Raw genomic sequence first — 51,407 nt, 5'->3', positions numbered from 1 at the left:
TTTTTTTTTTTTTTTTTGGTCGGTGTGTTTTAGTGCACTGATTCACCTGTTACTGGATTCTGAACGCGATCACTCCGGGTTCCGCTGGACCGGAGTGTGGCAGCCGGTGGTGCGATCCCACTGTAAACAAAGGCCGAAGTAGACTGGAGGCTGAGTGTTGGTCAGTGGCTTGACACCAGACGGACGAGAGACGGGGAGTGAACTATCCAAGTGGCTGTATTATCAAACAGCCCCGCTCCTGTGGGTGTGAATAGTGCAAAAATGCATCATAGTGCGATTACCTTGACAGTGGAGGATGCTGGGTGCCGTCCACCGGGTCCCCAGGAGGAGAGCTGGCGTTAGAAACACTATTTGTCCGAGTCCTGCGATGACAAACAAAATGCATTTTCCTAAAGTAGACTAGCTCCACACAACTCTTCTCCGTCTCTTCACACCCGTCTCTCCTTTCTCTCTTCTTACACACACGCACGCACGCGCACACACACATGCACGCACACATACACACACTGGTTTATTAAGATGGGGATCCGGGGAACACACTTTTTGTTGGATATTTGTAGATGATTTCATGCTGCAAAATCAGCAACTAATAATGTAATGTGTATGCACATTTTCAAACACCATACATCTTAAATTTCAGGTACTCTCTCTCTCTCTGTGCGTGTGTGTGTGTGTGTGCGTGCACGTGCTTAATTGACATGATCAGAATCAGTTTGTGGGTGCACAACAGGATGTACACACACATTATGATGACACACATGGATGTACACACACGTTGTTAAATGATGGTTTCCCGCACTTGTGATCAATAGAGAGCCAGGAATGCTTGTATAAATAGTTACATTGCCGATAGACCCAGGTTATTGATTGCAGTGTAAATGAAAATCTTTATCAGATTAGAGACTGTTCTCAGCTGCTGGCAGGCAGACCCAGCCCCTCAGCGCTCTCCGACAGGACAGTGGACAGCTGCCGTGGGCAAGGGTCTGTGGCCTGTGACATAAACACAGTACATTAAAGCACTATCAGAGTGCCGATATGAACCATATATCTTTAAGCTGCAGAGAGCGGAGAGATGGGGGTGGCTACAGGAGAGAGGGACAGAGGGTGTTGAAGGAGGAGGAGGGGGTTGGTTGAAGAAGAAGGTGAAAGGGTACATTAAGGTCTCTCCTTGATTAAAAAAGGTCAGTAATGAGTTTGTGGGACACCACACCGCGTAGGAGAGATGTATCTGTGTTATCTGGCATCCATCTGCCAGTCAGGAACATGAGGGGAGAAGAAGATGCATTTAGGAAGCCTCTGTAGCGATGAATGATTAAGAATCTTTTTGAAAGCTTTTTACAATTTATTTGGAATAGTGATTTACAGGAATGTTTGTAATCATGTGCGTGTGATAAAATGCTCCAGCTCCCTGCTAGTTTAATTACAACCTGACAATTTGGGTTGTTTTTTTTTTTTTTTTTTTTTTTTTTAAATATTTACACAAACACTTAATATATATTAATGAGATTCATGTTTATTTGTGTGGGTGTGTTTATACTGTGACTGTGACACAACATTGTACCCATTAAATGAGAACAGATTGAAATATAATGCATGCATCTGCAACTTCACCTCAAAAATGACCAGAGATTTTGATGCATGCATGTCTGAAATTCAAAGAAAACTTGTAAGAGCTTCACAAGTAATTTTTGAATTTTGGACTTAATTTGGCTATACAGGTGTTGACTGCATTGTTTCCACCTATTGTGTTTGAACTACTGTGGCATAAAATGGCCAGTGACTCACATGCTATCTCTGTACTAATGCACAGAAAAATACACTGGCTTTGTAAAAACTGTTCTTTTATCCTCCTTTGTCTACGTGTGGCAATTTAGTAGAAGCCTTTTACCTCACAAGCATTCAGTTCTTTATTTAATCCCATCCCCCGAGGAATATTAGACCTCCTGTGTAGCCTATACCTGCATTCCTCTACCTAGTTTAGTGCTCATGCTATTGATTTTCCCATTAAGAGCTAACGCTAACCCCTGAGTAACCAGCCTCCGTATTGCGCACTGTGAAGGCTGTATTGAACAGATGCTATCCAGGGACACTAATCAATGACCTCCACTGTTATGCAATATTATTTACATGACTCACGTATTTCAATTTCTTCAAAATTTTCCTTTCCTTTTTCTTCTTTCTCTGTCTGTCCCGCTCTCTTCTTCTTTTTCTCTGTATCTTAAACACACAGGTGGGGTAGTAATGCGTGGCAGCTGTAGCCTCTGGTATGGACAGCGGTGAGGGAGGAGGAGGGGATGGAGGGGGAGGAGAGGAGAGAGATGCTGACCTCAGTCCCCAGGCTTTATCTCTTCCTCTCCTGACCCTGGTGGTCAGTCCTGAGCAGGGGTCATCCTCTCATACCTCAGCCATGGCCCCTGCCAAAGAGCCCCTGACCCTGCCTCAGAAGGAGGAGGGGGGTGCAGAGGGGTCCCAGGCTAGAGAAGAGACCCAGGGAGGTGAGCGGAAAGTAGGAGGCCGGAATTCACAGGAGAATGGAGTGTGTCAAAAGCAGGGGATGAAGGAGGACTTCGGGAAGGGGTATTTGTCAGGGCAAAGGAAGGAAGAAGGGGAGGCGCATGCAGGTGCGGGAGAGGCATCAGTTACAGGGGGCCTCCCAGCAGCCCTTAGCAGCAGAGGCGGAGAGGAGGAGAAGGAAGTGGAGGAGGCCATCTCAAACCAAAGCCAAACCAAATCCAAATGTTCTTTATTACCTCAACAGAGCCAGCACAGCTCTTCTTCCAGCACTGCAAAGGCCAGTGGCACACATGACAGCAAAATAGCCGCCTCTCCAAAGCCCTCCCCCACTCCTTCCACCTCTCCAAAGCCCTCCCCTTTTCTTTCCACCTCTCCAAAGCACTTCACTAGCCCATCCTCCTCTTCTGCCCTGCTGAGCGAGACAGAGGTAAAAGACATTAAAGGAGATCAGGGCTGGATTTCTGGGTTTCCTCAGAGCTTTAAATCCCAGCAGTCTACTCTGGCTTTTTCACTGGCAGGTATGGAGCCTGCCAGAACGCCTGCTGAGGATGATGGGCCAGCAGGGGTTTCTCACTCTTCCACTCCCAATGGAGATGGTGCCAAAGCTCCAGAACCAAATGACAGCCAGCTAGACACAGAGGTGGATGACGAGAGAGACAAAGAAGGAGAACAGAAAGAAGCTGTCCTTAAAAACCTCAACCAAGACCTCTCTCCTAATTCACTGACGAGTCACATGACCATAATGCACTCACGCAATTCCTGCAAGACCCTCAAATGCCCCAAGTGTAACTGGCACTACAAGTCTCAGCATACGCTGCAAGTCCACATGAAGGAGAAACATCCGGAGACCGGAGGCCAGTGTGTGTGCGGCTCCTCTGGGGGAAAGTGTGTGTGTGGCGGTGCAACACGAGGCGTGTGTGCATACTGCAGTTCGGGGAAACCCCATCCTCGCTTGGCCCGTGGTGAAACTTACGCCTGTGGCTACAAGCCGTACCGCTGTGAGGTGTGTGACTATGCTACCTCATCGAAAGGCAACCTCAGCATACACATGCAGTCGGACAAACACCTTAATAATGTTCAAACCGGGGGACACTCGAATGGACACGTGCATTCTTCTCACATTAGCAACAACAGCAGCTCCTCCAATGGTCCCACAGTGGATGAGCCAGTATACAAACTCCCGCTCTCTCTTCCCACGCCTGCTACCCAGCCTGCGAAGCTCACCCCACCTCTACACACTCACTCTCATGGTAAACGGTGGCGGTGTGATGTGTGTGACTATGAGACCAGCATTGCCCGTAACCTGCGCATACACACCACCAGCGAGAAACACACACATAACATGCTACGGCTCCAGAGAGGTTATTACCTGTCCCACTGCAGGAGCCTTGCGCCACAGTTTAAACACCTTCAAAACACAGGTGAGTGATTCATCACGCCCTCTGCGCTCGTGCAATGTGAAATTTAAAAATGTTTTGGTTTTTAACCAGCTTGTCTCTTTGTTTTAGGAGCTGAGCTCACCTTGAACATGCGACTAACCAGTCAACAAGTCGCAGAACAACCAGTCACCCTCGGGTCTACGCTGACTCCTTCTCCCTCCCCCTCCCCTTCGCCGCCCCCTGCCCCATCTCTGTCCCCCACCGGACCGCTCTCTCAGGGCGTGTTCCAATGCCTTGTCTGCTCATGTTTTACATCTGACAGCTTGGAGTCTGTTGAGCAGCACCTGAATGCCCCTCGCTCTTTACCCCAGTCTGAGTGGTGCTCCCTTGTCGCTGGTGGCTGCCACTGCAGACTGTGTGGCTACACCACCCCACTAAGGGCTAACTTCTCCTTACACTGCCAGACTGACAGACACCGCACCCGGTACCAGCTCACTGCTCACCTCCAGGAGGGGGGAGACAGGGGTCAGGAGGGGGCTGCCCTTATTGCTAAGGGAAACCCGGTCCAGCTGAGGTGCAACTTGTGTGACTATGTGACCAGCAGTTTGGAGAAGCTACAAGGACATTCCCTGAATTCACACCACAAGGCTGGCGTCCGGGTTTACCGAGTCAGTAGATGGTCAACATTAATGCAACCTTTTTTTTTTGAAATGATGTATTTAAATGTATTTAGAACATTGTCACATGAGCCAATTTATTATCATCCAACAATAATAATTAATATGCATTCTGCCCTTTTATACATTATGTCTTTAGTTCCTGCAGCAGTATGATGGTGAAGTCGATGGAGGTTCGTGGCTGTTCCATTGTCTCCTATGCAACCACTCCTCCTCTTCTAAACTCCAAGTACTAAAACACAGTCAAACCCCAACGCATCAGCAGAGGGAAGAGCTACTACAGCTGCAGCCAATGGGCGGAGAGGAGCTGGCAGCCATTTTTACCATCAGGAAAAGCCCTGATGATGTCACAGGTGGGATGCAAACTGTGTAGGTGTATTTTATTTCATGCTGAATACACTTGCTGATTTAAGAATAACAGTAGGCAGATGGTTAAGCTGAAAAGAGTGAGAAAATACGTAATGACTGTTGCTGAAATATTGATTAAGTAAATTGATCAGTCAATACACATCCTTGTTATATCTCCAATCACCCCTGACAACAGCTAACTAGCATCTGCTAATCAATGAACCAATACAAATCCCCTGGACAAGAATAGGGGGAGGTGGAGGCCACTCACTAGTCTGTGCATAATAAAACAGCACATTGAGGCTGAACACTGATCTGGACTGTGTGAACCACTGACTCAAAACATTTCAAATGAGTAGTTCACACTTCAGTTGTAAATTGAGTCTATCCTGTTATTTGTCTCTGTGTAGATTAAGACTTATTGAGAGGAACTGATGTGTTGTAAGTCCATATTACCTCTACTCCACCTCTGAGGAGAATCTAATGGAGAATCAATACTTGATCAATAGTGTATGCAGGCAAGGAAGAGTGAGGTGTGGTCCAAACACATTGGTCTTTTTGAGGAATGCTATCAGGAGGATAATGTGAACTACAATTAGCCCTTATGAAGCATTATGTTTGCATAACATAAGCATTTGTGTCGTCCCTTCCCAGAAGAACTCAGTGAGGATATGGAAACTTCCGTTGAGACCACCACTGGTCCTTTGGAAACAACCAAAGACACATGCAACTTGGGGGCGAAGAAGGTTTCTGAGGAGACAGGTACGTATTAAAGAAAGTTACCCTATGGCTCAAATGACATATTTTATGATGATACTATGTATGATATTATACAGTTTTACACAGATAGTAATTATAATATGTGCTCACATAAATTAAAATTTTAAGAAGAACCTAGAGGGGAGGAAAGAGAAAAGAGGGAGTCAGTGCCATCAGCCAAGCGTCCATCCTCTGGATGCAGAGAAATGGAAAACTCCATCTCAAACAAACGCCCCAGAATACACCAGCAAAATGAGAACCAGCAGGTGAGCTTGAGATAAGTATTCTCATAATAGGCATAGCATGTTTGTGTGCATATATAATGTAACAATGGACACAATAAAAGCAGTTTTGGATGAGAGCACGTAGCCTAGCTAGGTTTCGAAACAAAACACTGACTATTTTACTTCCTGCTTCTCTCTTCTCTCAGACTGTCCAGTGCCCTTTGTGCCAGGTTAAACTCCCATACACACACCTTCGACAGCATCTCACACATGTGCACAGCGTAGCACAAGACTGTGTGGACAAACTCATCAGCACAGTAAGTGTATTCAAGTGTGTATTTGTTATATTCGCGTTCATCAGGAAGCAAAAAAATAAAATTAAGGGAGGCAAAGCGGTTGGGGGTGAGGGGGTGGGGGAGTGGGGGAGAGTGAAATGTAGGGAGACAATTCCATTAAGAAGGCACCAGAGAGAAAGGCAGTGCTTTTTTTTAATGCATGTTTAAGTAGCTCCTCGCTATCATCTTTGATGCAGCCGTACATTCTGTGTGTATGTGCATGCGCCTCTTTCAGAGTGGAAGAGAGAGGGTTTGAGTGAGTGAGTGAGGGAAAAGCCAGTCTTTCTATAATGCATGTTTAAGTAGCCCTCTATTACCAGAAGTGCAGTCAAGCTAAAAAGGGGCCCCCATGCTTTTTACTGTGTCTCTCCAACTAACAAAGACTGGTCATCTATCCACATCACCATCCTCCATCTCCCTGGCCCATATGCTAAGTGGCCTTTGTCTCTTGCTCTCTTCGCCTCCACTTCACTGACTGCTTTTCACCCTTTCTCCCCTCTGCTGTCCCTCCCTCCCCCTCCAGCTACTCCTATCATTCCTATTCTGCAATCTCTGTCCCTGCCCCTCCCTTTCTGCCTCTGCCAAGCTCTCTATTTCTTACGCGTTACCCCTCCCTTACTCACACTCTCTCTCGCCAAAGCATTTTTTTTTTTTTTTGTTCATTGCCCCATACTTCCTCCCTCCCTCTTCCTGCTCTCTCTCTTTCTCATATTCAACACCCCTTGGCCCCCCACTCTCCACACCACCATCATCATCCTCCCTCCTACCCCTCCTACCCCTTCCTCACTCTCTCTGATAGTAATTGAGGTTCATTAATTCAGACTGAGGTGATGATGGCCATTATGTACCTTGCTTTCCAATTACGCTCTCTAGATTAAGCTTGACCTTCAGTTTTCTCTGCAGTGTGTAAGTGTGGCGTGTGTGTGTGTGTGTGGTTGTTCCTCTCTGTCTCTCATTAAGATGTTATGCAGAGAAAACTCTTGTCATGTAAATCTCATCTTTGGCTGCCCGTCCTTTCCTCAGGGTAGCTCAGTGTTCACATAGATATAGTATTTGCTTTCAGTGCTTGAAGCTGTGGAGACGGAGGTTTTCTATATGAAGAATGATTTTAAATAAATTCATTATTCACCTCAGTAAAGTTTTATTAAACCCTTGGGACATGTTGGAGGGTATCATAGGAGCTGAAGGGCAAACCCACAGATCTCAACCATATACACTTATTACCAAATTGATGTGCCAAGCGCCTGTACTGCTATGCAGGAAAGTGCAATGTAGATATAACAATACGCTCACAGATTCACGCTTTAATGTTTTATGATATTAGGACAGGGAGTGCAGGCACTGCATGTTTATACATCTTGGTATTTGCTTCCCATTATGCTGTACAATTAAGCATCTTTTATTCATAATGTTGTATGAGCAAAATATCATAAGATCCCATATCTCTTTTATTCTGAATTGGTAAAAGAACAGTGTAACTACAATACAATTAAGTTAAAAGAATAGAGGAAGAAACCCAGAAAGAGCAAAACTGACAGACTGTTGTATTATTATTATTATTTTTTTTTCTTCCAGGTCGCACCATCCGTGGAACAACGGCAGCCTCAGCTGGAAACGGAACTACAAACAGACTCGCACACAGACGATGCTCAGAAAAATAAAACCGCCAAGAATAACAATGACAGTTGTTCCCATACTGCTGATTCCATTTCCTCTGTTGATTCACAGAAAAACAAAGGTTGGTGTAACATGAAATATGTCCACATTTTAGCTACCAAACAATGCCATGTTGTCTTTTTGGCTTTGTGTTGTTTGAAAAATAACTTTAAATTCACAGTCACTATTCCTGTGCATTTTGCAGGCAATTCAGTGGCAAACACTGAGGGAGATGTAGCCGCACCCAAAGATGTCACAGCTCTACTTACCCCACCCCTAGAAGACAACACCACTCACCCTTCCAATGGGAGACTGGCTCCTCAGTCCCCGACTCAGATCCCCCCCTCCTCACCCCCCACCTCCCCACCTAGTGATACCCCCTCCCTTTCCGATCGCCATGGTTACCGGTTCCGTTGCAGCAGGTGCAGCCTGGCGTTCCCCACTCAGGAGAAGCTCCAGCTGCACTGGCAGTACCATGCCATGAGGGCGGCGACAGAGTGCCCCCTCTGTTCGAGACAATGCCGCAGTCAGGAGGCTCTGCAGAGACATATGCAGAACACGCACTCACAGCTGGACAACACCCAGGGGCAGAATACTCTATTACAGTCTCATACTGCCCAATACATGGAGCCTAATAAGAGTGCCATTCAACAGGAGTTTAGTTTTTCACCCCAAGTGGGCCAAGAGGCAGGAGAGGGCGAGGATGAAGAATTAGAGGAAGAAGCACTAAACCTGGAGGGGAAAGAGAGACAAAAAGAAGACGTTAAAATGAAAGAAAAAGACGTGGTTGAAGTTGATGGAGGTGAGGTGGATTTAACTGACCAAGAAAAAGGGCCACATGAGGAGATAATGTCAGACCCTAGTTCAAGTTCACTTGTCAAAAAGAGTACTAACCCAACAATGGACCGCTATCTTGATCCATCCAGGCCTTATAAATGCACCATTTGTTCTGAATCTTTTACTCAGAAAACCATTCTCCTGGTTCATTTTAACTCAGTGTCCCATCTGCACCGGGCCAGACGAGCCCTGCAAGACTCTGGGGCAGGTATAGCTCCCCCCGAGGTTCCCCGTGTCCCAGATCCAAGACCTTACCGCTGCAGACTTTGTGGAGTGGGCTATAGCCAGAGCTCCACACTGGACATACATCTTCGCTCTGTCCTTCATCAGACTAGAGCCCGTGCTGCCCAGAACCCAGCATCACAGACCTCAGCATCTAGTTTAGCTGTTCCTGTTTCAGTCTCCACTAGTGCTACTCAGCCTGCGACCACCCGAGAGGAGGGATCCAAGAATTCACCATTCACTAAGAGGCCAGATGTAGTGAGCTCTTTATCCTCTACCTTAATAGGCCCTGGCTTAATAAATGAGACCCCGCCAACCATCTCTAACCAAACTGACAGCCAGCAAGCTAAAAAGAGAGTGGCAGAGCTTCTAGCATCACGAAACCAGCTAATGTTAATACAGCAGCAGCAGTTAGCCCAGGCTCAGGCACAAGTCCAAGCTCAGTTGCAGCAACACACAGCTCTGCTCCATTCCCAAGTTATGCAACACCTTCCCTTAGGGCCAGAGAGTCTCCTTAAACAACACTTCCCCCTGGCTCCAGACAACCTGCTCTCTCTGCAGCAACAACTCCTTCTGCCTTTTTACCTGTCAGGAGATATGAAACTTGACATGAGCTCAGAACATGGCCAGTTAGTTTCTCCTTGTTCTGTCCCAAAAGAACAGGTTAAGGCAGAAGCTAAAATAGAGTCCACAGCTCAAACTGATGAGAAACAAACGGAGAGACAAAGTTCAAAGTCAGTCACTCAACCTAAGGAACCTGCGCATTTTGAAACCAAGTTTGACACTGTTTTCAGCGGATCTTCTTTTCACCAGACAGAAATGGAATGCAGCAATCCTTCTCTTGAGGGGGAAAAAGAAGGGACGCATGTACCTGCAGTTAAAAATGAGAGTCAAAAGGAGGAAACTTCATACAATCTTGGATTGCAATGCCCCCCTCCCAGAGTGCCCTATGCTGCTGTGAATGGGGAGCCTCTTAGAGCCCTATTGCAGAGTTATGGCTATGAGTTAGCACTACAATATATACAAAATAGACACAGACACCAGCAGCAGATAGCAATTCAAACCGAACCTGATAAACAGGAGTGTTCTGATCTCAACAAAATGGAGGTGAGTTTGAGGGAGGAAAGGGGTGAGTTTAGTGAACAAGTTGATGAAAAGATGGGAAGTTGTAACAAAGATGACAAAATAAAGGAGGGAAAACAAGATAACCTGCCTCTAGATGAAAAAGAGAACAAAAATTACGAATCAGCAATCAAAGAAAAAAGATGCTGTGGAGGAGGAGAAAAGTGTAAAGACTGTGGGAAGTTTTTTTCAGATGCCCTAATTTTAAAAAGCCACCAAGAATACATTCACAGGATGCTATTTCCCACTGCTGCTCTAGAGAAGTTTTCTAGAAATTACAGGCTGCAGTATGACCAGATGTACCCTCTAACACAGCCAAAATCTGAGGAAAATTTAGCAACTTGCCCCCAAACTCCTGCTTCAGCCCCAGCCACACCAGAGTCTGAAGCGGCGGTGGAGCGAGTTAGGCCTCAAGTTAAAACCCTTGCACCTTCACCTGTACCATTAGCTTCAGATACTGCAACCAAAACATGTGCTATAGCTGCAGATGTGACAACGCCTGGCTCTGCAGTTACCTCTCCTCCATCTCCTTTGCCACCGCAAGAATCTACACAACAAGAGGCTCAGATCCCAGGCACGTCTGCTTCACCTACTTCTCAAACTACTTCCATGTCTCTTCCTTTACCTAAAATACCTATGCTGTCTCTGCCGTTGCCCCAGCTTCCTATACCCCCATTGCCTCTACCTAAGCTTCCCTTACCCACCATTCCCTTCCCATTGGAATTGCCTCTCCTTCCTCCAGTTGTGATGCAGTCTGTGGCCCTCCAGCCCCAACCTTGGTTAGACTCAAGTGTGAACCCTGAGCTGGCAAAACTTTACCAATCTCAACTTAAGCCAGGATTGCTAGCGCAACCACCTCAGCTTAGTCCAGCATTGTTAGCTCCACAACCACAGCTAAGCCCAGCTTTATTAAGCCAGCCTCCACAACTCAGTACTACATTGCTGGGTCAGCCATCTCCAGCCGGGCCCATCCAAACAGGACAGCAATCGCAGGTCAGCCCAACCATACTTGAACATCAGCAGGGTAAGAGAACCAGAACTCGGATCTCTGAGGAGCAACTTGCTGTTCTGAGGAGACACTTTGATATTAACAGTCTACCCAGTGATGAAGAGATCAACAAGATGTCTGCTCAGTCTGGTCTGCCTCACAAAGTAATTAAACACTGGTTCCGCAACACCTTATTTAAAGAGCGCCAGAGAGACAAGGATTCCCCTTACAATTTTAATAACCCCCCAAGCACAGCCTTGGAGGACTGTAAAGAAGAATTAGCACAGAATCAAGCTCTAACACTTTCCCCATGTTCACTGTCCCCAGGCCTCCCAGCCAACATATCCCCACAGCCCCAGACAGTAGAACTCCAGAAAGGGGAGCCTCATAGGGGACGGCGCTCTTCCCGAACCCGCTTCACAGAGCAACAGCTGGAGACTCTGCAGGGGGTATTTGAGGCCACTCCTTACCCCAGAGAGGAAGAGTATGACAGATTGTCTGCTCTGTTATCACTCCCTAACAGAGTCATTGTGGTATGGTTCCAAAATGCTAGACAGAGAGCCCGCAAAAATCAAGATCGAGGTACAGAAGATGGAACAGAGGGGAAGAACCAGCTTGACAGTATTAACAGACAGAGAAATGGGTTCTGCAGGAATGATGATAGTGAGGATAACAGTTGTGGGGATGAAGGACAGGCTGACTCTCAAAATGAAAACTCCATGGATCTGACTTATGAGTATTACAACCAACCTGACTCACCTGTTGATTCTTCTATTCAATCCACAGAAAATGAGCATCCAACATCCAAAGGTGAACCAACACATGTAACAATGAAACAGGGTGAAAAAATGCTCTCTCCTCAGGGTGACAAGAACCCAACTCTAGCTCAAAAACGGGAGGGAATTTCAGATGTAGACATCCAGCAAAAGGAAATTCTTCCAGCTATGAAAACAGGATCTTCTTCACAACCTGACCCCAAGCTACAGCCAGAAAGGACTCCAGATAGGTCCCAGACTTCACAAAAAACAGTACCCAGTGTCCCATCTACAATTCATTCCACCCAGGGGCACAGTCCTAGTCCTGCTTTTGATCAAGCTCCTGAAAAGCCTGCTGAGGTGTTACCTAGCCTACCTTCTGCTCCAGAGACAGAAACAAGGCACACTCAGTCTGATGCCCCCTCTGGCCTATCCACTGAAACACAGCCACAAAACCAGCTCCAACTGCAAACCCAGGCACAGTTCCAGTGCAGTCTCTGTCCTGTTTCTTTGTCATCATTCCAGCTGTGGCAGGAGCATCAGACCAGGCACCTCCTGGCAGCTCAGTCCCAGGTCCAACTCCTCCACTCTGGTTTCACAGATCGGGCCATGCCTTACATGATGCTCCCCCCTAACCACACCCTGATGGCCAGCCAAATGCTTACAGGTGCTATGTCTCAGATGCACCCTAATGCCACTCATCCCATGATTTCCCACTTAAACAGCATGCAAATAAAGAATACACTCTCTGATCACCCAAGTAACACCCTCACCAGCCTGCCTCAAAGTTCCCTGACACCACTGAAGCAGAGTGCAAAGCTTATACCGGAGACCAGTTTTGAAGGCCAAAGGGGGGCAAGAGAGATTGAGGAGGAGCACAGAAGAGATAAGCGACAGAGAACAACCATCACCCCAGAGCAGCTTGAAGTGTTGTATCAACGCTACAGTTTGGACTCAAACCCCACAAGAGGAGTCCTAGAAAGCATTGCACGAGATGTGGGCCTGACAAGACGTGTGGTCCAGGTACTTCATGGATGTTTGTATTGTTTTGAGTGAATGCTTTTGAAAGAAAGGAGGACAAAGAAAATGGCATAATATTGTTGTGTATTTCAAATTTTAAAACACACTGGGTTTTCCTCCACAGGTATGGTTTCAGAATACACGAGCAAGAGAGAGAAAAGGACAGTTCCGGTCAACGGGACCAGGATCCAGCTTCAGCTTGGGTTTGAACCACCTACGCTGCCCATTCTGCAGGGCTCTGTTCAAAGTAAAGAGTGCTCTGGATGCCCACATAAAGTCACGCCACTGGGCAGAAGCGGAAAGAGCAGGCTACAACCTATCCCAGAATAATGGATCCAGTGGGCAGATTGGGTTACCTATGCCAACAGTCATGGACAGACCAGGCCCATCTATCTCCTCCAACCTTATCTCAAATCATGGCTATGTCAACAACAAAGAGTTAACTGTGAAGGCACCTGTGACCTCTTTGTCTACAAGCACTGATCTGAACAACCCAGAGGAGGAGGATGACTATGAGGAAGATGATGATGATGAATTCCCATGTGAAGAGGGTTCCAATATGGCTGACCATTCGTCTCCTAGTCCCGAGGGATCTGGGGGTCCAAGCTCAGATTGGGGTGAGATGCAAATTCTACAGCAGCACCACCACCATCAACAGCAGCGCCAAAGGACACAGATGAGCCACTTCCAGGTACTCCAGCTCAGAGACTTCTATAGCAACCACCGCACACCCAACCGACAGGAGTGTGAGACACTGGGCCAGGAGTTAGGACTGCCTCACCGCGTGGTGCAGGTATATGTTCCAAATGCTCAAATCTGAAGAAAATGTGGTTTGGTCTATGTTTAAATAAATTAAATATTAGTCTAATAACTTGTATTCATGTTTTTACAGGTGTGGTTTCAGAACGCCAGAGCCAAGGAGAAGAGGGCTAGGAGCCTGAGCTCTGACTCTGCAGAGCAGGAACAGGCTGAGCTGTCTGCAGGGGCAGGGGAGAGAGACAGAGCCTAAAGAGGCACAACAAGATCCCTTTGCTTCTTTCTACCATATTTTCTGTACAACCCCCCCTGCACCTGCGGTCAACCTCTTAACATATACCCTGTCCACTTTGCTGCCAAACCTGTAACCTGAACACCCCAAAGATGCTTAGCCACAGTGGCCCAAAGACACTCTCTCAACTGAAAGTAGGAGAGAGCCCCAACCCACTCCTCTATACCACAGCTTTCCTCTTTTCATTTTGTTGTTTCAAACTCCTCCCTGGTCTGTCATTTCTCGTTGAAAAGAGCTCCTCTCCCTATTCCGTCAGAAACCTTACTACAACCAAACACCACCTTGATAAAAACCAACCAGATGCCACAGAGGCCAAAGAGCATTCTCAAAGTATGTGACCTCACTGCCCAGCTAGACCTGCAGTCTACCTCTCAGTCTGCATGACAGACTCACAATGGGCCCTCCACAAGACAGTGCTAGATGACTAGCTGTGTAGCATGTAGTCCCAGTCTGCACAAGGCTGGAAAAGAAATTGTCAAAGAGATTTTAGTGTAAATAGAAAGCTCCAAAAGATAAACTTGAAGAAAACAAAGCAGTTAACAGTGAAAGAAGAAGAAGAAGAAGAAGAAAAATGGAATAATATCCTTGAAATAGACCGAGGTATTCGCATAGAGCTTTTGTAAAGACTGACTCAGATTCCAAAGCTCGTAACCAAAATTTTACATGTCTGTGGATTTAGTTTCAACATGTTTGTTTTCAATAACAAACTACAGAGCTGACGTCTGAATGGTGAAGAGGTGAGATCTGCACCTGGCATAGGTAAGCCGAGTACCAATAGACTGATATGGTGCTAGGATGCAGCTTCACCCTCCACAAGCCAATGATGAGTCTTCTGTTGTACATGTACACCTTCTATGTTCCTTTAGTGGATAACAGCCCAAATAGCACAGAACGTAAAGGCCAGTTTGTCCTGAGAGGGGCAAACGATTTTTTTATAGCACTCAACCATTATGCTGTATATGAAAACTTTAACCAAACTCAAATTTACATTGTGTGTGTTTAGTAATAGTTTCTTAATATAAATCTTATGGATTGAGATAAACTGTCTTGCTTCGATATAATAGTGTCATGATTATAAAAAGATTATGACAGCTTTGATATGTTCAGGCAAGGTGACTTACTGCCTTTCCACTCTATTTGAATATACCAATGGCTTACCAATGTTATGTGATTAATGTAAAGCTTTCTATGCTCAGGTCAACAGCTCAACATAGCTCCGCGTCAAATGTGATCTTAATACTGTATTTTTCTGTTTGTAAAACAGAAAAAGCATGGTTTAACCTTGGATTAAGTATTGAAAGATATCTACAGAAACATCTCTGTATTTCAAAGATCTGAGCTTTTCACCTTTGAGTAATAGATTGTTACAAAAACCTTATTGAAACTAAAGTGTTTAATAGTGTGAGGGGTAAATGTACAGTATTTAGCTTTTGTATGGTTGACTCAAGACTTCATTGGATGTTTGAGACATTAGCCCCCATTTTCACTCACAGATGGGGAGCTACTGCGCAAAGCTGAGAAAAAAAAAAAAAAAAAAAACTTTGGATGTTATTGATGTTATTTTTGTACACTTAATTTATTTTCCCTCTTTCTCCCTCCCTACCTGCTCTCCTATTTTTCTCTAACTTTCTTTCTCTCTTCATTTGCAACCAGTCATTATTCTAACTGTAATAATGATGATATAACAATAATAGCTAAACAATAATTAATGCTTTAAGACAAAAATCCAAAGACGTGATAATACTTTAACCATATGACCTACAAAAATAAGCGCTACTGTTTACTTGACGATGTACTGCTGTTTTTAAAGAAGGAAGGAGTCCCTATATCTAAGCTACTGTTTTCTGCCTCTCATAAGCACACTGGAGACTGTAACCAAAACCCCAAACTAGAGCCATGGCAGTCTGTAATATAGCGGTTAAAGAGTTTTACTTCTCTTGAGAAACACTGCAGTTTATTTTTCTTTCATTTTTTAACATAGTGTTGAACTTCAGCCCTTAAGGATGTCCAGTTTGCTGCTAATGTACTGTAGTTTCTAACGATACTGTAGAAAGATGCATGCTCTGATTGCTTTACCACTAGGCTTTAATGACTACAAACTGTAATGATACCTGTGATGCTGTTGATAAACTGCTCCTCTGTTATTCTGTTGAAAACAAATAGATATGTGGGGCTCAATTCCATCAAGTTTGTGTTCAGTATCCTGTTAATTACATAAAAATGGCTTTCCAAATAACAAAAATATTTCTTCAGCCTGTTCAGTTTCAGATAAACCTGCTTGGGGCATTCATTTCTGAATACTTATTGAGAGAGACAGAGAGATACTGCATAGCTATTTGAAGGAGTTATGCCCCAAACCTTCCACCAGTGTGGTGTCAGTCTTTTTGTGTTGCAATGTCTCCAGTCCATTTGTCCAGCTAAAACAGCTATGCTGAACTCAGACTGACATCACAGCCAAACTTCCAAAGGATGTGGACTGACTGGTAACTGTCATATTTTGTTCTTAAACTAACCAATGTTTACGACAATACCAATGAGCTTTCTTCTGTACAGAAATGTGCATTCCAAATACCACAAAGGCAGTTTTTGTATACCGATTATTTTAAATTTCATTTTCTCATATTCTCTTGATCTTAGTGACTGTAAGATGTACATATTGGGGTCCTCTAAGGTGAAGGGACTCTATTATCCTTACTGTAGGTAAAAGTATTCTTTTCATTTTTTTTCCTGGATATGTTGTTGCCATAGTGATGACCAAAAAGATACCTGTGATGTGCACCTGTCCTTATGTCCTGCTCCAGTGGTTTCGTGTGTCTCTATTCTCTCCTTCCCCCAGTTCTCCCTTACTGGTGTGTGTTTCTCTTCCTTTCCTTCCCCATACTCCACTGAGCTAAATAAAGTCTGCTTTGGTGCACGCTGTGGTGTCCTCCCTTTGGTGTAACTTAGAAGTTAGAAAAGAATTTTTGGTTGACTGTGTGTTAACCGTGTGCCTTATATTCTAGGTTGCATGTTAAGTAGTAGTGTGTGACTGTGGCTGGGAGGGTTTTGGTGTGCAACCGTGTGTGTGTAACACGGCTGTGTGTGGAAGGTGTTTGGTGAATGGAGCCATGACCTCTGGGGTCACTTCATTAATTACATCTGTGACATTCAGCCAGATGAGTTTCCTTTGTGACTAAATGATATGATGAATATTAACGACCTCGGATGAATTACACTGCTGCTCCTGCTGCTGCTGCTGATGATGATAATGTGTTTTATGACTCTGGGAGAGAGGGGAGGAAAATTGCACACTACAGCACATTTAGGACATGCAGATATTCATATGCAACGTTTCAAAGACCACATCATAGGTTGGTTAAGCGAATTTTATTATTTTATTCTGTTTTGTGTTGACCTCTTCAGTGGTTCATGAGACAACTTGGCAGACAGCAAGTTAAATGAACACAGGAATGTGTGTTCCTTCAGAAACATTCTCAGGCACGGACTGATGGATGCTTTCCGTTTTCTTGCTGCAAACTATTCATTTAGCCATTATGTACGACAGCAGAAAACAACGATGAAGCCGCCGTAGACTGGGGGTGCAGGGATGAGACAAACATAAGCGAAGGGAACAATAGCAAAGTAAACACAGAGGAAGGCTTGAGATAGTGTCGTAGCTGATGATAGCAGTCTTAGAAAGTCATCCTGATAAAGTGATCCCCCCACCATTTCTCCTTCTCCCTGTCCTCCCCCTCTTAATCAAATGAGTACTGTGCAGCTGGTGGGGTTGCGGCAAAAAGGGGTATGAGTGTCTGTGTGGAGAGGAGGTGGTGGGGGGGGCTTTGAGGGATGGCGTGAAATTATTGCCTGCTGGTGTATATGTGTTGCTGGGGGTAGTGGAGTAGGATAGGGGGTTGGGTTGGGCTAGGGTTGGTGGTGGGGGGGGGGGGGGGGGGTGTAATGTCATTGCCTGCTGGTGTATCTGTAGTGGGGGCTCATTTAGATTTAGATTGGTTATGTGAGGAGAGAGCTGAAAGGCCAGCTCATGTTTATGCATGAATCCCAAAGCATGCTGCTGTGGTGGAGCCCTGAGTTAAAGAGACAGAGCTGAAATACATTCACACATTTAAACACAGCTCTACTTCTTTGGATAAGGCTTCAGTCGAAGCGACGCCATGCTATCTGATACATTTCAATCAGTGTATGCTGTGCTGGCCTTTATGTGGCAAACATGTGTCTGTCTGTGACTACTTATGTTTACAAAGATACACACATTTCTCCTGCTTCTTTTAAACAAAAAAAAAATAAATAAATAAATGTAGTTTTAGTTTCAAAAAATTTGAGAATTGCCTTACACTGTTCAACTGTGCCCTCACAATGGCTTTAGTATCTTCTATCTATACAGAGTGCACACTCTTCCCACATTACACTCACTCATACACCAAGAGTAATCAGTAAATGTCTTTGAAGGAGAGTTTGTTCAGCACTTCATCAGGTATAAAGTGGTTTTTATTTGGAAATGTGGTCCCTATCCATCTTTTAAATGACTTTTTAATGGTCGTCACACCATCCTAATCAATCATGTGGCAGAGCTAGCCTGCAAGCGCAAATACACTCTATTTATAATTCCTACATTCTCCAGCAAAATCTGACTATGCTTTCGTATTATTGTAAAATGGACAGAAAAATCAGCGGAACTGTCTTTCTCATTTTGTTGATACATTAGAAAGACTGCCCAGACTGATCTCCAGCAACCTGCTTATGAGGTACACTGTGCTATCTATCTTAATATCATATTGTTTCTTTATAGTTCTCTCAGGAGGTATACTCTACTTTTGGAAAAATACTATTGTGTATTGTCATTCTTCAGTATCTCCACATTTAGGCCCACACTTTTTTGTGACCCATCACCATCCCCCATCTATGCTGGCACACCCCTGTTGGCCCCCTTCAGTACTTTACATCTATAATGAGATACAAATACACATCAGCAGGACAGTGTCTACGCCACGCGTCACTATGTGAATATTACTCACACTTATTAGCTGGATTATGTTAATCTTTACACTCTCTGCTCACAGACAACAGACTCCCCATGATACGGGGTTGGTCACGGCAGTAAGCGTGTGTTGTCGTGTGTGTATCTGAGCTTATGTGTGTATAGCTGTATGTGTATGTTAAAGTGATTGCCATGTTGTCAAACTGATCTGCATGTGAAAGGGATGTCTAATTACATCACTTATGCAAATGAGAAAAGCACATATGCATGCATATACATACCAGTGACAACTTACTACTAAGGTCAGAAAGACAGTGGGAGCGCTCGTCTAACTGACCAACACAGGGTTCCATTACCACCTGTCAAAGGTAGAAATGTCTTGAAGTTGCAATAGATATTTTGATACGCTCCTTCAGATAAACTGGAAGAAAGAGTGAACGGGTCAAGCTCACAGTAGACTAAAGCAATTAGACTGTTATTGGAAAACGTCTGACCACATATCCACTGATTAGTCTTTTTTTCAGACTGAAACATTGATACTATCCCTTTTGGAATGATTGATTGAGTCTGACACATTTTAATTACGCCCAAATTAAATGAATCGGCTGACGGACTATAAAACATTGCTGTTTAATAACGAGCCCCTCCATTTGCCTTTTTTTTTTTTTTCCCTCCTTCCTTCATCCAATCCCATTTTGGCTGCCCGCACCAAATAACCTCTCTCCATTTAATGATATGCAAATGAATTTTCATGAACCCCATGATCCCATGCGATGATTAAACTGAGATGACATTAGCTGCCATGCTGCTGCCACTGTCAGTGTTTCTGTCTGCCTCCCTTCTCTCTTCCTATCTCTAGCATCATTTTTCGTATCCACGACAACAGCCAAATGTTAATATTAAGGGGTTCACCGTCATCAGTCCCCTCATGAATTTTCTTTGTGAGAGACAGCATTCTGCATATCCAGGGTTATATCAGAGAAGTTTTTCCAGTGGTAGTAGGGACTGACCATCAATCATGAAATGTTGGTTGTCATATCACGTGACACTGGTCCGCAAAAAACATGAATGTAACAGAAATATACAATTATTGTAAGACATTAACATCGAACGATTTTGGTAACCTTCCACATCTCTTCATGTTCCACTTCCAGTTCTCCCCTCCCACCGTTCTGTTTCAGTCTGGATCCAGCTCCACCTCTGCTGTCGTTTATTGTACTCCATTTGCATAATGAGGCCCAGGCTTAATTAAGATCCCACTGGAGTCTAGAGCCAAGGATGAAGCAAAGAAGGACGAGGAGGGGGGGGGGGGATCCGGCGTTCCTTAGCTTATCCGCACGTGTCCAAATAGGAGGCACAATTTAAGGGGGGAGAAAAGCGTTGACGAGCGATTAAACCGCTAATTATGATCGGCTGTTAGAATTAGTGTGTGGCTGTTAATTAGCTGCAGATGAGATGCCCAGACAGTTGACCGCCCCTGACGACTGCAGCACCCTACCTGACTGGTAATAGAGAAACACAGCTTGACACCCTGGAGATGATGCCAACACATCCCTCCCTTTAAAACACACAGCAGTCTGAGGGGATATCCCTTTAAGAATATCCCAGGTGTGCATGTGCAGGAAAGAAGCTCTTCATCATCCTTGTCCACCCACTCCCACTGTTCTTTGTTAGACATGAAATTCCCTTTTTTTTTTTTCCTTTTCTTCATCTATATCCTGTATTCATTTTGCTCATTACTCCTCTTATTCCACTTGCTCTTCCTCTTCGTATTGGAATGGTATGGTCTCTCGTCTTAGTTCTTTGAAAGGGGCAGCAGTTTCCTTCAGCGCACCAGCTGCCACTTAGCAGGCATGAGTTGGCATCGAGGAAATTTTTCTTCACCTACTCCCACCACAGTTGCATTTGTAGCTCGGGGTCCAACCAACTGCTAATATTTAATGCCTGCATTTCCTACGGTTTTGCACGGCTTCCAACGGCCCCTGCGACTGCCTCCTGGTTTGCGTTTGGCATGGTGCCATCTTTCTGGTCTCTGGTCTCTCCCTTGAGGGGATGCCAGCGCCAAAAACATTGACGGCATCCGAAATGTTCTGCTCACCGTATGGAGGTTTCTGTTTACAAATGTATGCGTTATGTTGGCTTGGCACTGTGCCATCCTTCCCCTGTGCCCTTGTTGCCCCTGAAAAGATGCCATCACAGAATCGCTGGCAACCGTTGCCTGGGCACCTCTTCTTGGCTTTGTCCAAGCAAACAAACGGTTATTCGCAGCAAATCCTCCGAGGTGATTCAGCCCTGTCCTCGACTAAGACAGTTGTATGCCGACCGCCTTGATCACTTTGCGTGCGCCACGACTGCAGGATGGCACAGTGCCCGCTGGCTGGCACACAGTGACTGGCATAGAGAGAAAGAAAAGTCGGAAAAAGGACAGAACGTAGAATTTTTGCTGCCGTTTCCGCGCAATGTTTACCTTGGAATTATACCTGATAGTTTTGTAAGATTCTCCATTTCTCTCTTCAACATCCTTTCTTGCTTCCCTCCATCCATCTAAATCTGAGTCATCTTCTGTCTGCTGGAATCTTGCTGACTTCTATGCTTTGCTGTCCTCTGATAATTTCTATATCTTCATTTTCTCCGCCCATTCTGCTGTTTATTTCGCCCCATTGTGCCTGTGCCAAGTTGGCACTATGGCAGCAGTATGGAGGTCTGTTTCTCTTCCTCTTCCATTCTTATCCTCATCGCCCCTTCGCCCATGCCCGCCCCCGCTCAAGTCCTGACTGGATGGCACTGTGCCAACCTGCCACCACCATCGCTCTCATTTGTAGCTCATCCCTCTCTTGCCCTTCCCCCTGTCTACATTTACATCCCTCTCTTTCCCTCATTTCATTCATACACTTTCCGAATCATTTACCCTCCGCGTTAGTATCAAATGCTTCATTTGTACATATATCCATAATATTACTCAATACTATCACACGCATTTGAGTTTTCATTTCCTAAATGCGCTCTGTAATTCGCTGCTCATTGTTGTCATTTGGGAGACTTTTTGTCACCTGAAGGAATGCTCAAAGTGACTGCCCTGTAGATAATTACTGCAGCAGTTACTTATTCCACCGAGACAAAAAGAGAAAGACAAAGACAACCCTGAGTTTGGAGGAAGCTTGTGTTGTTTTAATTAACTTTTACCAACCCCCCCCCCCATCATATGTGCTTCGCTTTACATCTCTACGAGCCATGTGCAGATTTTGTTTGTTCACAGGACCACTACACAGCAATACAATTGATTCGATTATCAGTATAATGGATTGTGTACCATTGACCTAACCCACTTCACCAAGATGGCCCTTGCTCCCTTGTTTTTCTTTCTTTCCCCCTCTGCTTTAAATCTCTCATGTCAAACAAAAGCTGCCAGTGGTGGAGCTATTAAGCAAATACTCTCATTAGTACACAAAACATAATGAATATGTAAATGATGTGTGTAATTTATGCATGGGTTGAGAGACTAGTTCTCCTTTCAGTCCTCCATTGTAATCATTCTTTTCATATGTTTTTTCCCTTCAACTTCCCACTCATGCCAATTTTTCTCTTTTCTCAGACCACATCCTGTGAACAAATCCATTGAGGACTTCTTGAGGTCTCACTATTGTCTATTTTATTTTGTGTCTTTTCTTACACACTTCTTGCTGTTTTGAACCATGGTTTGTGGTTTCTAATGGTCTCTCAAAGTCCCTCTCTTTTTCTGTTTGCTTCTTTTGGCTCACAGCCTGTCCTCTCCAAAAGCAAACTCCGCAGTGACGCATTAAACAAACTAGTGAGTGTTTGAACAAGGTCTTTCTTCCTGGAATACGAATGTTAAATATTCTAGCCATGAAATCACATCAAGAACTGATTGTGTTAAATACACACTTTCCCTTTGTCCCTCTGTGGCTGCCTTGATTTTAATGTGTGGTCCAAACTGTGCGCTAAATTGAAGCATGCCCTGATAGACAGTGAGTAGCCTTGCTCCTGTCTAGGATAAACACCTATAATACTCTGGCTCCCTTGGCAATCACCATAGCAACAAACTGTGGTACCCACGTGAGTTGCATAATAAGATGTTCACCAAGACCATGGACCATAAAACGGCAACAAACTAGACACCTGCAGCAATGAATGTGAATCGGAAAATAACCATTCAAATGTCAGACTTCACCTCTGACTCATCCCAGACTAATCTTTTATATTTATCTATTAGTTTGCATCTCACAACCCACACTCTCAGATGCACATGCACTTTCTCTCTTTCTCTACAGACCTTAACAGGTGCTGATGAGCTGCAGTCAATGATTGTAATGAGCTATCGATCACCGTGGGAAAAAAGAGGGACAGAGAGGGTGAGGGAGGTAGGGGGAACCAGAGGACACACACGCACACACACACACACAAACAAACAGAAACAGGTGGATCACCAGAAAAAAGCAGTTCACATGAACTAAATGGAGACAAGCCACCCAAGACAGAGCATCGATACCTGCTTTAATCAAGTCCTCGTCTCCTATTGTTCTGCTTAAAATAGAATTTATGGGATGGTGTTTTCTGCTGGGGTAGGCTGAAGGGAACTCAGCACAGCTTCTGGACCAACTAATCAGCTCAGGATGACCATGCAGACATGCTTGTCATGACCAAGTCCAGATGCCAGTGAATGGCACTGACGCAGTATCTTTATTTTCCTCTTTTTTTTTTTTGTGGAGTGGAGGCAGACAGCTTTAGGGAAGGGGGAGGTGCGTAGTGTGCATATGTGTGTGTGTCGTGTGCGTTGGCTGGCGTTTCAGATAATGAAATGCAGCAGGGAACAAAGAGCTGGGGGCCCCTATTCTCTGTGCTGCAGCTTCATTTTCACTCCCGTCAGTCTATGATTCTTCCATACCCTCTTTCTTGCATACGTGTGTGTTTATGTTTATATGAGTGGGTTGTTGTGTGTACGCATGTGCCCTCCTCCTCCTCCTGTTAGTATTCTGCATGGCAGATCCCCCTAATGTAATAACTGTGTCTGCATGTCTAATTTACAGCAGGAGAGAGTAAATAGCCTGTGGTTAATTACAGTATGTGTATCTGTCTGCATGTGTGTCTATGCATGCGTCTACATGCGCGTGGGTGTGTCAGAATGATTTATGAGTTGCAAATAGCTACACCAGTGGCCCGTTTCTCCTCACTTAGTTTTTAATCTGTCTTTCCATTAATTTTCCTGGAGACGTTATTATGGTTTTATAACAGTGTGCACGAAGATGCACATGTGGGTGCACGTATGTGTTAATGAGACACACAATGAGACTTCTGGACATTTCGTGAGGATCAAGGCTACGTGGGCACCTGAGCTGCACTATTGTGCTTCCGCCTGTTCCCTCTTCTGCTCTTCCAGTGCTTCATTCACTGTCTTCATTGAGAGCCACAGTGAACACAGATCTTTATTGACAGTACACGGTAGAACATGGAAACAGCAGGTCAATCCGTTTAGCCCAAGGGCCGATACACCAATTCACCAATTTGTCAGTGTTAGTTTGAAAGAGAAAAGCAGCTAATCTCTCCTCTCTGCTCTCTATTGATCACACACTTAGACTCCACTTCTCTGTCTAAACACTATTGATTCTCTCTCTCTCTCAATCTCTTTCTCTCTCTCCCTCCAGTCTGTCTTGCTCTCTCGACATACCACAGCTCTCGACACATCTTCCTGTCATACAATAAGGGTTTCTCACATTAAAACTCTGAATAATTGAGATTTTGTTCATAAGTTCTGAGTTACATTTTAGATGAATTCATGGGAATACTTTAACATGAGCAGACTAAGACCTTGAGTAGTTTTTGTAATTAGGTATGATGGAATATGTTCAGCATAGTGGAGCTTATCAAGTACACAAACCATTTTAGAATTTGGCATCAGCAGTGTCACAAATCATTGTTCCCTGCCACATATATTGAAAACCAAGGTCTCATTAAAAAAAATCAATTATTTAGAAACCTCACTACAGCGTGAATACACATAATGATTAAAATTCACTGCTGGGTACACCGTCTCGTGTCTTTGTTTTTCAGCCTCAGATCACAGGGTGCACTTGAAAAGAACAGCATTCCTGTCAAGATGAAGGCTATGTTAAAACAAGACAACTCTTCTGGGAGTTGCCACCCCCCACCCCACCAATCACCATTGCCATTTTAGATCAGCTCAAATTGAACCAAGGATCTCTATCTGATTGAATTTGACTTGTGCAGACCCCTGTCGTGAGACGTTTCAGTTGATCGGTATGTTTTGGTCGAGACAGGGTCATACTGTTGAAGCTGAGAGTGGGAGAACTATGTAACACTAAACTAAATATCTCTCTTCCATTTATTCTGTCTTTATGTCACATTAATGACATTGAAGCAACTGTTGCTTTAAAAACCAATCAGGCACCCAGGAGCTCCACTGTCCCTCCCTCGTGTTTCCTCTCCTATTTATTAGACGTGTATGCCCCCTACTGGTGATACTAATCCTCTACAAGCCTCCAGCTTTGCAGGTTACAAAACACTTGACACAGGGCTTGTGTAACTCAACAATCAGCTGTTTGGTAACCGGCAGAGAGAAGGATCACGACGTCTGGCTCAGTGTTAAACTTCAAACTCTCTGCCGGATCATAACTTATTTCTTTCTTTCTTTTTTAAATCGTAACACCTCGTCACCTGTCATTTGGCGATGGCTCCCGGTGCAGAGGACAGCAAAGTGTTGGTGAGCAGGTTGCTGAGGGAAGTGCTGGAGGGTCGAGAGGATCCGGAGGGTTTCTTTGCGGTGTGTGTGTCCGTCCTGGGACAGCAGCAGACCCGCTCACAGTTTCTGTCCCTCATCCGGCCGCTGTCCTCGGCCGACAGCCCGCTGCACCGCGTCCTCACCTCCGTCTACCAGGGATACTATCAGGTCAGCGTCGGCTCGGTGCAAATACATAAGTGAAAGAGGTTAAGAAAGGAAGAAAATCTGAAAAAAGCAACAATCAAACAAAGTTTTTTTTTTTTTTTTTGCATTAATATAATTTAAAAGATCTCACATACTAAATGTAGCAGCGTATGACGATTCTTGGCACCTGCAAAGGCCAAAAAAATAATAATAACAACAACAACACAAAGCAATGGAAGACATCCATGAAAAAAAAAAAAAATTCAACTTCAGCTAAACTTAAGTTGCCAAAGCTAACGTGTTAGCAACCAGTTAGCTAACTCACCTCCCTCGTTTTGGACACACCCTCCTTCAACCTCTGTTTGTTTCTGTTTTTCTGCCTTTCTCTCGTTGTAAATCGCAAATTCCTGGCAGACTAAACATGTTCATGTCCTTCGTACACCGGACTCTCTGTCAGGAAAACCTCTGTGCTGGCAGCAGCCCTTCACATCGCCTGACCCGATGAACCCAAGTTTAATCCGCTAAAAGTCTTTTGTTGTTGTTAATTAAAAAAAAAAGAAAATCTACAAGACGATTGATATAATTTCCATTCAATATTATTACAAAATTTTATAAGCAAATAAATAATAGACATTTTAGCGTGCATTAGAAATATCTGTATGTGTTGGAAATATGTTTTTAATTAGATGTTTAACGAGCTAATTACTGCAGAGACACATTAAACCTCCACTCAGCAGAGGTCAGCTAAAAGTGATCTTAGCTCATTCATATGAAGTGTCAGTAAACTAATAAAAATATCAGCACAATGCAAACATTATAAATAAACATTAATATAATATTTATTTTCTTAATATAAGTTTAACATAACTACAAATGGTAACAAAACAAGAATATCAACATGGAGATGAACAGTTGTTATGCCTGGAGTGAGACCATTTGCACATTACATATTTCACATGAACTCCACCCCATCCACAAGTAGATATTTTAACAGTAACTGTCTTTTTTCTAATTCAATCCCAGACTGAAGATAATGAACTGGAACTTGCATTGGCTCTCTCTATATCGGATATGAAAGATTACCAGATATCAGCCCCCAGCCAAGAGTCCCGACTTCAGCAGCCCAAGGACAGCTCAAATCAAATCAGCTCTGTTCGGCTGACCCCAAAATCTGAGGCTCGGGGAGGCAGCCACGCCCAGCTAGCAGTAGCTGCCGGGAAAAGAAACACCAGCTCATCACAGAGTGGAGCCTGGGGCTCTGTGTGCCCACCAAAGACAGCGCAAGAGACTGAGCTTCAGAAAGGGGCACGTGCGGACAAACATGATAAAGAGACGTCAGGGAAAGGTCCAACCGTGTGTGTCTTCAAACCATCTGCCTCATTTTCAGGACTAGATATGGGCCAAATGACAAAAGATGGAGATTTAAATGAGTTGGAAAAACCAAAACGCCCAAAGAACAGGAGACAGCGACGTAAAGCATGTGGCCAGCAGGTTATAGGTTTGCCCAGCTCTCTGTCAGCACCACGGCCAATATTGCTCTGGTTTAGGAGAGATTTGCGTCTCTGTGACAACCCTGCTCTCATTGCTTCGTTGGAGGTTGGGGCACCTGTCATCCCTGTCTTCATCTGGAGCCCTGAAGAGGAGGAGGGGCCTGGGATTACTGTGGCTGCTGGGGGGGCTTGTAAGTTGACTTTTTAAGTCATATTGCATCACTGCCCCTCTAAGTAAGACAGTCTTTTGTGATGATTGTCTTTGCACAATATTTCAGTTTTGCAATCATACTTTCTTTTTGTTTCACAGGCAAATATTGGCTTCATCAGGCCTTGTTTTGTTTCTGTTCATCTCTGGAGCGCATTGGCAGCCACCTCATCTTTCTCAAAGCAAATGCAGAGGGAAACGCGAAGGGCTCTTCTCTGTGTGCTCTTAAGGACTTGATAAAGGAGACTGGGGCAAGAACAGTGCTAGCTAATGCCCTGTATGAGCCCTGGCTGAAAGAGAGGGATGAGGAAGTGGTGTCAGCTCTGCAGAAAGATGGTGTTGAATGCAAGCTGTTTCACTCTTACTGCCTCAGAGACCCTTACTCAGTCAGTACAGTGGGTGTGGGACTCAGAGGTCAGTCTCATGATGCACTGAATTTGTTAAATTCTATGCTTGTTGTTGTTAGTAAACTTCTGTGTCATTTCTTCCTTTGATACAGGAATAGGCTCAGTGTCTCACTTCATGAGCTGCTGCAGACAAAATCCAGGGTCTGCATTAGGGGTCCCATTGGACCCTCCAGCATCTCTCCCCACACCTAGCCAATGGCCTCAGGGTGTCTCTCTGGACATTCTGGGTCTTGCATGTATGCCACGCAGGAAAGATGGCACAACAGTGAGTAACCACAGCACAGCAGTCCTCTGGAGCTCAGCAAAAAAATAAGCTAATTAGAATTCATATGTCACCATTTTTTCATCCAGATTGACTGGTCAGCTAACATTCGTAAATCCTGGGATTTCAGCGAAGAAGGAGCTCATGCCAAATTAGAGGCCTTCCTAAATGATGGTGAGTCACTTAACGAGCATACGATACACCCTGTTTGTAGGAATGTTCAGCGTCATGGCAGTGATCTGCAATTAATTATTATCATGACTTCATATTATTTTTACATTTCCAAGGTGTGTATAGGTATGAAAAAGAGTCAGGCAGGGCAGATGCTCCAAACACCAGCTGTCTGTCTCCCTACCTTCACTTTGGTCAGCTCAGCCCACGGTGGCTATTGTGGGATGCCAAAGGAGCACACTGTCGACCCCCAAAGTTCCAACGCAAACTGGCCTGGAGAGATCTGGCCTATTGGCAGCTGACACTTTTTCCTGACCTCCCCTGGGAATCTCTCAGACCTTCATACAAGGTAAGCATTGGCTACAATCTAATGAGAAAATTGAGCTGAGGTATTTAGTAACAAATAAAAATGTATATTTAGTGTTAGACAGACGTGCAGTGTACAGTTCACTTTCCTAGTAACAACCACACTATGAAAGTATGAAATATTTATCACAAATCAATATTATTGGGGAATGCAGGCTCTTCGGTGGAGCAGCGATCGTGGCCACCTGAAGGCCTGGCAGCGTGGCCAAACAGGTTACCCATTGGTAGATGCAGCCATGAGACAGCTGTGGTTGACAGGCTGGATGAACAACTACATGAGACATGTGGTGGCTTCGTTTCTTATTGCATACCTCCATCTGCCCTGGCAAGAGGGCTACCGCTGGTTCCAGGTGTGATATACGCCTATACAGGCACAGAATGTACTGGCATAGGTGTCATGTATGGCAGCACTCATTACGATAGCTACTACTTACCGACTGTATGTGACATTTACAGGACACTCTAGTGGACGCAGATGTTGCCATAGATGCTATGATGTGGCAGAATGGGGGCATGTGTGGTTTGGACCACTGGAACTTTGTCATGCATCCTGTTGATGCAGCAATGACCTGTGACCCCTGTGGCACCTATGTGAGGAAATGGTGTCCCGAACTTAAAGATCTGCCTAATGAGTTTATTCATAAACCCTGGAAATGTCCTACGTCAATGCTTCGACGTGCAGGTAAGAAAAGTGATTAAGTGTTGACTTTTTTCTTGGTATAGTTGGTCACTAAAAAAAAAAAAAAAACTACTAATGTTCAATATATTGCCATGACACCATGATAGAAATGTCCTTGCCGTTGTATCCTCACTGTTCAGGTTTGACGTTGGGCCAGACATATCCTCATCGAGTAATAACAGACCTAGAGGAGCGAAGAAGCCAATCCCTGCAAGATGTGACTCTGGTGCGGAAAAAGTTCGGACAGTATGTGGACAAGCACACGGGTTGTGACTTGGTGCCTCTGCCATCACGCCTTGTCTCAGAGGCCTTGGGGTTGTCACACAGCAATGGTGGTGCAGTGGAAGCAGGGAAACAGTTTCTGTTGCCTGTTATTACCCGCATGGAATTCAAACACCAGCTAGAAGATCCAGATGCAGACGCAGGCTCAAATCCCTACAATGCTGTTCTAAAGGGGTATGTGAGCCGCAAAAGAGATGAGACAATTGCGTTTTTTAATGAGAGAGACTTCACTGCCAGTGTGATCTATGAGGCTGCACAGAGAAAGGAGCGGCTAGAGAGCGATTATCGCAAAATGGAGGGTCTACCTCAGCCTCTCGCGCTTCGGGGAAAGGCCAGGCGAACTCCGACAGCCAAGGACAGGTTCTCTATCGTGCCTGGTGGGGCAGTTACTTCTCCCTGGTGACGTACTTATCAAGACTTGAAGTTTACACATTGAAAGAAACCAGTTACAAGCCTCAAAATGCAAATGCCATTATTTTATAGAACACAGTCTTCAAGGAACTGTGGGCGTTGAGACAACTGAGAATGTTTGTGAAGTTACTGAAAGATGCTGTTTACATTTTCTGGTGTTAAGATTCATATCTTTTCTTCTAAATATTTTTTTTGTATAATGGATTTTAACTTGAGGCGGTTGTTGCTTTAGATTATAGGTGGTCAACTTGGATACAAAGTAAACAGCAAGTAATGCAAATGTATGTAAACATACGTAAGTGCTGTATATAGAATGTGATGCTTGGACATGATGCTATCCCATCCCATCGAGTTAAATTTTATTGTAACCTGTGAGTTTTTTAAACTTTGGAAATTAAAAATAAAATGGGCACAACACAATGTGTAAGGAAATGTTTAATTTCTATTATACAGGTCCCATGTTTACAGTGACGTTGTCATACATGCATTGTAGACCGACATAATTATTAATACCATAAAGACCAAAGTGCTTTTTTTAAAGTCTAACAATGCCCTACAATAGGAACTCAAGTTTATTTCTGACAGATATGCTTGGAAAATGTGCTATGTGAATGACTGTGAATCACAGTGTCTTCTGATTGGGGCTACAAAAGCTTAACACTCAAAGTACAGTCAGTGTAGCCTGTCAGGTCCCCTAAAGTCAGTTTTAAACAGTAGATAAAGGATTCCTAAAGTTCCCAATTTAGAGTGCTGGCAGCTCGGTAAACTGGAGCTCTGCCAGTACATGCTAAGCATAGTGTTCTTCCTATCACAGGCACATCAACTGCATCCCTCTGTCAGCAGTATTTGGAAAGGAGAGAGGGAACATAGCATCTATTGGGAGGTTTTATGTTCCTAGTCCTCAATGGAGCGAATGTATCGTTCATAGGCTGCTTCGTCCATCAGAACATCAAGCTCAGAAGGGTTTGCAATCGTCATCTTCATCAGCCAACCTTAAGTTAACAACAAAAGTCAAGTCAAGGACCACGTTAGTTTGTTTTTTTTTACTTTTCAATGTTATGTACGATTAGCAAGTATGCAAGGATAACAAACACAAAAATAGACATTTATTGTGTTGATGAATCAAAATTTGCCACTGGAAGAAAGCCTAGGTGTAAAATTCAAAATATGTAATACAGGTTCATTACCTTGATAATTAATTAGATACTGCAATATACATGGGTTCTTACCATCTTTGTAGCAGGATTTGTTGACCAGACCAGGGTTTTCTGCCAGTCGTGTATTGACCTCTACAACTTCTCCAGTCAAGGGGGAATATAGCTCACTGGCTGCCTTTACGCTTTCTAGAGCTCCAAACTCATCTGTGAAGGTAAAGGTAAGAAACAAATACCGTTACACCAAATTTACACCATGTCAGGAGAATGGAAACTATGCAGCAGGCAGTAATAGGTCAAAAGTAGTTGGCAAATATTTTGAAAATCAATAGATCGTTTTGAGCCTTTGTCGAGATGGGCTACATATTTGAAAAACTTAAATATAAAGCTGCCACCATTTTCGAGCAATGTTAGCATAGCCAACAATTAACATATGTATTAGGTGTATTGGTCATGTGACGACCAAGCCATCAGCCGGGGTCTGTCTAATATTTTAACATTGATACAATGATTATTATTCCAAGAAAACGAGATCAGCCTCAATCTCCTTCGTATCTGTGATGTCAGCCTGAGCCACGCCATCATACCTTGTTTAGCCAGCTGTGTGCCCACCTCCGGCAGTCCACAGTAAACTACATCCCCTAGCGCCTCCTGCGAGAGGACGAAGACAAGGTCAAAGCTTAAAGTACAAACTTGTATTGTGCGCGTCTGCATGTGCATATGCGCACGCGCGGTCATGGTGATGGGACTTACTTGAGCGAAGTTGCTGATACCGACAGTCCCAACGCCATCGTCTTCCACTCGAATCCATTCGTGCTTGTCTGTGAATTTAAGTGCTGCAAAACAGCACGGACTCACATCAAACGGTGCACCCCATTACAGTTTCAAACGTTTTGTTAAATTTCAGACAACGGTGACAACCAGGAGAAAGCCCCCTCGGACATGCAGCGGCGTCCTGTGCTCTCAGTCCTCCTCTATACAGCTAATGCTAACCGACGGCTAGCGAAAATGTGTAGCTAACATGCGACACTACAACACGCTGACACGGACGGAGGGGTCGTACCTGCTGATAACCGGCTAGAAGAGGATAGTGTTCTTCCTAAATAAGGTTTCGATGCCAGCCACAACGGAGAAAGCGGCGCCGAGCGGGTAAGTAAAGGCAAAACTGTAGAAAAGTTAGAAGACAAGCAGCGGAACAGCCCACAGGCAGCCATCTTTGTCGCTTAGTGGTGACGCGTAGGCTTCTTCCTCGTGGATCTCAGAGGCGCTGGCGGTGTTTTTTCCTGCCCTCCGCCGATAGCTTTAATTCAAAATAATGTCTATACATTCATTTTTTTCTTGCAATCCTGATCTTATTTTTTATTAATAGGGCTCCAGAATATTGTGCTTTATTCTCAAACAAACAAAAAACTGTTGATACTCATCTTTTTTCCTTCAACCCACATTACTGCCAGTGATGCCATGATAAATTTCATGTATTGTGACTGACTACTTTGCTGTGTTTTAGTTCATGCAAAAAGTATTACAATCTTTGATATGCCACTGTCCATTGACGTAAACCCATCCAAGTAAATCAGCTTCGATGCTGTTTTTTTTTTTTTACTACTCTACATCGAGACATCTCACTGTTACAGTTTGTGAACTAAATCCACATCAACTCCAGATTATCAGTGTTTGTCGTGTGAGATTGATGACTGTTGGATTGTCCAACTGCTTTGCCATTGTTTTTACATCATTTTCCATTTAATAATATTGACTTTTACTTGTTGATAACAAGTCTACCAAGTCCAGCAGCACACTTAATAAAGAAAAAGCATGCGACTATGTTTAAAATTATGTTTATTTAAAAGAAGACTCGAATAACATGGGGGTAATGCTGTAAATCTGCTTCTTCCCATGATAATAATAGCTATCGCCTCTTAGAGATCCTCAAATTAAGATCTTAGACACATAATATTATTTTGTGTGATTAATGTGCATTTTAATGTTTTAATTATTCACAGTTTCTTCTAGTGTGAGGCCATTTTGGAATTTATGTGTGGTGTTTTGCATTTCAGATTTACTGATTTAAATTACTTGACTGCACAGTCTATGACTCCAATGTAAATAAAGACAAAATCCTTAATTTCCAAGACATTCCAGGAGGTTTCAGGATAATTGTCAGTTACTTCAAGGGGCCATGCTGATATCCCAAGAAGACATTTTTTATTATACTTGGGTTTTTAACCAAAGCACACATGGACTGATCAGACAGGGCTCAGTTATTCTCACTGACCACCCCCCTAGAAAAACTTAATTTATTAGGTAACACATTTATTCATACAAAACAACAGAATATATAAAGAAAATTTCCCTCTCATGCCTGAGAGTTCTACTATTGCTCAAAATTGCATTAGGTGAGGAAATGGCATGTTTAAAATAAAATAAAACAGAATGAAACTAAAAATAACAAATCAAACACGAGTGTTTTAAACAATTATACACTCTCTTTGTCCTGTTCTGGCTTCATAAACTAAAAACTGTAAAACAAACTAAAATACAGAAAGACTAAAAGTGTCCTCCCCTATACCTGGGCTAAAAGCTACAAACATAAATAACAAAAGCACATTTGTTTGGCTTTTACATTACACAGCTTCAAGAGTCCATCCAGTGTCCACGTTTCCTTATTTGATTCTGGAGATGGGGGGGGGGGGGACAACAACAACAACAACAACAACAACAACGATAGAAACAGTGATAGCAGTAAAGAGAAACAACTTGCTGTGAAGAGAGAAGTGAAACAGAGGGGATGAAATTTGTGAAATTGTGTGAGTTTGGTTGTTTTGGTTGTTTTGTTTCTCCATCAGAGCTCATGAGAAGCTTGCTCTGCTTCGTTGGAAGGCCTGTTGTAACATGTTTGTGTTAGGTCCATCCTTCAGGATGGGGGTGCTGTGTGCTGCTGGGTGGGAGTGAGGAGCAGCAGTGAGTACTGGCGGTCCATGGCAGGCAGACAGAGGGGGTCTTTAGTCTGTAAAGTCTCTCTCCTCACTGCAGGAAGGAACAGCTAGGTTGGGAAAGCCAGGAAGTTCATCTCGGACCATGTTTGGGTCACCAATGTACACCACAAGCTCTTTAGCACATACACTCCTGATGTCTTTGTGCTTACACACAAGCACAAACAGCCAGACGCAGACACCCCTGCTGGTTTTTAGGTGGTTCGTTCCTCTCCTTCAGTCTCCTGCTTGGTCCTGCGCAGGTTGCTTTTCATCTTCACAAACTCTGGGGTGTTCTCCTGTTCCTCATCAATTTTTTGTTGCTCTAGCTCCAGCTGTAAAAGTGGCAATTTCAAATTAAAGATAGAATAATTTGTCCTGAGCTGCAACACATATGTGATGTATATAATACCACTATCTATCTTTCAATCATTTACCTGCTCTAATTTCTGTTGCCTTTTCATGAGTTCAATCTCCAGGTCACTCCTCTTCTTGTGGGCCTCCTGCTCCTCCTTCTGAGCCTTCAGAACTTGCTCCCTCTTTCTTTTCTCCAGAACCTTCTGAAGCTCAGGTTTGTTTTGAGGAGCCAGACCCCTGTGAAGAGTCGATCAGTGAAAAACAGCATGTTACTGAAATAAAGCACATGCTAATCACAACAGAGAGTCTTATTCTGAGGGAGATTGGCATTAAAATACATGCATGTCAGACGATGACCATGACCTCATTTAAATTTGACATGCATATCTGTATTAGATGCTCAGAATTGAACATGGCAATGATGTCAGGAAAGTTTTGATGTAGGAAAAATCATATGGGAACCATCTTAGTAATGTGTGAGTGTACCTTGAGAAGAAAAGGAAGGAAATAAATAAATAAATGTTATGTAACGCTCCAAACTTCTCTAAATTACAAGAGAGAAGGGTGGGGGCTGAGGATGAATCTTATGAGTAGAATTACTTAAGACAGGGAACAGAGATAGGTTGGAGTCATTATGAAAATGCAAAAACAGCAAAGCCTGCAAAGGATTAGGAGACCCAATAAGTGCCACTGAAGAAAAAAAAATGAGAAAGAAAAAGGACAGAGGCTATCCTTGGGCAAAAAAATCCTTTGTTCTTTATTAATTCAATGTAAAAGTTAAACTAATAAAGTAGTTAATCCTATTCATGTTACTGATTTTGCTTTTTGCCATGACTGCACAGGCTGTGTCAGTTCTTCAAAGAAAACAATGCGTGTCTACCTGACTGCAGTCTGGCAACAAGAGGGCTTTAATTAAATGCATTATTAGATCCTGAAGATTACATAACAAAGTCCACGGTGTTCCAAGAAGGAGTGGGAGTTAATTTACAAGACAATATGTTGCCTAAAGTCACCACTGCAAGTAAGGGACTGAAGACAGCACTTGGTGACCTGAAGGAGTGCAGAGGGTAAAAGCTATGATTTGGTCAGGCTAATTGGTGTAGAGAGGGAGGAAGGTCAAGGTCACTGGAAGCAATAAGACAGAACTATAGAGATGCTCCCCCTACTCCCCTTTTCACACTGAGCAACTTTTACATAACCATCCACCCTCCTATGAGCACATACCCTTTAGCAGACAGGGAGGAATGTGTGTTCAAATCCCACACATCAATACCTCCATCTGCTCAAAAGCTTCCTCTGAATTTCTTAAATTCTTTTTTTGTGTGTGTGGTCTTAAGGGTCACAACAGCTAAGGTAGCAATGGCAGAAAAATGCCCTCAACTAAAGTCCGTTTTATAATCTGGATTACATAACATTTTTTCCCTTCCTTTATACAGACATCCATCCATCCACCACCACGCGCACACGCACACACACACACTCGCTCTCATCACCGTGACTAATCCACCATGCAGGCAAGTTTTTATGCCTTTTAAATGTCCAAATATGAGCCCAATCAAAACTGTCTCATACCTAGCTCCCAAGATTAATTTTACAGGCTTCAATGGGACAGCTCTGTCTCGACAGTTTAGAACAATACTTGGCATAATTTGAAATATATTACATAAATGTTTTATATACTGTTATTTGATTCCATGGCCATTCTGCCCTCTTTCCTATCATCCATTAATGCATTCACTGCATCACTTCAGAGTCTGTGACACATTTAAGACAGAGCATCAGCACTGTGATGTAACAGCTGTCACCAGTATGAGTGTTTACATAGCTATTTATAGCATGGGCACAAAGTTGCTGCCACTGTTTGGGGAGAGAAGATGAAATGATCACAGGCCTCAGTGTATATGTACAACAATGGGTACAGACACACATTAACCCTGAATGGCATTCGCTTTTGTATGGTCATCTAGTATTAATATAAGCCTCCAGTCCAGGATCATCCTGCACAGTATGACCTTTACATAACCAATTTTTGACACACTAATGCACTTCAAGTTTTATATAATAGGTTCTATGAAAGTTTTATAGCCTATGTTTTACATAATACAGTGATACTTTACTGAAGAATCAATGCAGCCTGCATAGATACGTTAAAACCAATTAAAAGAAAAAAGCAGTTATTGTATTAACTCATCCTTAGCAAGTAGAGGTCAAAATGAATTAGTCTGAATCTGGACACTGTACCGTTTTCCAATGGTGGAATGCAACCACTGTTGGTTAAGTGCACTAAATGGTCTGTTTATGTGATGTAAGCCTTGATAAAACGGAAGATTGCCAAGTTTTTATTCAGAAACTCTATTCTGTGAATTACCAGGTGTGTTTACCAGGAAACGGATAAAAAGGCAAAAACCACAAAAACAAGGCAAGAGATAAAGACTTGAGGAAGCATTTTTTCCTGTCTCCTGACCTCTTCTGGTTCATGAGCAGTTCTCGATGCAGGTCCTGGTGATTACGGGAGGTCTTGACTGGGTTGATCAGCTTCTTGGGTTTGATAAGCTCATCACAGTCTCCCTCCAGATAGTCTGGCTCCGCCATGACACTCCTCCCTGGTGACAGCGACAGACCAGGGTCACACAGATCTGAGGTGAGAGAAAAAACAAACAAAATGAATAACACTGTTTTTAACATAGCACAAATCTTTCTTTTTCTCTCTAGAGACATACATTTCTGTCCACGACAAAGCCAAACATATATCTATAGAACCTATATTTTATTTGAAAATGCACTCCTTTTAAACTTGAAATGAGAGCCTCCCTCATTTTCTGGCATAAGCTCAGAGTTTATTGAACAGTCTCTATAGTGATGAAGAGACTCAGCGATGGAATTACATAATTGTTCCTCGCTGAGTGAACAGGAACATTTCATTCTCCTGTCAGAGGATATCAGAACCATATGCAAAACAATGAAATGATGAATCAGAGATGGAGAGAACCTCACCTTGAAAAATACATAACATGTCAGAAGCTTCTGCTTAATGCATTTGTGTAAAACCATCATCTGCATCAATCCATTATAAAACAGAAAATAAGGATTTACAGCTGCAAATTCATTCATAGGAACACCCACCTGGACTTCTATGCTTAATAAAAACCCTAATTGCATCTTAATTGTTATATAACCCATATATTGCCTACTTCAACAAAAACATGTACTGAGACTAACTTCACTTTTAGCCACAGTTAAAAAAAGGCACCAAATTAAATGCTGGCTTAACTCACCCTGCAGATGAGGAAAGACGGGGTATCTGAACATCGTCGCCATCTCTACTATTTTGATTGGGAATTTATTTTCCAGAAAAAGCTTTTACAACTAGCTGTCCTGTTTATCAGCGTGTTGCAGAGTCTAACAAAGGATCAATGCTTTGTCCTGCCCAGCTGTTTGCTACTGAGCTGGTTGGAGTTTAAAGTCTGTTTTATAGCCCTCCCCCCTCTCTTTTCTCCCTCCCTCACCTACTCCCTCCCACTCACTTGCAGAACATAAACACTGAAGAGTTTATGATCAAAATGTTCTCTGTTGCTGAAGAAGCAGATTCTTCACTGATGAATAAATAGTCTCAGTTGTTATTGAAGTACTTTTTTGTGTCAAGAAGCAGTCATGGATATGTATAAACACATATACAAAATAAACTACATCCACACTTGGCCAGGTATCAACAGTTCTGTTTTAAAATAATGCTAGTATGAATTTGTTAACTTTAGTATTATATATAGATTAAATGTGGACTCTGGTGCATTTTCTTCTCTCACAGTATGAGGAGTAAACAACAATGCACACAAATGCCTGTCATTTGTGTGTGACTCATGACAACAGACAGATAAAGTCTGAGTGCTATTTTGGACCTTGATTAGGTAGATCAGTCTGATTTATTGCACGTGCGAGACATAAAAAGAGGGTGGATCGAGATGGAGCAGTGATCTATCCCAAGTACTGTTTCGCATTAAACAGTACTGTTTTACCGTCACTGCTTTTATTTAACTACCTCATTGCCCAGTGCACAATTACTTCCTGCTATATTTTAATACATTGCACAGTCATAGTTATTCCCATTGTTATAGTCTATTGTTGTCCTGTTACATATAGTCTATTATGCTTATATATTTACACTGGTGTATATTGTTACATATTGTCTCTCCACTTTATTATATTGTATATTTCATATATATATATATTTACACTTTTTTTCCTACTTCTATTTCACTGCTATTGTTATCCTCATGCACACGTTTACAAATAGCACGCACCCCCCACCCCATCCCAATTATCTCTAAATGCCTGTCCGACGTGGATGAACGGACAGTAAGAATTTCATTATGCAATTTAACTGCTGAGTTTTACTGTGCACATGACAATAAGCATCTTGAATCTTGTGTTCGGATGCAAAACAAAAATACAGCGTGTTTCTGTAATCATTTAAACGAACCACTAGAGGTCGACATTCTTGTATCCAAGTAATGAAACCATGTCAGTTACATAAAGAAGCCGAAGATAAACACGATTTGTGGTTGCATGCTGCAGAACAAAGACAGAAATGCCACACAATAAATACTCTTGATGGACAGAATGAAAAATGTAAACCAATACTTATTTCTCCACTTAGTTATGATGTACAGTTGTAGTGGTGAGTCTTTCTTGCTGAGCTCAGATTAATAACCTTTTATCCTTACAATCTGTGTAAACAATGTTGTTTTTTAAATAATTAACTTTTATGAGACAAATTTAGGGACAAACATGGAATGAAAAATATATTTTTTCAAATCTCTTCTGAACAACTAACCTTTTTAAGCACTTTATTTTATGTCAGCCAAGGGACATTTGGTTGCAGGGTTTCGTACATGTGATCTGGCAGAGGTGGGCAGAACAGCTTGCGGCTATAATCAGGGGCTGGACACACGTGCTATGCACATCAAAGGTGGCTTCTGTTAATACCGGATGCAGGGCGTAGAGCCACTCACAGACTGGCAGTGTTGTTAAAGTGTCCGTTAGTTTAACACATCTGCTCTGACTTCCTCTGTGCCCCGAGGGAGATGGGAAGTGACATAGAACAGCCTAAAGGCAGCCCTGTCACTGGGTGAACTTAAGTTTTTTGTTTTATGGTCCTTTGAGTTTGCTTTATAGGCTTTATAGGTATCATGTCTCACATCAGTTAAAACTACAAATGAGGAACACAGATAACCAAGTTAACATGCTGCACTACCAACATCTTTCCCTTATGTGTGGGTCTCAGAAATATACAGAAAATGGTATGAGTGAAGAGTGCACATTCAATTTCAACATATCAATATCAAAGCATGCACCACATAGGTACCACATCCAAGCCTGGATTTCAGTACGATGTTACACTAACTGCTGTTCCAGGAATCCCATTAAAACAGCTTGTTTATTGGTTTTGGGAAACACGCCCTCACGGCAGAGACATCAGACAGTCCTCCCCTCCCCATGCACACACAGATAATGAGACCCAATTCTCCAAGGTTTCCATAAGAAACAGCACAATATTTAGAGGATTCAAAATACCCAAGATTTACAGGCCAAAATGGGAAGAAGGTTGGTGAAAACAATGGAAAACTAAAGGGAAAAACTGGGTCAGAGAGGAGGCTTTGAAAAGAGAAAAGCATGTTGGCTGAGGACTTTTACTTCTCTACACTCTTTATGTCAGTCGTCATCATGACCTGTGCATGACTGTGATCTCAAAGACTGTGAATGCTCTGAAACATTTTTTTGTCACTTTTTTGAAAGTATCCAATCAGTTGTGTAAGAAAAAAAAAAAGCAGAAAACAACAAAAAAATAATGGAGAGAGAAAGTTTCCCACTGCAGATACACTTTCATTGGCACATTACTCATTACTCGCATGTCATGAGTAAAAATGTGCATGTGACAATTAAATTTTGAAAACAGTATGTAACTTGATAAATCTGTTGCACAGTTTGGAACAGTGCACTTTGTTTGGGTGAAACTTTACTTCATGGCAGGTTGCATTAGAGCTGATACAACTTATCTTGGAAGGGTAGAGCACCCACGCTGTGCCAACTGATTGCATCATCGCAGCCAGCGCTGCTGTATGAGTTAACGCACACACAAACTCACATTCATAATACAGACTCATGTCTCAATATCCCCTTCAACTGTCACTCTGTCAAGTCACCATGGCGACCTGACATCACCCACACTTCGAAATGAAACCGGACTCAGGGGCAGGACATAGGTGATGCCAACTTAAAACCTCCAATGGGATCATCTGAAAAATCTCTATTAGTGAAAAAAAATAGCTATAACCAACAATTTGTTATAACAATTTATTTAATCTCAATGTGTAATGTGAAAGGTGTCAATTGAAGTGATGAAGATGGAGATACAAAGAATCATCACCTGCAGTGCATAAACGCTTCAGTGGTGAGAGAATTATGACTGAACCAAATGTGGGAAGCTGCAAGGATGATAATAATTGTTACTGTGTTTACAGCTGGTTGCCACTCCAAAGAAAGTCAGCTGCTGTCTATTTATATAAAAATATGCATTTAAAACAACAAAGTTTGGGTTTGGGATTAAATTGGCTGTACAAACAATCTGGTGAATACTATTGGAAAAACAAATAACTGTAAAACTGGATTGTTAATGACATAGAGAAGAGGGAGTAATGACAGAGGTGGATAACCTCACGATATCCATGTGCCAAGATGGACAGAACGGTTATAAAAAAAAACAAAACACTAAATGCTGAATAATGATATAGTACAGCCCTTCATGAGTCATGAGTGGCCATCTTCCTACTGCCTCCAGAGAAAGAGAAAAAGAAGGTAAGGAGAGCATCTGGTAGCCTGCTTTCCAATCTGACCCCCCCCCCACCACTCCTAAGCGTCCTTCTCTCATCCTCCTCTGGGTATAGGTACCAACAGGGCAGACTGTCCTCCAGAGCTCTGTGAACAGGGTGGGGCTAGGGAGTCATCTGCTGCGTGATGGTTGTGAACACATGGCTGATCACACCCATCGCAGCATCCACCACGATTTCATTTCCGCAGTAACCGCCAGAGAGGTGCACAGGGGTCATGTTTACAAGAAAAGCTGCCGATCAGCATCTTAGCATCCAGTTTGTGACGTAATGATCGTGCAGACATGAAAACATTTATTTAAGCCAGATAAGAAGATGGCCATCTCTATTAATGTTTTATCCATTGGTGACCCTTACTGGCTACTAAGAAGCTTTAAACATTCCTTAACAACAAACAACCAAACAAAAACAAAAAAACTTCATTATGCCCATAATCAATCAATAATCAAACAGTAATTTTGGTCTCTTATTGATTTTAGCTACAATTTTGGAAAGCTGACACACCTAAAGAAGTTCCCCATAATATACTGAGCAATAAACCCCGGACTGAAGAAAATCCAGATCCGATAGCTTCAATTCAGACTCGGTTTAGTTTCATGAGTGAAAGTAACCCATGATATTTTCTTGTAACTTCATTTACCATCTGCTCTTCTGCATTGAGATCTCTTCCTTGTCCCATATAGTTCCCCTCATTCACTCTCCCTTTCTTTTTTGGCCAGATCCTGTCTATTCCGCTCACAGATGGGAGGTCCACCCCTCAGGGGAAATTGCGTCATCAATACCCCTAAAGCAACCCCCACACCCCATTCTTTCTCTTGCTCTCTCACACACATGCACATGAACATCCTTTCCCCCCTTTGGTGAGAGTTGTAAATGAGACAGATCTGGGTATGCCTCTCTTAGCCTGTCTGCTAATGAAGCAGCCATTCAGCCATAAATAGGGGAGGCCCTAATTAAAACACACAGATAGATGGGCTTTTAACTGACAGCCGAGGGGGATGGAGGGCTGGGTTGTCCGTGACTGTGTTTGAAAGAAAAAAAAAGAGCGAGAGTGACAAAAAAGTGAGAGGGAAGGCGAGATTTGGTGGCCTGTGTGTGTAATGACAATGAGCTCATTTCCTGGACATATGCGTACATGCTCATGAACAAGTCTCCCACCAGGACAACAAATAAATCACGATGGGGAAAAACAGTGACGTGCATGTGAATATACCTCCAGAGCACAAATTAAATAACTGAATCACATATTTTCCTGTCACTTGGACCTCAAAACACATTCAAAATCAACATCACGTAAAAAAAAACAACTACAAACCTACAATCTGTTTGTAGTCGAGTACTGTATGTGCATATGTAAATGAAATAATGGACTTAGGGCAAATGAAACTCAAATTCCCCTCAGGAATAATTGACCTGCCAGCGCATGCTCAAGTGAGAAGAGGACCATACAGGAAAACCATGATGTGGTTTGGAGCTTTAACATGTTTCAACAAAGCACTGTTAGTGGTGTCAATAGTTGAGTTTAACAGTTAAAACAGCTCAATTACAGTTGTACAGAAAATTATATTTAAACAACCAATATATCTAACAATAGCACACCTGACTGCACAAAACAAAATTAACGAACGACCAGACGGAGAAACAAAGAAAGACAAAGAGTGAGGGGGAATATGGTTCTTCAAAAACAAGCTGGGGAGTTTGGGGGTTGAGATCTGTTTTGTATTTCCTGCCTTGGAGTGGGGGTCTGGAGCAGAGAAGAAGAGGAGCTGGGGAATTCTGGGGCCTCATCATGTACTGACCTCTTAAAGCACCAACCCTGCTCCCACAATACGATGATGTCACTAGGGAGACAGAGGGTATGGGAATTTACAATCAGTGCTAGAGTTCTAAAAGACAGATGTGCACACATAGACAAACACCCACACAAGCTTAATGTAACACAAAGTGCATCATGTGATGACTCCAAGAGCTGTTCCCTTTAACTTTATGATGTATGTGTGAGTGTGTTGGTGTGTGTGCATGTGTAAACCCTGATGTCATTAAGGGAGAACAAGATGGCGCTATAGACTCTCATGATTAAAAGAAAACACCCACAAATCATTACGCCTGTATACTATACAAAAACATCTGAATTACAGTCACTCCCTCTGACATGCATACAGCTCTCCATGGACACTGTAATTTTGGATAACATACCGAAGCAGAGGAACCTTAAGAACTATACTTCTCTTTTTTAACTTCTGCAGTTTTAATATATCTGTTCTCTATGTAAGTGTTGTACGGTGTTGTGAGCCCAGCTTGAAAACAACCACCCATTTTGTAGTTCCTAGTTTTTGTGAATTCTTTCTGTTCTATTCGAAACTCTTTTATAGCCACTGTGGCCCTTTGATCTTATCTGATAATAACCCTGGCCTGACTGCTTACACATCTAGCAAGTATTTAGATCAGTTACTCCACATGCCTTGACATGATCTCATGAAATATCAACAAAGAGCAACTGATGCCATGTAGTAGTCTGGTGTTCCTCAAATAAGCCCAAATTAATCAAATTTCGACTTGATGTCTAATATTTAATTGTAGCCTTCTTGGTTTGACAGTTTGGATTCAGCACTGGTTTGCCTGTGTGCAGTTCAGATGCCACATGTTGAGGCAGATTACAGAATGAATGGGAAGGATTGAAAAGGCACAGACACCATGTTGAGTCACGCTTTGGGAATGTGATGAACCTGCAAAGTGATTATTACTTTGGGCATGGAAGAGCCTATACGTGCCTCGGGCACACGCACAGTTGGAGGACTATCTTCATATGCTGGTATCTTTGAGTGACAGAAGCCTTTGGATGCATTCTATGTGAACCTTTTTTTAAAGGGTAAAATCAAAGTGCTTACTCAACCCAAATTCTCAACACATGTCCTGAAAATTGGTGGGGGGCTACAGTTTGGGGCTCACACCTGTCAGTCAATAACAAAAGGCTGCTCTATGCTGTCGCACAGCTGACACTTACACATGGTCCTGAATGTATATGTATAGGCCTGAAGTGAACAGGTGGACTGAGATGGATGAAGAACATATGCATGGACTGCTCTACTACACAGACATAACCTAAGCAGACGAATTATATTCAGAGCAAATGCATGTTCCATGTGGCTCCTCCTCACGGAGATGTCAACATGTGCTCATGTACTGGACATTCCTCAAACACACCATTCCTTTAAAATGTCAAAATGTATTTTAGATGTAAATGTAACATCCATACAGTTAAAGCACAGTGATTTCATCCTGCTCAGCAGTGTCAAGTGCTGTTCAGTCATTAAGGAAGAGTCTTTGTTATAGCTCTGCTGCATTTTACTGTTGTTTTCTCCCTTATGGAGCAGTCACGCCCCTCCTTGCTGTCTACTGGCTGAGCTTAGGTGGGAGCTCAAAATCTCATTGGCTGGGAGATAGCACACAGGGGAGGATGTGTGAGGTTCTCCTTTGTTTACATGATAGTAGAGAAAAACCACAATTACAAATGTTACCTTGAGCAACCAGACAATCCAAAGTTATAGCCCGAGAGACATACAGTGGTGTGAGCTTAACATTAACACACACAAACATACACATGCATAAAGAGGTAACCAGGTTCCAAAAAAAAAAAAAAAAAAAAAGAGAGACAGATGGAAAAGTCTTTGTTCTCTCAGATTCTACACTTTATGCTTGACATGACACAAAATATATCCTGTGTGCATGTATATTCTTAGATGGGACACTTGGCAATCTTCTGGTGTCATTGCCTGATGAAACTTTCCACAGGCAGGATGGGTATACATTCCGAAAGCCCTGCTGGCTTAAGCCTGTGACAGAAACAAGTGTACTTCCCTGGTGTTCCTGTTTGTTTGTAATAAAACAGGATCATATATCTTGATTCTGATTTACAAAAGAGCGTAACCCAATTCATGCAGCACAGACTCCCAATCACTATATATTTTAACCTAACAAGCTGCAATGAGAAAGGCATTTAGTATTAGAGTGTGTGTGTGTACCATCCATTCTCCAAAACTGCACAAAGTAGTCAGCACAGTAATGGTGCCTTATTGTAACCCTGCAAGAAAATCAATGGGATTCTGCAAGACCCAGAGTCTCTTTAGGTGTGTGTTTTACTCTTTCGTATGTTTATATATCTTATCTCATTTTTATGAGTAAGTATACATCAAATCGTGAAGCAGCGCAAACAAAAGTAAAGCCAAGCTTCTGCATGGCTGACTTTCATATGAACTCCACCCTCACCACGCGAAACCCCCACAAATCCCCAAAGCAGCTCTCTATCAGGAAAGTCAATACCCAAATTGTGACATCATAATCTAAAACCATGGCAACACCACCACAGCGCAGTGTAAACAAACCCTTTGTCTGCTGTTGGATTGGATGATTGCATCACTTAAGTTTGCATCATAATATCCCAGCTAACTTGCATGAAAAGGGGCAGTAACATGCTCAGTATCTGCAAAATAGTGGCAAAACCAATCATAGACAAGGAAGCGGTCGAAAACTTTCTTTTTTTAATAGAACAGAAAGATAAGGCTTGCCCCCCCACCCCGAAGGCCAATAACGTTTTATTTCTCAGAAACCTGTAGTACTCTGTGAGAGATGCAGCTCAATTCTGCTATTTTGCACACTGACACAAAATAATAATGCGGATTTGCAATTATTAAGTGTAAATATAGGTAAATATTATTTACTCATAAAATAAGGTATAATGTAGTAGTAAAATACTAATAAGAGTATAACTTTTAATTATGATTTTTGCAAAAGGGGTCCTTATTTCAGATTAACTGGCCCACCTTCATAATATGACTGTGGGGGAAATCCTGGTTCTGTTATTTTATTTTATGGTTCTTTTCTTTTATCTTCTATTCTTTTCCTTTATAGATTTTGTACAGCATGTATGGCTGTTTGTGTCAAAGCAACACAGACGACTGCAGGCTCAAACTAGACAGAGTGGTGACTTGTTTACTAAAACCACGGAACAGAGAACTAATTAAATCTCCATTGTTTTTTATGTGGCTAATTATAGGATAGAGAATTTGAAAAGAATCGCGACAAGTTAAGTAACAATATGTCCATGAAGATCTAGTAATACAGCCTGGCCATGAAATAAATAAATACACACACAGAGTAATACTGAGTCTCGTGCAGCGTGGGTTTTAAGGATCAGTGCATTCTGCTGAGTAATGAAGATTTTGTGCCCGCAGACAGACCAGCAGCACTGTGTGAGATAATACTGTCAACATACACATGGGTTACCAGTCATAGTCCTCCTGGGCACACACTCTTTCCTGACTCAAATACCTGGATTTTCTTGAGGTCAGGTTGAGCTATTGACATGGACCCAGATTCTATAATGACATGCTTTACAAACTCACCAAAACCACTAATGGACACACACCATTATAGAATGGAAACTCAGACATTTCATTCACATATTTAAATTCCTTTGAGAGCCATAATAATAATGGAGCAGAGAGGATTCCTATTGTAACACACACACACACACACACACAATGACAACATTAGTGCTTATGGGAAGCAGAAGACAGCAAAGAGAGACCAAGTAACAGGAACAGGAGAGAGAAGGGAAGGAGGGGGTTCAAAGATCAGAAAACAGATGTAAATCGTTTAGCAAACTCCCCTCCAAATCTCCAAATGACTAACACATGTGCAAGAAACTTTCCCCTCCCTGCAAAAACACTTGAAAGCCCTCGTACCTAGACAGTACAACAAAGTCATTTATACCACCTGCCTTGATCACATATCCACTCAGAATAACACATCTGATAACTTAGTTAAACTCCTTCACACGTTAAGGCTCCTCGGGTTTATTTGCCATGCTGCCATTGCGTCCCCACCCTGCAAACACACACGCTTAACCAACCTTGTGGCCAGAGCTGGCTTCAACCCTGTTTGTTTAACATCGTGTTAAAGTTTACCAGGAAGTATAAAAAAACTATATCGAAAATCAGCACCCTGGGAGCTGTTGGGAAGTCACAAAGGACCACACACTCACATGACAGTTTGATGGCTGCTCTGTGATGACAACACGGGCCAGTGTGGCAGCTCTGACTGAAGCCATGTGCAGTGACACAAGTCTTTAGTCATTGCTGAGCTATTACACACAGCCTTACTCACAAATGATGGATTCAGACACAGCTCATCCATAACATATGGTCTATTCTTGCGCTGCTTGTCTCACAATCAGGCCTTATTTTCAGGTCTATTATTACTTGCGGGCTCTGATGACAAATATGGGGGGGCAAACATACAGACAAATCCTGAGCTTTGCACACATTGAAAAGATATGTCATTTTGTTATATATAAGAAAAGGAGTGCATCCAGTGCATCACAACAGCCAAATGTTGCCATATACAACATCACATCTTAACTCCCAATAACACCTTCAATGAACAATCACGGACTGTCTGGACAATAAAAGGGTGATGTTTTCTCCTGTTCTTCTCTCAGAGCACAGAGTGGAAACGGTCCACTGAGACTTGCTGTAAAGTAGCTGCAGCCGTAGTCAGGACATGCTGTACAGCCACCCCAACGTGTTTGTTCGTTACTGTCCGGTTGGCTGTAGTCATGCGCTACAACAAAAGGAGACAATGAAACGAGAGTTTGTGTTTTGCCGTCTCATCCCTGCTCTCTCTGCTCTGCTTGGGCTTTTTCTTTTCTCTGTTACTTTCCAGTGTCCACAGCAGAAACCCCCCCCCCGAGCTCTCCGCGGACTAACAAGTCGAAACGTGCCGCTTTTGTTGGTGCGCTCGTGAGGCAGCCTCCAAGAAAAACGCACGAGCTCTAACCCTCACGTACACACTCACACACACACACGCGCGCGCACTTACCTACAAAGTCGGCGGCGACGCGACTTCTCCGGCTGAAGTTGCTTAATTTTGAAAATGTCAAAGTGTTCGAGACCGCATCGGGCCGCCTCCGGGTCACTTCTCCGAGTCGAGGTGTGTCTGCGAGACTCTCTGATTTTGGAAAGCGTTCAATCTCCCCGACTCACACACTCAGCCAGGACCCATTGAAAATGTAAATTTAAACCGGGTGGGAGGGACGGAGTGACGTCAGGGTGGGGGCTCCTCCCCCTCCCCTCCTTTCTTCTTCTGTTAAATGAGTGGGGACTCCCAGAGCTCAGGGCGGGGCGTGGACGGCGCGCGTGAGTACCCACAAACACACGCGCGCCCAAGTGAACAAAATAAAGTAAATAAATGAATAAATAAAATTGTCGTAGAAATATTATAAAAACAAAATCATAGCTGGTTATAAACCAGGTTGGCTTAAGCTTTAGTCTAATGTTAGTTATTTTATACATTATTGGATTTTATTTACGATAAATAATTGTAATATGTAATAATTATGGTATCATACAATTTCCATGGTATGGCTGTAATGACTAAATAGTACATTAAACGAAATAAAACACATATATCATAATAATAACATATTTTCCCCTCTTCCCTTAAACCAGCATAATAATTCAAATGTATGAAATGGAGAGAATTTCAAGGAACGTCAAAATTACAAAAAATTATCACCTGACTAATGCAGTTGCTCCCTGCTTCAACTTGTTTGTTTTTATTGCCACTAACTTGTTTTCTATCACTTTGCCAGGTGGTCACCTGACAAGGGAATGTGAATGATGTACACCATGTTTTCCACAACATACTTAAAATGTTGTGTTCGCAGACTCTCCTTTAATGTTTCTTCAACTCTTCTTGGCTTTACATTGTATCTGTATCAAACATGGCCCTCTCAGTATGTTTTTAGGAAATTTGTTATGACAAACCACCTAACTTGAAGGAGGGGTTTGTGGCATTTTCTTGGCCAGATCATTAGTTTTTAATCATGTGTCACTTTGACCACAACACATCAGTCGGCTGCCCGTTGTTGGCGTAGACTTAATATCCTGAGCATTCTTTGTGATAAACGGTAATCTGCTTACGGAGGAAGGGTTAGCAGATCTGCTTATCTACCACCCCTCTGTTAAGTCAGACCTATGAAACCTTCAGTTGTATAGTATCTAGCCGATTTATGTTGCCTTGCTTATTTCATGTACCCTTCTTGACTGCATCTCATTGGGTTTGCTGTCTTTTGAATAGAGGTCTGAGTTACTACAAAACTGCAGAGAAGGCTTGCTGGAATTGAAATAGCCCTAGGCTCTGGTTTGAAATCTAAACATGTGGGAGGTGGGGCCATCAGAGAAGTAAAACATTCCTAAGGACCTTCTCATAATTTAGGAGAGGGGTGACTAAGGGTGTTGAGCTGAACAATAGGATGAGTCATGACAGGGGTCTCTTCTGACAGAGAGGACACTGCCTTAGGAGACCCCCGCAGTCAGAGCTCCCACCATGCAGGAAACAGATGTGTGCAGAGTGAATGTTTCTGTGTGTAAATAAAAGTGATGAGGAACCAAATGTGTGACGGTCCACTATCACAACCACCAAACTATAACACATGCTGTATGTCTATTGCATTTTAATATGTTCGTCTTTCTTGCCAAGACTTAAATGAAGACATGGCTATTCATGCCATATCTGTACATTACACTTTTCAGCTAAAGTCAGCAATTGTTTAGGTTATCTTAGCATAAAGACTCAATACAAAAGGAACAGCTTTGTTCTTTTCAAAGGTAACAAATCCTCCTACCTGCACATATAAAGCCCAGTATTGCATTTTGTTTGTAAAAAAAACAACAACAACAATGTGCTGTTTGGCAAAGAATTATGGTTTGCCTCTTTTTTGGTCAGGACCAAATGGAGACTCGTGGTCCCAGGAAAAAAAGTGCATGATACAATCTAAACTTAAATGAACTAATTTTAACAACGTTAATGAGTGCTTTTTAAATCATGTTGAGCAATCTTTCAAACGTAAAACCTCAACCAACCTTCATGGTAAGATAAAATCTTGTTGCTTTACCGCTTTGCTTTACTTCCTCACTGCTATGGAAACAAGTCTATTTATGTAAAGCAACTTCAGTAGTGATGGGCAGAGATATTGCATTTGTCAGTTGTTTCCGTTTCAGGTGGATATCGGGAAGTTACATACTTCTTTTTCAAAACCACAACTGAGAAGAGGAGATTCAGTGGAACAGCTTCACAACTGAGGCCTGTCTAACTAGTGGTATGAAGTGAAAACCCATTTATCTACAGGAAAGACACACAGTCTTTTGCAAAAACCACTGTGTGCTTGTTACGCTGATTAATTACATGTTTTGTAACACCAGCTCCGAAAGTCAATGTGCTCCATGACCTGTTCGGACCAATGTCAAATATAGACATGGTCTGCTGCCCCAAATCCATAATTTTCCTGTAAACAAACGTTAAATGGTTGACGTGGAGAGGTTTAGCCACTAAAGGTTATCTTGTTCATTCTTCCTGTGTATATAAGGGAGATTTCCTCACTGGATGCCGTTCCCTGAAGGTTACTATCGTTGCCTCCTCACTAACACAGACTGCTGGTAAAAGTCTAAATGTTGGGTGAGATGTTTCTGTTAGCCTTCAAGGGATTCCTACTGTTCTCGTGTGTGTGTGTGTGTGTGTGTGTTTACACATCAATGTATAGTTGTAGTTTTACATGAAGGCCCTTGTTTTTCTCTCTGTTGGACCTCCGAGGGCCTCCACTTTAAACAGGATATGGCAGTTATATGAAAACCACAGTGACACAGAAGGTTTCCTGTGTGGGCTGGTCTTAAAACTAATAGTGAATCTCTTTTTGAAAATGTATAAATGCACTGGAGGAAGGTAATCTTTTCATCATGTTGTTGTTAGTACACCTGAGCAGAAAAGTTGAAGAGGGTACACTACCAGCCGAAGGTTTGGACACACTTTCTTATTCATTTGAATGAAAACCTTTGACTGGTAGTGTATGTATTCATTAATTCATTCTTATACCGCTTATCCATTTCCAGGCGGCAGGGGGTGCAGGAGTCAATCCCAGCTCACACTGGGTGAGGGGTGGGGTACAC

General features: G+C 42.9%; 4 protein-coding genes across 7 annotated transcripts; 2 read left to right on the top strand and 2 right to left on the bottom strand.

Moving 5' to 3' along the window:
- The first annotated feature begins 2,266 nt into the window (after positions 1-2,266).
- Positions 2,267-13,959, top strand: LOC115056171 (zinc finger homeobox protein 3-like). The gene is made up of 12 exons (XM_029522430.1): positions 2,267-3,368; positions 3,426-3,682; positions 3,734-3,935; positions 4,005-4,561; positions 4,710-4,923; positions 5,573-5,680; positions 8,098-9,580; positions 11,006-11,328; positions 11,398-12,490; positions 12,542-12,839; positions 12,961-13,629; positions 13,729-13,959. Exons 1-12 carry the CDS (start codon positions 2,267-2,269, stop codon positions 13,843-13,845), a joined length of 6,423 nt encoding a protein of 2,140 aa, XP_029378290.1. The 3' UTR covers positions 13,846-13,959.
- Positions 13,960-25,421: 11,462 nt separating this feature from the next.
- On the top strand, positions 25,422-30,440 carry LOC115056217 (deoxyribodipyrimidine photo-lyase). The gene is made up of 9 exons (XM_029522493.1): positions 25,422-25,784; positions 26,784-27,441; positions 27,561-27,872; positions 27,958-28,130; positions 28,217-28,301; positions 28,415-28,647; positions 28,820-29,014; positions 29,121-29,346; positions 29,484-30,440. Exons 1-9 carry the CDS (start codon positions 25,566-25,568, stop codon positions 30,026-30,028), a joined length of 2,646 nt encoding a protein of 881 aa, XP_029378353.1. The 5' UTR covers positions 25,422-25,565; the 3' UTR covers positions 30,029-30,440.
- Positions 30,441-30,453: 13 nt separating this feature from the next.
- LOC115056233 (glycine cleavage system H protein, mitochondrial) lies at positions 30,454-32,404 on the bottom strand. The gene is made up of 5 exons (XM_029522517.1): positions 32,254-32,404; positions 31,944-32,026; positions 31,778-31,841; positions 31,266-31,397; positions 30,454-31,028 (listed from the first exon to the last, which is right to left on the bottom strand). Exons 1-5 carry the CDS (start codon positions 32,402-32,404, stop codon positions 30,931-30,933), a joined length of 528 nt encoding a protein of 175 aa, XP_029378377.1. The 3' UTR covers positions 30,454-30,930.
- Positions 32,405-33,447: 1,043 nt separating this feature from the next.
- fam107b (family with sequence similarity 107 member B) lies at positions 33,448-48,457 on the bottom strand. Of its 4 annotated transcripts, XM_029522520.1 has the most exons (5): positions 48,283-48,457; positions 43,203-43,244; positions 36,984-37,155; positions 34,600-34,756; positions 33,448-34,497 (listed from the first exon to the last, which is right to left on the bottom strand). In XM_029522520.1, exons 3-5 carry the CDS (start codon positions 37,109-37,111, stop codon positions 34,378-34,380), a joined length of 405 nt encoding a protein of 134 aa, XP_029378380.1. In that variant the 5' UTR covers positions 37,112-37,155; positions 43,203-43,244; positions 48,283-48,457; the 3' UTR covers positions 33,448-34,377. The 4 variants fall into 4 exon arrangements, with proteins under 4 accessions (XP_029378380.1, XP_029378379.1, XP_029378383.1 ...); XM_029522519.1 differs by lacking the exon at positions 43,203-43,244; XM_029522523.1 differs by lacking the exon at positions 43,203-43,244 and having other exon boundaries at positions 48,287-48,457.
- Positions 48,458-51,407: the final 2,950 nt, after the last annotated feature.

The sequence above is a fragment of the Echeneis naucrates genome, chromosome 16 (assembly GCF_900963305.1).
Source record: "Echeneis naucrates chromosome 16, fEcheNa1.1, whole genome shotgun sequence".
Taxonomy (NCBI): Eukaryota; Metazoa; Chordata; class Actinopteri; order Carangiformes; family Echeneidae; genus Echeneis; species Echeneis naucrates.
The sequence above is the reverse complement of the archived record's forward strand: the minus strand, read 5'-3'. Positions and strand labels throughout refer to the sequence as shown.

What these genes read in the sequence shown, in the direction of transcription:
- fam107b (XM_029522520.1), bottom strand. Translation starts at nt 37,111, where the DNA reads ATGGCGGAGCCAGACTATCTGGAGGGAGACTGTGATGAGCTTATCAAA. An exon ending in CTGCTCATGAACCAGAAGAG is followed by an intron (nt 34,757 to 36,983) that starts GTCAGGAGACAG and finishes GACTCTTCACAG; the next exon opens with GGGTCTGGCTCCTCAAAACA. An exon ending in GGCAACAGAAATTAGAGCAG is followed by an intron (nt 34,498 to 34,599) that starts GTAAATGATTGA and finishes CCACTTTTACAG; the next exon opens with CTGGAGCTAGAGCAACAAAA.
- LOC115056233 (XM_029522517.1), bottom strand. Translation starts at nt 32,404, where the DNA reads ATGGCTGCCTGTGGGCTGTTCCGCTGCTTGTCTTCTAACTTTTCTACA. An exon ending in TTCTAGCCGGTTATCAGCAG is followed by an intron (nt 32,027 to 32,253) that starts GTACGACCCCTC and finishes GCTGTTTTGCAG; the next exon opens with CACTTAAATTCACAGACAAG. An exon ending in CACACAGCTGGCTAAACAAG is followed by an intron (nt 31,398 to 31,777) that starts GTATGATGGCGT and finishes TTACCTTCACAG; the next exon opens with ATGAGTTTGGAGCTCTAGAA.
- LOC115056217 (XM_029522493.1), top strand. Translation starts at nt 25,566, where the DNA reads ATGGCTCCCGGTGCAGAGGACAGCAAAGTGTTGGTGAGCAGGTTGCTG. An exon ending in CTCTCAGACCTTCATACAAG is followed by an intron (nt 28,648 to 28,819) that starts GTAAGCATTGGC and finishes TGGGGAATGCAG; the next exon opens with GCTCTTCGGTGGAGCAGCGA. An exon ending in GTCAATGCTTCGACGTGCAG is followed by an intron (nt 29,347 to 29,483) that starts GTAAGAAAAGTG and finishes CTCACTGTTCAG; the next exon opens with GTTTGACGTTGGGCCAGACA.
- LOC115056171 (XM_029522430.1), top strand. Translation starts at nt 2,267, where the DNA reads ATGGACAGCGGTGAGGGAGGAGGAGGGGATGGAGGGGGAGGAGAGGAG. An exon ending in GTCCCACAGTGGATGAGCCA is followed by an intron (nt 3,683 to 3,733) that starts GTATACAAACTC and finishes CAGCCTGCGAAG; the next exon opens with CTCACCCCACCTCTACACAC. An exon ending in AAGCACAGCCTTGGAGGACT is followed by an intron (nt 11,329 to 11,397) that starts GTAAAGAAGAAT and finishes CAGGCCTCCCAG; the next exon opens with CCAACATATCCCCACAGCCC.